This window comes from Balaenoptera musculus, chromosome 4 (assembly GCF_009873245.2).
Source record: "Balaenoptera musculus isolate JJ_BM4_2016_0621 chromosome 4, mBalMus1.pri.v3, whole genome shotgun sequence".
In the NCBI taxonomy this organism is placed as follows: domain Eukaryota; kingdom Metazoa; phylum Chordata; class Mammalia; order Artiodactyla; family Balaenopteridae; genus Balaenoptera; species Balaenoptera musculus.
This window is the reverse complement of record NC_045788.1, coordinates 98960764-99028267: the sequence shown is the minus strand read 5'-3', so window position 1 is coordinate 99028267 and position 67504 is coordinate 98960764. Positions and strand designations below refer to the sequence as shown.

Sequence of the window (67504 nt, the reverse complement as noted above, 5' to 3'; positions counted from 1 at the left end):
TGTCAGAATGGCTCTCACCAAATTTTACAAATAACAAATGTTGGAGAGGATGTGGAGAAAGAGAACCCTAGTACACTGTTGGTGGAAATGTAAATTGGTGCTGTCACTATGGAAAACACTATGGAGGTTCCTCAAAAACTGAAAATAGAACTACCATATGATACAGCAATTCCACTCCTGAGTATATAGCTGAAGAAATTAAAATGCTAATTCAAAAAGATAAATGCAACCCAATGTTCATAGCAGCACTATTTACAATAGCCAAGACATGGAAGTAACCTAAGTGTCCACCAACAGATGAATGGATAAAGAAGAGGTGATATGTATATATATGTATACATATATAAAATGGAATACTACTCAGCCATAAAAAAGAATAAAATTTTGCGATTTGCCACAACACGGATGGACCTAGAGGGTACTATGCTTATAAGTCAGACAGAGAAAGACAAATACTGTATGTTATCACTTATATGGGGAATCTAAAAAATGAAAGGAATGAGTGAATGAATATAGCAAAACAGAAACAGACTCATAGATACAGAGAACAAATTAGTGGTTACCGGTGGGGAGAGGGAACAGGGGAGGGGAAAGATAGGGATAGGGGATTAAGAGGTACAAACTATTATATATAACATAAATAAACTATAAGGATATATTGTACAACACAGGGAATATAACCAATATTTTATAATAACTATTTTTTAATTTAATTTTTATTTTTATTGGAGTATAGTTGATTTACAATGTCATGTTAGTTTCAGGTGTACAGCTAAGTGAGTCAGTTATACATACACATATATCCATTCTTTTTCAGATTCTTTTCCTATACAGGTTATTAGAGAATATTTGAGTAGAGTACCTGTGCTATACAGTAGGTCCTTGTTGATTATCTATTTTATATACAGTAGTGTGTACATGTTAATCCCAAACTGCTAATTTATCCCTCCCTGCCACGTTTCCCCTTTGGTAACCATAAGTTTGTTTTCAAAGTCTGTGAGTTATAATAACTTTAAATGGAGTATAATCTATAAAAATATTGAATCACTATGTTTTACACCTTAAACTCATATAATATTGTAAATCAACTATATTTCAATTTAAAAAAAGAAAATTACACCATATGGTAACTGAATATAACCAGAAATGGTAATTAAGAAGGTTAATGTAACAAATTCTATAAATATGTATATTTTCTTCTTTTTTATCTCTAAGCTAATTTAAGAGCTGTAAGATTATATTAAGCAATCATTGTAACAATGGTTCTGTAAGGTATATAGATGTAACAATACAAGTCTTACTTATCTTACTAGTGTTAAGTTAGTGTATGTCTGAAGTAGATTATGATAAGAGAAGATGCATATTATAAACCCTAGAACAATCACTAAGAAAAAAACTCGAGGTATATTTTTAAAACATTAAACGTATTAAAATAACAGACTTTAAAAAGTTTACTTAATACCAAAAATATAACAAAGGAGGAATAGAGAGAAAACATGACACAAGACATATAGGAAACAAAAATCAAATGGCAGAAGTAAATCCAACCATATCAATAATAACATTAAATATGAATGGATTAAACAGTACAATAAAAAGGCAAAAATTGTCAGACACAATAAAAGTAAGATACAACCACATGCTGTCTATAGAAGATACACTAGATTCAAAGATGCAACTGGCTTTCATTCTTCTAAATGGAAAATATTATACCACACAAACAGGAACAATAAGAAAACTGTAGTGGCTACACTAATATCAGACAAAATAGACTTCAAGACAAAAGGTAAATTAGAAAATATTTTAGATGAATGGAAACAAAAACAAAACACATCAAAATTATGAAATGTAGCTAGAGCTGTACTTGAAAGGAAATTTATAGCTGTAAAAGAGAAAAAAAGATCTGAAATAAACAGCCTAAACTTCCACCTTAAGAAATCAGAAGAATAAGAAATTGTAAAGCAATTATATTCCAATAAAGATGTTTAAAAAATAAATAAATAAATAAAAATGGGCAGAAGGAAAAAAAAAAAAGAAATCAGAGAAAAGAATAACAAGCTAAATCGAAAGCAAGCATAAGGAGAGAAATAATAGAGAGAAGAGCATTAAAGAAACAGAGACTAGAAAAGCAATAGAGAAAATCAGCAAAACCAAAAAGCTGGTTCTTTGAAAAACAATTGACATTCCTTAGCTAGACTGATCAAGAATAAAAGAGAGAAGACTTCAATAGCTAAAATCAGGAATTGAGGAGGGGACATTACTATTTGACCATACAGAAATAAAAAGAATTATAGGGGAATATTATGAACAACCCTATACTGATAAATTAGATCGAGGAAATGGATAAATTTCTAGGAAGCAACAAACTACCAAACTAACTCCAGAAAAAATAGAAAATCTGGATAAATCTATAACAAGAGAATAATAAATCAGTAACTATAAAACTTTCCACAAAGAAAAGCCCTACCTCAGACAGCTTCATTGGTGAATCCTATCATACAATTAAAGAAAAATGAATACTAAATTTTCACAAAATGTTCCAAAAATAGAAGAGGAGGGAACATTTCCCAATTCATTCTATAGGGCCAGTGCTATAGACTGACAATGTCCACATCTCCCAATATTCATATGTCAATATCTAATCTCCAAGGTGATGGTATTTAGAGGTGGGGCCTTTGGGAGGTGATGAGGGTGGAATCTTCATGAATGGGATTAGTACCCTCCTAAAAGTAAAAACAGCTTGTTTTCTCTCTCTGCTCTCTACCATGTGAGGATACAACTAGAAATTGACAGTCAGTAACCCAAAAGAGGGCGCTCACCAGAACTCAATCATGCTGGCACATTGGACTTCTCAGAAATGTGAGAAATAAATTTCTGTTGTTTGTAATCCACCCAGTTTGGTATTCTGTTATGGCAGTCCAAACTGACTGTGACAACCAGTATTATTCTGATAACAAATACAATGACATCACAAGAAAAGAAAACTAAAAAATATACCTTATGGTTTTTAAAGTAGGCAAGTCAAGGAAATAAAGGCCATCCAGATTGGAAAGAACGAAGTAAAACTATATTTGCAGATGATATGATCTTTTATATAGAAAATCCTAAGGAATCTACTAAAGAACAAATAGAACTTATAAATAAATTCAGCACTGTTGCAGGATAAAAGATCAATACACATATCAATTGTATTTCTATGCATTAGCAATTAGCAATCAAAAATGATATTAATAAAACAACTCTATTTACAATAGCATCAAAAGAAATTAAAATATATGTTCAAACAAAAAAATCTTATATATGAATGTCTATAGTAGCATTATTTGTAAGAGTCAAAAAGTGGAAACAACCCATGTCCATCAACTGATGAATGGATAAACAAATGTGGTATAGCCATACAATGGAATATTACTCAGCAATATAAAGGGATGAAGTGCTGTTTCATGCTACAATGTAAATGGACCTTAAAAACATTATGCTAGTGAAAGAAGTCATTAAAACCACATATTATATGATACCATTTGTATGAAACATCCAGAATAGGCAAATCTACAGAGACAGAAGGTAGATTAGTAGTGTCCCATGATTGAGGAGAGAGAAAAGGGCTTGACTGTTAATAGGAATCTTTTGGGATGATAGAAATGCCCTAAAATTAGCTTGTGTTGATGGTTGCACAACTCTATAGAAATACTAACACTGTTGAATTGTACACTTAAGAAATCACATCTATCTCATTCTTTGGATTATTATTTGATACAGAATATTTGGAGGTACATTGTTAAGTATAGCTCAGTATACAAATACAGGTGTACCCAGTATGAAGAAAAACAAGACAAATCTAGACTGTGAGACATTCTAGCCCATTTTCTTCAGCAAGTCAATATTTTAAATATCATTGTTCCAGACAAGCGTAGCAAACATAGAAGTCATGTGTTGAAGTGGTGGAGAGACAAAATGGGAGGATCTGATTAGAACAGAACCAACCAAGAAACTTGTTTAATTTTTATTTGAGGGATAAATTAAAGTATTACATTAACTCACTAAGATACTGAGGTCCATTTCTTAAAGCAGCGAGGGTTGCTACAACAAATATATCTACTCAATTCAATGCACATGAAGTAAAAAAAAAACAGTGTATGTAGTTAAATATTGGGTCTGTTTTATGATATGGGATAAAAGATAACTAGGCTTAAAATTTTTGGTCTTTGGCCTAAGTGCAGTGGAAACAAATTTACAAGTTTTAAGTGGAGATGGGAATGGATGGATGTATTAGTTTACTATGGCTGCTATAACTAACACCACAGACTACACGGCTTAAGCAACAGAAATTTATCTTTCACAGTTCAGAGGCTGGAAGTCCAAGATCAAAGTGTCAACAGAGATTGGTTTCTGCTGAGGCCTCTCTCCTTGGCTTGCCAATGGCTGCCATCTCATTGTCCTCACATGGTCTTTCCCCTGTGTACAGGCATGGCTGATATTTCTTTGTGTCTTCAAATTTTCCCTTCTTATAAAGACACTGGTCTGATTGGACTAGGACTCACCCTAATGGCCTTATTTTAACTTAATCACTTCTTGACAAGCTCTGTCTCTAAATGGAGTCATATTCTGAGGTACTGGAGGCTAGGACTTTTCTTTATGATTTTTTTGGAGACAGAGTTCAGGCCAGGACAGTGGTAGGAATGAGTGTGGGTAGTGACATAACAAACTCTACATTTTATAAGATTGGTCTTGGGGCAATGTGGAGAATGAATTGGATGACTGTATTAGTGGATACAGATGGATTACTTAGGAGGTTACTTTAATAATCCATGCAAAATTTGGTTGTACCTATAGAGAATGTGAGAAGTGGATGAATATGAGAGACTCTAGGAGACGAAATTTACAACTTGACAATGGCTGATGCATGGAATCAGAGGGAGAGTTCAGTGTCAAGGATTTTTCTGTTATACGGTTTGCATAACTGATGGTTTAGTGGTGCTACTCCTCAAGATAGAGAACACTGGAGGGTAAATATACCTGGGGGTGGGATTACAGAAGATCCTAATTTCAAATTTGGACATGGTGACTTTTAGGTAACTTTGAGAGTGTCAACGAAACATGTAAAGTAGGGTTTTGGATGATACTATTCATTAAAAGAAAAAAGAGAAAGGAAAACAAATATTTCCTAAAGGCTGTTCATCGATGTTCTGTTTAGATCTTCCACAGTAATCCCTGTGGATTATAAATAGAGTTTTTAATTGTGACAACTAGTTGTGGTGGTGAACTGATGATTAACTCACAATGCCCAGCAGAATGAATTTAATTTCATCCTACAGGGAATCCTTTGGAAGTGTTGAGGGAATATCTTCCTTTCCTTTGTTTTTTAAAGAACAAGTTTGGAAATAGAAGTAATTATTATCTCCATTCATTTTTGAGTTACTGATGAAAATCAGTGTGCCAGTAAGCACTGCCTCATTTATGTCTATTCTACCTTACTTCAGGAAAACTATCACTTTCCAATTTCCCTATGTTTTGCGGGAATTGGGTGAGAGTTCAGTGATTTCTACATTTTCCATTACTTAGAGTTTTGCCATTTGTCTTTAGATACCAAAATATCTATGCAAGATATTTATGTAGGAAATTAAAATTCAAGAAAGGCACTGAGATTTTTTTCAACAGTCATCAAAATCTGGACAGATGGGAGAGGATGGCTTACTGTAAAAGGAGACATATTTACCACAGAATTTTGTAAATAATAAACCTTAATAGAAGAATGAAGTAAATGGAAAAAATTAAAGTAACCACAATAAAAATGATTCAATAGCTTTAAGTTTTATTTTATAATACAGAGAGTTTAGAACTGAGACACAGCCATGAAGGATGTATATACTTTATTTGTAATTTTGCAGAATGAAGATAATCCTGGCCTTTAAATTTGGTGGCTGTCTATAATACACAGCTTTTAAAACTTCATGGAATCATGAGGATAAGGGCTGCAGTAAGTAATATAGCCCTTATAATATATAATATAAAATATATAATATATAGCTAGCACTGTCTGCTTTACTCTCATCTGCAGATATTTCTTTCATATTACTCTTAAGGAAAAAACAATTCCCAAAGCTTGCTACTTCTTGGCTTAATTATGCTGAATTCATGAAGTGAAATTAAAAATGTCTATTACTTGGTAATTTGGGTTGCAAAGAAAGCAAGGCCACTTTATTTAGGCCAAAATCTCCACTTTGGAAAGAAAATGATATTTCCTTAACATTCATGTAGTCCATTTTCAGTAAATATACTCCAGTGAATCTTTTTAGGTGTATATATTATAATAGGGATCCCTGTGGGTATGTGTTTAGTAATTTAAATGTATTAAATCTTTTTTTTTTTTTTTAGCTTAGTGAAGAGGGAGAATAACAACTCATTGTTCTTGCCACTGGTTAAACAAACCTAGTTCTTTTAATGCATTTTCATTCAATGTCTCTATGTACTGTTGTCAAGGGGTATGGCTATAAAATTATGAAATTGATTTTTTAAATAAGTTACTTTTATTTTAACTGTTATTATTGTAGTAAATGTATTTTTGTTCCCCTTTCAAAGAGCATAGGAAATTACATATTCACTGCAAAATATTTGGGAAATTCTATTCTGGATTTTCATTCAGATATAGTTTATAAGTAATAAAAGAAAATCAACCTTATTACTTCATAAAAATATCTGACATTATAGTCATAATACCAGTAAAACCTAAAAACCCCTTAGGAATAAATAAGAAAAGCATTGAAACTATATGAAGAAACTATAAAAATGACTGCTATACTTGGATATCACCTTAAACAATTTCCAAATGCCTTTTGACTATTTCAAAGAATAAGGCCTGCTCTCAATAGTCTATTACTGAATATTTAAATGGAAAATATCATTAAGAATTAAAGACAGTTAATAGATATTTTCATAGAAAAATTTACAGATTTTTGTTCCTATTTTTAATTAGAGTTTCCAGTGTCAAATACTTCTTGTTAAAAGTAACAATAGGGCTTCCCTGGTGGCGCAGTGGTTGAGAGTCTGCCTGCTAATGCAGGGAGCACGGGTTCGAGCCCTGGTCTGGGAGGATCCCACGTGCCGCGGAGCGGCTGGGCCCGTGAGCCACGATTGCTGAGCCTGCGTGTCTGGAGCCTGTGCTCCGCAGCGGGAGGGGCCGCGATGGTGAGAGGCCCGCGCACGGCGATGAGGAGTGGCCCCCCCCTTGCCACGACTGGTGAAAGCCCTCGCACAGAAACGAAGACCCAACATGGCCATAAATTAAAAATAAATAAATAAATAAAAATTAAAAAAAAGAAGTTTTAAAAAAAAAAAAAAAAAAAAATAACAATAACATTTTATTTTTTCTATTTCTATTAATATACTAGTGTCCAACCTTTTATATATCTTTCCAGGCATACATATGCATACAGACAGACACACAGGCATAAACATAGACATACACACATACATATATAACAAAATTATATACTAAAGGGTATATGATATGTTTTTAGCATAATTTTTGTGTGTGTGTAGGACCAAAATATCTCTTCTCTGCTTTCACTATTCCTGCCACTACATCTACTTCTGCACCAGAAAACCAGTGTTAGCAACTTGGTATATTATTCCACATTTATCCACATTCATATCATCATATTTATAAACAAAAAATTTTGAAAATTATAAAAATGGGACCATAAAATTTAAACTTCTTTATATTTTGATTCCCCCACTTAATCATACATTAAGAAAATCCTCCCACAGTTAACTAATACAATTCAAATACATTTCTTTTATGTCTGAATAATAATCCACAGTAAGACTGTACTGTAATTTATTCAACCATTCTACAGTTGTGAAGCAGTTTCTGCTTCCAGGCTTTGTCCTCATGAATAATGCCTTATTAAATATCCTTGTACTTTATTCTTGTATATGAGTGATATTATTTATAGAATATACATCCAGGAGTAAGCCTGGTTGATCAGAGTTTATATAAATTTCTAATTTAACAGATAATGTCAGATTCAAAAGGCTGTTACAATTTATATTTTCACCAGTTACATTAGAAAGTGCTTTCTTTTTCACTTTCCTGTCATCAACAGATATTATTTCTCATTTTGCTTTTTTGCTTATCTGACAAGTGAAAATATGCATCAATTTAAAAAATGTTCCTAATTATTAAGGAGGATGAATATTGTTTAATATATTTATTGGTCACATTGACGTGCTCTTCCATAAACATGTCTGTTCATATTTTCTGCCCATTTGTTTCACTGGGTCATTTAACTTGTTCTCATCTAGTTTGTAAGAGGTTGTGTGTGTGTTATAATTACTAACCTTATATAAGCAGAATGTCACAGATTCTTTCCCAACATATTTTTGTCCTTTCTCTTTGCTTACAGATTTGTCTCTGCAATGTCTCTGTTGTGTGGTTATGCCTATATTAAATTATTAGTCTATTTCTCTCCCACATGCAGTGGTTTTGCATTTGCATTTCTTCCTCATGCAATAGTCGTCCGCATGGTTTTAGTACTGCCTCACATATTTGCACTTATTTCAGTTTTTTTCCAATTTTAGAGTCAATTACCTAAACACAGAATTTGTAAACAGACTTACTATAGGATGAAAGTTAACCTTTAAAAACTAATTAGGGGCTTCCCTGGTGGCGCAGTGGTTGAGAATCCACCTGCCAATGCAGGGGACACGGGTTCGAGCCCTGGTCTGGGAAGATCCCACATGCCGCGGAGCAACTGGGCCCGTGAGCCACAATTACTGAGCCTGCGCGTCTGGAGCCTGTGCTCCGCAACAAGAGGGGCCGCGATAGTGAGAGGCCCGTGCGCCGCGATGAAGAGTGGCCCCCACTTGCCGCAACTAGAGAAAGCCCTCGCACAGAAACGAAGACACAACACAGCCATAAATAAATAAATAAATAAATAAAATAATAAAAAAAACCTAATTAAATGGGAAACAACAGTAAGATATAATTTAATTTGCAAATAAAATGCCATGACTTTGTGTAAACTTTAGTGACTGTCCTTGTCACATATTTTCTCAGTACAGTGATCAAGTGTGAGTATGTCAGAAGGAAACAAGACTCTGGTGACTGAGTTTGTTCTTACAGGACTCACAGAGTGACCATGGCTGCAGGTCCTCCTCTTCATTGTGTTCTTGGTCATCTACCTCACCACCATGCTGGGCAACCTTGGACTGATGGCTCTTATTTGGAAGGATGCCCACCTTCACACACCCATGTACTTCTTCCTTGGTGGTTTAGCCTTTGCAGATGCTTGCACTTCAACCTCTGTAACACCCAGGATGCTGGTCAATTTCTTAGACAAGACTGCCATGATATCCCTAGCTGAGTGTATCACCTAATTTTATTTTTTTGCTTCCAGTGTAACTACAGAATGTTTCCTCCTGGTAGCAATGGCCTATGACCGCTATGTATCCATATGTAACCCCTTGCTTTATCCAGTGGTGATGTCCAACAGACTCTGCACTCATTTAAAAAGTATTTCATATGCAATTGGTTTTCTGCATCCCCTGATTCATGTGAGTTTATTATTAAGATTAACTTTCTGTGGGTCTAAGATAATACATTATTTCTATTGTGAAATTTTACAACTGTTCAAAATTTCATGCAATGACCCACCCATTAAGGCACTAATGATAACTATTTTTGCAGCTTTTATACAAATATCCACTTTAATGACCATGATAATCTCTTATACTTGTGTGCTCTTTGATGTTCTGAAAAAAAAGTCTGAAAAGGGCAGAAGCAAAGCCTTCTCCATGTGCAGTGCCCATCTGCTCTCTGTCTCATTGTACTACGGCACGCTCATCTTCAGGTATGTGTGCCCTGCATCGGGCCTAGCTGAAGATCAGGACAAAATGTATTCCCTATTTTATACGATTATAATTCCCCTGCTAAACCCATTTATTTACAGCTTGAGAAATAAAGAGGTTATAGTTGCCTTGAGAAGAATTTCAAAGAAGTAAACAGTTCCCAAGGGAAATTTCAAGTTGTTTCCCTTTTCACTCTTTGCATAAACAAGTCCTCAAAATCTTTCAGATTAGCCATAGTTCTGGCCTTTCATAAGAGCGGTGGTCACTGAGCACTTGGTGAAGGAACACAGCTTCACACAATGTTTACTTGGATGCGGGTCCAGTCAAAGTTACCACTTCAGTTGAAATGACCCACATCATCCACAACTGATTTATTTAAAAATGTTGTAATTCCTTTTTATCTGAACGTTTAGACTTTGAAAATTTGCTATCTTCAGCGGACTTCTCCCCCAAACTTCATTAATTTCATTTAATAACTGACAGTAACTAAGGCTGGTGTATAAGTGTGAGTTTTAGTTCACAACTGATTCTAACTCACTGAGCTAGACCTGCATGTTAAGAAGGGTCTGTGATAAAAACTTAGATTCTTGGCAGAAAAGTGTTTCTGAAATAAAAGTGAGGATAATGAAGAAAATTGAAGAGTTTAAAAAAATTGGTGCATCTCAACAACAACTAAAAAAAAGAGGTTGGCTCGAATGAATAATGGAACATCAAGATGTAAAACTTCCCATATCTAGAAGTCCACACACTAACTTTCATATAGGACATCATATGATACAGTAGAACTCAGGAATTTGCAGATTTGGAAATACCTCAGATATAGCCTTCTCAAATATTATAGATTTCCTGTACTCTATTTACATGAGTATTTTGTTTGAAATAGTAATCCTGGTCAAATATTTGCATAGGGATTGCATTGCTAAACTACAAGAGGCAGAAGGCAAGGATGAGAAATTGGTTAAGAGTGCATGGATGTGGGTACAAAATTGAGGTAGTGATCTCTCAAACCTGAGACTAGGTTCTTGAGATCTCAGCTACCAATTTACTTACAATTCAGTGGTAGGACTACATTAATATATATATATCAATTTATTTTAATATAATAGAACTGACACAGATCCCCTTTTTTAAAAAAAATTATTTATTTTATTTATTTATGGCTGTGTTGGGTCCTCGTTGCTGCATGGGCTCTTTCCCGTTGCGGCGAGTGGGGGCCACCTCTTGCTGTGGTGTGCGGCTCCTCACAGCGGTGGCCATTGCGAAGCACGGGCTCTAGGCACGTGGGCTTCAGTAGTTGTGGCTCGCCGGCTCCAGAGCGCAGGCTCAGTAGCTGTGGTGCATGGGCCCAGCTGCTACATGGCATGTGGGATCTTCCCGGACCAGAGCTCGAACCCACGTCCCCTGCATTGGCAGGTGGATTCCTAACCACTGCGCCGCCACCAGGGAAGCCCCAGATCCCCTTTTTTTGCGAAGACTTGATTATGTCCCTTCAAGCATTGTGTTTAGGAAAAAAGAATTCACAGGAAATGAAAATTAAATTCAGATTGTTGAAACAGGAGTGAAATGTTTCTTTCATCGAAGTATTTTAAAAATTATTTTTAGTTTTTTCCCTATAATTCCAACAAATACACCAAAATTCTTATCTAGAATGAAGACATAGTACGTATCATACATTTATTGATTGTTTGACTTATGAATATAAATGAAAAAACTCTATTTGATTGTATGGGTCTACCATTTATTGCTACAGGGCCCCACTGTCTTTTTTTTTTAATTAGGTAGGTAAGGTGTATTCTTTTTAGATATACTATTTATATCCAGGAGATTCTGATTAACTTTACTGTCTTGGTGGCTAACTTAATAATTCAAGATATTTATATTTTATATGTTAGGATTGATTTTTACTATTACATTTTCTTTATTTTTGATTAGGGCCCTATTTCTATATTTTGTCCTTTATGTTCAGTTATAATCTATTAAAATATTGTTATCATTTTGAAAAAAAATTTATTCCCATGTGTACATGTCTCAACACATACTTGTTTTTAGTTTGAGTGTATCGCACTACATAATGTTTCTAATTTCTTCAGTGATATTTTATGACTTGCTGCAGCTGATTATTAAAATTTTAACCATTTAGTGCATGTAATGCTAACAAATATTTTGTATTAACCTAACCACAGCACAATTATAATATGCAGCAAAATTAATAACATTTGCTTAGTATGTAATATCCATACGTGTTCAGTATTTCCAATATATCTCAAAAATTTTGCTGTGTCTTTGCTTGAATCAGGATTTAAACAAAGTATAGTCATGGCATTTTGATGATGGTTTTAAAGTCTCTTTTAATCTAAAAAGTTTTTCTCTTCCTCTTTTTTTCATGTCATTTATTTTTTGAAGAAATTGGTTCATCTGTCCTACAGAATTCTTCACATTCCACATCTGGCTGAAAGTATCTTTGTGATGAAAATAATGTATTCCTTGTAATGGCAGATAGATCTAGAAGCTTGATTATATTCAGAATATTTTTATTTTAGTTCACTTGCTGTGGACTTACTACTGTGTTCCATTAAGAAGGACAAGATTCTGATTATACTGTTTCACAGTTATCCATTTCATCAAGGTTTTCAAATTTATTTGTCTAGAATTGGACAATGACACTCATAATGGTTTCAAAATAAATTGGGTTTAGAAAGTTATTTCCCTCTTTTTATTTTCTTGGGGGTTTTCTCAGTTAAAAAAAATTAGGTTAGCTAGTAATTTTTCTATTTGTAGGTATTGTAAAAGAACCAGCTTATAATTTTTTTATAACGTCTAACTTTGCTATTATCTAATTCATTACTTTCTCTTATTTTAAAATGTTTTCCATCTGCTTTGCTTCCTTGTAGTATTTTGTTTTTCTTCCAGCTTTTATATTTAGAGTTGAATTCATTTATTTTCAGTTTTCATTTATTATTGATACTGTGTATATTCATAGTTTATGATATTATGGTTAGTCTTCTGAATTGAATTTAGTTGTTGAGTGTTTCAAATTTTTTTGGCTTTCTGCCTCTCACTGTTCATGTGGGATTTCTATTTATGTTAATTCATGTTAATATTCTGTAGGTCTAACAGAACCTAAGACCTTACAATCTACAGGACTGTCATCTTTTCTCTATTATTTGTTTTTGTGAATGCCATCTTCATGTACATCTACCTATGCCCATCCATCCTATGGGGTCAGGCCATGTGAACATGGTTTTATATCACCATGAATGCTATGTTCAGTTAAGATTATCTGAGACTAGTTTAGTGTGTGTCATCTCATCTGAGTGGGGATTAGGGGCAGGAAGACTGCCTTGCTGGAGCTGTGTGGTCTTCTCCAAGATAGTTGTGGGCAAGAGAATTACTCTGCTTTTGGAAGAAGAGGAGAAATTCATTTTGTGCAGCCACAAGAAAAGCAGTTTTTTCAGATGCTAATGGCCAGTCACCATCATCTGAAGAAGGTGAATTTGGCAAATGACATGCAGGTTCTCCAAGATAGAGTAATTGCAGAAAATCTTCAAAAGACAGTTTAGAAGATCAACCAGGCTGACAGAGTAGAAAGACTCTGAGCTCACCTCTTCTCATGAGCACACCAAAATCACAACCATTGATAAGAAAGACTGACCTACCAGAAAAGATCTTCTAAAACTAATGACATGAAGAAGGAACCACAATGAGACAGTTAGGAGGGGCAGACCTACAATATAGTCAAGTCCCATACCCCCACAGGAGTGAGACTTCTGAGTCCCATGTTGGGCTCCCCAGCCCAGGGGTCATGCACTGGGAAGATGAGCCTCCAAAGCATTTGGCTTTGAAGGCCAATGGGGCTTAATTGCAGGAGCTCCACATGATTGAGGGAAATAGAGACTCCATTCTTTACTTTTTTTTTTTTTATGTCTTATAGAGCTGGTTATTTATTTAGTCCAGGGCTCAATCAAGGTTTACACATTACATTGTTTTTTTTTTGAACATCTTTATTGGAGTATAATTGTCTTACAATGTTGTGTTAGTTTCTGCTGCATAACAAAGTGAATCACATATATGTATACATATATCCCCATATTCCCTCCTTCTTGCATCTCCCTCCAACAGTCCCTATCCCACCCCTCTAGATGGATACAAAGCACCGAGATGATCTGCCTGTGCTATGTGGCTGCTTCCCACTAGCTATCTATTTTACATATGGTAGTGTATATATGCCCATGCCACTCTCTCACTTCATACCAGCTTACACTTCCCCCTCCCCATGTCCTCAAGTCCATTCTCTATGTCTGCGTCATTATTCCACTCCTGCCACTAGGTTCATCATAACCATTTTTTTTTAGGTTCCATATATATGTGTTAGCAAATGGTATTTGTCTTTTTTTTCCGACTTACTTCACTCTGTATGACAGACTCTAGGTCCATCCACCTCACTACAAATATCTCAATTTCGTTTCTTTTTATGCTGAGTAATATTCCATTGTATATATGTGCCACATCTTCTTTATCAGTTCATCTGTCGATGGACACTTAGATTGTATCCATGTCCTGGCTATTGTAAATAGAGCTGCAATGAACATTGTAGTACATGACTCTTTTGGAATTATGGTTTTCTCAAGGTATATGCCCAGTAGTGGGATTGCTGGGTCGTATGGTAGTTCTATTTGCAGTTTTTTTTTTGTTTTGTTTTGTTTTTTTTTTAACATCTTTATTGAAGTATAATTGCCTTACAATGGTGTGTTAGCTTCTGCTTTATAACAAAGTTAATCAGTTATACACATACAATATGTTCCCATATCTCTTCCCTCTTGCATCTCCCTCCCTCCCACCCTCCCCATCCTACCCCTCTAGGTGGTCACAAAGCACCGAGCTGATCTCCCTGTGCTATGCGGCTGCTTCCCACTAGCTATCTATTTTACATTTGGTAGTGTATATATGTCCATGACACTCTCTCACCCTGTCACATCTCACCCCACCCCCTCCCCATATCCTCAAGTCCATTCTCTAGTAGGTCTGTGTCTTTATTCCCGTCTTGCCACTAGGTTCTTCATGGCCTTTTTTTTTTTTTCCTTAGATTCCATATATATGTGTTAGCATACTGTATTTGTTTTCCTCTTTCTGACTTACTTCACTCTGTATGACAGACTCTAACTCCATCCACCTCATTACAAATACCTCCATTTCATTTCTTTTTATGGCTGAGTAATATTCCATTGTATATATGTGCCACATCTTCTTTATCCATTCATCTGTCGATGGACATTTAGGTTGCTTCCATGTCCTGGCTATTGTAAATAGAGCTGCAATGAACATTTTGGTACATGACTCTTTTTGAACTATGGTTTTCTCAGGGTATATGCCCAGTAGTGGGATTGCTGGGTCGTATGGTAGTTCTATTTGTAGTTTTTTAAGGAACCTCCATACTGTTCTCCATAGTGGCTGTATCAATTTACATTCCCACCAACAGTGCAAGAGTGTTCCCTTTCCTCCACACCCTCTCCAGCATTTATTGTTTCTAGATTTTTTGATGATGGCCATTCTGACCGGTGTGAGATGATATCTCATTGTAGTTTTGATTTGCATTTCTCTAATGATTAATGATGTTGAGCATTCTTTCATGTGTCTGTAGGCCATCTGTATATCTTCTTTGGAGAAATGTCTATTTAGGTCTTCTGCCCTTTTTTGGATTGGGTTGTTCGTTTTTTTGTTATTGAGCTGCATGAGCTGCTTGTAAATCTTGGAGATTAATCCTTTGTCAGTTGCTTCATTTGCAAATATTTTCTCCCATTCTGATGGTTGTCTTTTGGTCTTGTTTATGGTTTCCTTTGCTGTGCAAAAGCTTTTAAGTTTCATTAGGTCCCATTTGTTTATTTGTGTTCTTATTTCCATTTCTCTGGGAGCTGGGTCAAAAAGAATCTTGCTGTGATGTATGTCATAGAGTGTTCTGCCTATGTTTTCCTCTAAGAGTTTGATAGTGTCTGCCCTTACACTTAGGTCTTTAATCCATCTTGAGTTTATTTTTGTGCATGGTGTCAGGGAGTGTTCTAATTTCATACTTTTACATGTATCTGTCCAATTTTCCCAGCACCACTTATTGAAGAGGCAGTCTTTTCTCCACTGTATATGCTTGCCTCCTTTATCAAAGATAAGGTGACCATATGTGTGTGGGTTTATCTCTGGGCTTTCTATCCTGTTCCATTGATCAATATTTCTGTTTTTGTGCCAGTACCAAACTGTCTTGATTACTGTAGCTTTGTAATATAGTCTGAAGTCAGGGAGCCCGAATCCCCCAGCTCCATTTTTCGTTCTCAAGATTGCTTTGGCTATTCGGGGTCTTTTGTGTTTCCATACAAATTGTGAAATTTTTTGTTCTAGTTCTGTGAAAAATGCCAGTGGTAGTTTGATAGGGATTGCATTGAAGCTGTAGATTGCTTTGGGTAGTAGAGTCATTTGCACAATGTTGATTCTTCCAATCCAGGAACATGGTATATCTTTCCATCTATTTGTATCATCTTTAATTTCTTTCATCAGTGTCTTATAATTTTCTGCATACAGGTCTTTTGTCTCCTTAGGTAGGTTTATTCCTAGATATTTTATTCTTTTTGTTGCAATGGTAAACGGGAGTGTTTTCTTAATTTCACTTTCAGATTTTTCGTCATTAGTGTATAGAAATGCAAGAGATTTCTGTGCATTAATTTTGTATCCTGCTACTTTACCAAATTCATTGATTAGCTCTAGTAGTTTTCTGGTAGCATCTTTAGGATTCTCTATGTATAGTATCATGTCATCTGCAAACAGTGACAGCTTTACTTCTTCTTTTCCAATTTGGATTCCTTTTATTTCTTTGTCTTCTCTGATTGCTGTGGCTAACACTTCCAAAACTATGTTGAATAATAGTGGTGAGAGTGGGCAACCTTGTCTTGTTCCTGATCTTAGTGGAAATGGTTTCAGTTTTTCACCATTGAGGACGATGTTGGCTGTGGGTTTGTCATATATGGCCTTTATTATGTTGAGGAAAGTTCCCTCTATGCCTACTTTCTGCAGGGCTTTTATCATAAATGGGTGTTGAATTTTGTCAAAAGCTTTCTCTGCATCTATTGAGATGATCATATGGTTTTTCTCCTTCAATTTGTTAATATGGTGTATCACATTGATTGATTTATGTATATTGAAGAATCCTTGCATTCCTGGGATAAACCCCACTTGATCATGGTGTATGATCCTTTTAATGTGCTGTTGGATTCTGTTTGCGAGTATTTTGTTGAGGATTTTTGCATCTATGTTCATCAGTGATATTGGCCTGTAGTTTTCTTTCTTTGTGACATCTTTGTCTGGTTTTGGTATCAGGGTGATGGTGGCCTTGTAGAATGAGTTTGGGAGTGTTCCTCCCTCTGCAATATTTTGGAAGAGTTTGAGAAGGATAGGTGTTAGCTCTTCTCTAAATGTTTGATAGAATTCACCTGTGAAGCCATCTGGTCCTGGGCTTTTGTTTGTTGGAAGGTTTTTAATCACAGTTTCAATTTCAGTGCTTGTGATTGGTCTGTTCATATTTTCTATTTCTTCCTGGTTCAGTCTCGGCAGTTTGTGCATTTCTAAGAATCTGTCCATTTCTTCCAGGGTGTCCATTTTATTGGCATAGAGTTGCTTGTAGTAATCTCTCATGATCTTTTGTATTTCTGCAGTGTCAGTGGTTACTTCTCCTTTTTCATTTCTAATTCTATTGATTTGAGTCTTCTCCCTTTTTCTCTTGATGAGTCTGGCTAATGGTTTATCAATTTTGTTTATCTTCTCAAAGAACCAGCTTTTAGTTTTATTGATCTTTGCTATTGTTTCCTTCATTTCTTTTTCATTTATTTCTGACCTGATCTTTATGATTTCTTTCCTTCTGCTAGCTTTGGGGTTTTTTTGTTCTTCTTTCTCTAATTGCTTTAGGTGCAAGGTTAGGTTGTTTATTCGAGATGTTTCCTGTTTCTTGAGGTAGGCTTGTATTGCTATAAACTTCCCTCTTAGCACTGCTTTTGCTGCGTCCCATAGGTTTTGGGTCGTCGTATCTCCATTGTCATTTGTTTCTAGGTATTTTTTGATTTCCCCTTTGATTTCTTCAGTGATCACTTCGTTATTAAGTAGTGTATTGTGTAGCCTCCATGTGCTTGTATTTTTTACACATCTTTTCCTGTAATTGATATCTAGTCTCATAGCGTTGTGGTCGGAAAAGATACTTGATACGATTTCAATTTTCTTAAATTTACCAAGGCTTGATTTGTGACCCAAGATATGATCTATCCTGGAGAATGTTCCATGAGCACTGGAGAAGAAAGTGTATTCTGTTGTTTTTGGATGGAATGTCCTATAAATATCAATTAAGTCCATCTTGTTTAATGTGTCATTTAAAGCTTGTGTTTCTTTATTTATTTTCATTTTGGATGATCTGTCCATTGGTGAATATGGGGTGTTAACGTCCCCTACTATGATTGTGTTACTGTTGATTTCCCCTTTTATGGCTGTTAGCATATGCCTTATGTATTGAGGTGCTCCTATGTTGGGTGCATTAACATTTACCATTGTTATATCTTCTTTTTGGATTGATCCCTTGATCATTATGTAGTGTCCTTCTTTGTCTCTTGTAATAGTCTTTATTTTAAAGTCTATTTTGTCTGATATGAGAATAGCTACTCCAGCTTTTGATTTACATTTGCATGGAATATCTTTTTCCATCCTCTCACTTTCAGTCTGTATGTGTCCCTAGGTCTGAAGTGGGTCTCTTGTAGACAGCATATATACGGGTCTTGTTTTTGTATCCATTCAGCCAGTGTATGTCTTTTGGTTGGAGCATTTAATCCATTTACATTTAAGGTAATTATCAATATGTATGTTCCTATTACCATTTTCTTAATTGTTTTGGGTTTGTTTTTGTAGGTCTTTTCCTTCTCTTGTGTTTCCTGCCTGGAGAAGTTCCTTTAGCATTTGTTGTAAAGCTGGTTTGGTGGTGCTGAATTCTCTTAACTTTTGCTTGTCTGTAAAAGTTTTAATTTCTCCTTCGAATCTGAATGAGATTCTTGCTTGGTAGAGTAATCTTGGTTGTAGGTTTTTCCCTTTCATCATTTTAAATATTTCCTGCTACTCCCTTCTGGCTTGCAGTTTCTGCTAAAAGATCAGCTGAAAAACTTATGGGGATTCCCTTGTATGGTATTTGTTGCTTTACCCTTGCTGCTTTTAATGTCTTTTCTTTGTATTTAATTTTTGATATTTTCATTAATATGTGTCTTGGCATGTTTCTCCTTGGATTTATCCTGTATGGGACTCTCTGTGTTTCCTGGATTTGATTGACTATTTTCTTTCCCATATTAGGGAAGTTTGCAGCTATAATCTCTTCAAATATTTTCTCAGTCCCTTTCTTTTTCTCTTCTTCTTCTGGGACCCCTTATAATTGGTATGTTGTTGCATTTAATTTGTCTCAGATGTCTCTGAGACGTCCTCAATTCTTTTCATTCTTTTTTCTTTATTCTGTTCTGTGGTAGTTACTTCCACTATTTTATCTTCCCGGTCACTTATCCATTCTTCTGCCTCAGTTATTCTGCTATCGACTCCTTCTAGAGAATTTTTTATTTCATTTATTGCATTGTTCATCATTGTTTGTTTGCTGTTTAGTTCTTCTAGGTCCTTGTTAAACTTTTCTTGTGTTTTCTCCATTCTATTTCCAAGATTTTGGATCATCTTTACTATCATTACTCTGAATTCTTTTTCAGGTAGACTACCTATTTCTTCTTCATTTGTTTGGTGTGGTGGATTTTTACTTTGCTCCTTCATCTGCTGTGTATTTCTCTGTCTTCTCATTTTTCTTAATTTACTCTGTTTGGGGTCTCCTTTTTGCAGGCTGCAGGTTTGTAGTTCCCGTTGTTTTTGGTGTCTGCCCCCATTGGGTAATGTTGGTTCAGTGGCTTGTGTAGGCTTCCTGGTGGGGGGGACTAGTGCCTGTTTTCTTGTGGATAAGTCTGGATCTTGTCTTTCTGGTGGGCATGACCGCGTCCGGTGGTATGTTTTGGGGTATCTGTGAACTTATTTTGATTTCAGGCAGCCTCTCTGCTAATGGGTGGGGTTGTGTTGCTGTCTTGCTAATTTTTTGGCATGGGGTGTATAGCACTGGAGCTTGCTGGTCATTGAGTGGAGCTGGTTCCTAGATTTGAGATGGAGATCTCTGGGAGAGCTTTTGCCGACTGATATTATGTGGGGCCGGGAGGTCTCTGGTGGTCCAATGTCCTGAACTCGGCTCTCCCACCTCAGAGGCTCAGACCTGACACCTGGCCAGAGCACCAAGACCCTTACATGTAAATAGGTTAAATTCTCCAATCCAGAGTCACAGTGTGGCTGGCCTCCTGTGCTCTGCTCGGTCCTCCAGCTGGGCATTGTCCTCTGGGCCTGGTTGATATGGAGAGCCTGCTTTGGATCCAGGTCCAGCTGTGTTCCCTAGCATCTAGAAGAAGCAGCCATTACCCCCATCCTCCTCTATCCCCGTTGCAACACATCAGGATCCTCGAGACTCCATTCTCGAAAGGCACACATAAAATCTTACAGGCTCTGGGATGCAGGGCAAATGCAGTAATGAATGGAGCCTGGGTGAGACCTATCTGCTGGTTTTGGAGAATTTCCCAGAGAGGCAGGGGATGGTGGTAGTGCACCCTGGGGATATAGAGCATTCTTGGGAGTTCCTTCTACCATGTGGACAATGGTGCTGCTGGGCACCATTGCAGAATCCTCCCACTAGTTCATTAGTACCAAGACCTGGACCCAACCAACCGCCTATAGGCACCAGTGGTGGGATGTCTCAGGCCAACCAACTTACTGGGTGAGGACAAGGCCCACTCATTAGCTGACAGGCTTCCTGTGTCCATAACCCCTCTAGATACATCTCTAGACACAGCCCTGACCACAAGAGGGCCAAGACCCAGCTCCACCTATCAGGGGGCAGGCACCAGCCTGATCCTCCAGGAAACCTGCACTAGCCTCTAGACCAGCCTCACCCACCAGGGGGCAAACACCAGATGAAAGAAAACCACAATCCTGCAACCTTTTGACCCAGCCCACCTGCAGCAGGCCAGACCATACTCTGGGACCAGCTGGTTCCTGTACCTGTCCTATAGCAGGCCAACACAAGCTTCAAGACACCTTGGACCTTATACCCAACTGTGTCAGGAACTGTTCCTCCCTCCAACCCCAATTGATCTGACACCAGCTCTGGGATCTCTGGGCCCTGCAGCAAGACTCTGGTACCCAAGTCTGCCTGCCAGTAGTCCAGCATTAACCCCAGGACCTGGCTTCACCCAGCAATGGGGGACAATAGCCCTGAGTCTTCTGAACCCTGACTCTGCCCACCAGTGAGCTAGCATTAGCCCCGGGGCCCCCTGGGGTTCTGCAGTCAGCTGCCTCATGATCAGTCCCCGCTAACCAGCAGCTATCAGAGGCCACACAAAGCAGGGCCTGGCAATCAACCAGGTTAGAGGCCAACCAAGGCTATCAGACCACTCACATAGTTAGCCTGTCACAACAGAAGGACCCATGCAGCCATCTTAGGGGGAAATCCTAGAGCAGATAGCTTGGATGATGAGAGAGGAGTCTACTACTGGGATGCATAATACATCTTCTACAGTAGGCGACTTCTCCAAAGTCAAGAAATGTAACTAACTACCCACACACATAAAAATACAAATAGCATTGTCTAAATACTTAGACAAAATCAGGTGGCAGAGGAACATGTTCCAGACACAGGAACAAGATAAAACCCCAGAAGAACTAAGTGAAGTGGAGATAGACAATCTACCCAAGAAAGAGTTCAGGGTAATGATTGTAAAGATGATGAAAGTACTTGGGAGAAGAATGGATACACAGAGTGAGAAGTTAGAAGTTTTTAACAAATAAATGGAAAATATAAAGAACAACCAAAGAGAGATGAAGAATACAATAACTAAAACGAAAAATACACTAGAAGGAATCAATAATAGAGAAAATGATACAGAGAAATGGATCAGTGAGCTAGAAGACAGAGTAGTGGAAATCAGTGACACTGAACAGGAAAAAAAAGAATGAAGAGAAACAAGGCAGTTTAAGAGAACTCTGGGACAACACCAAGCACAGAAATATTCATCTTATAGTGGTCCCAGAAGGTGAAGAGCAAGAGAACGGGGCTCAGAACATATTTGAAAACATAATAGCTGAAAACTTCTCTAACCCAGGAAAGGAAACAGTCACCCAAGTTCAGGAAGCACAGAGTCCCCAACAGTATGAACCCAAAGAGAAACACACCAAGACACACATTGTAATTAAAATTACAAAAATTAAAGATAAATAGAGAATATTAAAAGCATCAATAAAAGCAGCAACAAATAACATAACATACAAAGGAACGTCCATAAGACTATCACCTGATTTTTTAGCAGAAACTCTGCAGGCCAGAAGGTCCTGCAATATATTTCAAGTGGTGAAAGGGAAAACCTAGAACCAAGAATACTCTACCCAGCAAGGCTCCCATGCAGATTTGATGGAGAGATCAAAAGTTTTACAGACAAGCAAAAGGTAAATGAATTCAGCACCACTAAACTAGCTTTACAACAAGTGTTAAAGAAACTTCTCTAGGTGAAAAAGAAAAGGCCACAACTAGAAACAAGAAAATTACCAAATGAAAAGCTCACCAGTAAAGGCAAACATACAGTAAAGGTAGGAAGTCATCCACATACAAAGGTAGTAGGGAGGTTAAAAGATAAAAATAGTAAAATTATCTATATTCACAATAAGCAGTTAAGGGATACACAAAACAATTAGATATAAAATACGATATCAAAAATAGTAATCATGAGGGGAGAAGAATACAAATGTAAGGTTTAAAAAATGCATTTGAAATTAAGAGATCAGCAACTTAAAATAATCATATATATATGATTATATTTAATATCATACATATATATAATCATATATATGTGTATATATATAGAGAGAGAAACTGCTATATAAAAACCTCATGGTAACCACAAATCAAAAATCTACAATAGCTATGCACACAAAAAAGAAAAAGGAATCCAAACGTGCTACTAAAGATAGTCATTAAATAATAATAGACGGGAACAAGAGAAAAAGAAAGGGGGGAAAAAAGGCCTAAAAAAAACCACCCCAAAACAAGGAACAAAATTGCAATAAGAACATACATATTGATAATTACCTTAAATGTAAATGGACTAAATGTTCCAACCAAAGACACAGAGTGGCTTAATGGATATAAAAACAAGACCCATATACATGCTGCCTACAAGAGAACTCACTTCTGATCTAGAGACACACAGAGACTGAAAGTAAGAGGATAGAAAAAGGTATCCTATGCAAACGGAAGTCAAAAGAAAGCCAGAGTATCAATACTTATATCAGAAAAAATAGAATTTAAAATAAAGACTGTTACAAGAACAAAGAAGGACACTATATAATGATCAAGGAATCAATCCAAGAAGATATAACAATCATAAATATATATGCATCTAACAAAGGAGCACCTAAATATATAAAGCAAATATTAACATACATGAAAGGAGAAATAGAGAGTAACACAATAATAGTAGAGGACTTTAATATCCCACTTATATCAATGGACAGATCATCTAGACAAAAAAATCAATAAGGGCACACTGGCATTAAATGACACATTAGACCTGATGGACTTAATTGATATATATATATATATATATGTAAAGAGAGAGAGAGGAGAGAGAGCATTCCATCCCAAAGCAGCAGAATATACGTTCTTTTCAAGAGCACATGGAACATTCTCCAAGATAGATCACATGCTAGGCCACAAAACAAGCCTTGGTAAATTTAAGAAAATTGAAATTAGACCAAGCCACTTTTCAGACCACAATGCTATGAGACTAGAAATCAATAACAAGAATAAAAACTGCAAAAACCAGAAACATGTGGAGGCTAAACAATATAATATTAAACAACCAATGTATCAATGAAGAAACCAAAGAAGATTAAAAAATACCTAGAGACAAACAAAAATGAAAACATAATGATCCAAAACCTATGGGACACCGCAAAAGCAGTTCTAGAGGGAAGTTGAGAGTGATACAAGCTTATCTCAGAAAACAAGACAAATCTCAAATTAACAATATAACCATACACCTAAAGGAACTAGAGAAAGAAGAACAAACAAAACCCAAAGTTAAAAGAAGGAAAGAAATCATAAAGTTCAGAGCAGAAATGAAAGAAATAGAGACTAAAATAATAATTTAAAAAAGATCAATGAAACTAAAACCTGGTTCTTTGAAAAGATAAACAAAATTGAAAAACCTTTAGCCAGACTCATCAAGAAAAAAAGGGACAGGGCACAAATCAATAAAATCAGATTTGAAAAAGAAGTTACAAACCTGAGAAAGGTTAAAAAAAAAAAAAGAAGTTACAATGGACACCACAGAAATACAAAGGATCATAAGAGACTACTATGGATAACTATACGACAATAAAATGGACAACCTAGAAGAAATGGACAAACTCTTAGAAAGGTTCAATCTCCCAAGACTGAACCAGGAAGAAACACAGAATATGAACAGACCAATTACCAATAATGAAATTGTATCAGTAATTAAAAAACTCCCAGCAAATAAAGGGATAAGTTCATAATTCTTTGTCATTTTCAGACTTGAAAACTTCCATGGACTGTGTACATTACTGAAGACAACATAGTGCCAATGGTTGACCCTTTCAGAGTTCTACCTGGGTTCATGAGCTCTGTCAGACTCACTCAAAGAATGTGTGTTCCTCCCATCACAGGGGCAGCATGTCAGGCAGAAATCTAATGGGTATCCAGAGATATTTAGGTACCTTTCAAGGAGAACTCTTTTCATTCTTATGATAAGATTAGAAAAATAAAGGGATAGACTCTGAATTTTGTTTCTCAGCAATACCACATACAGAAGTCACAAATAAAATTATGATTTTTAACTTCAACTCCTAGATTGATTTTATTATCAAAGAAATGTCAGGATCATTCACCTAAAAAAATCTATGAACTACACTGAACAAAAACTTTGTATAGGAGAGTATTGGATATGTTTTTGGATGAGGAAAGGGATGTATGGACTAAGGATTTTGATTTTTCTTTTAAGAGCCATTGGAAGTTATTTAAGGGTTAAGGTGGAGCTGTAGCCATGGGTGTGAGAACAGTGGTGATCTCAGCAGTTTGGCTTTTTATAAAAATGATGTTAGCCCAAATGTAGGGAATGGTATAGGATAAAATGTTAGAAAATACACATAGAATATTAAAAGGTTATGTCAGTATTCCAGGTAGGAGATCGTTTTCCTGAACTTGGAGAGAAGTGGATGGTTTCAAGAGACATTGAAGAGATACAAGCTGTGGATTTGATAATGATTTTTTTAAAAAAATTAATTAATTAATTATTTATTTATGGCTGTGTTGGGTCTTCGTTTCTGTGCGAGGGCTTTCTCTAGTTGCGGCAAGTGGGGGCCACTCTTCATCGCGGTGCGCGGGCCTCTCACTATCGCAGCCTCTCTTGTTGCGGAGCACAGGCTCCAGACGCGCAGGCTCAGTAATTGTGGCTCACGGGCCCAGTTGCTCCGTGGCATGTGGGATCTTCCCAGACCTGGGCTCGAACCCGTGTCCCCTGCATTGGCAGGCAGATTCTCAACCACTGCGCCACCAGGGAAGCCCTGATAATGATTTTGACATGGATTTGAGAGATTACTCTCAGGTTTGTTTCTTTAAAAATGGGTAGGAGATAATGCCATTATTTGAGAATGGGAGGACTGGATGAGGTCCACGTTTAGTGATAGGTTTGGAAAGACTCTAAATTTGGATTTGCACATGTTGAGGTTGATGGGTCTTTAAGATGTTTGAAGAAATTATCAGGTCATTGGAATTGGCAACATCAAGAGTGACAAGTTAGAGGAAATTAATATGTCCTAAAAACTACTCAGAGGCAGTTTTTCAAGTTGCCTGCACAGTAAACTCTAATGACACAAAGTGTGTTTCTAATTGTTACACTTGGGTATATCTGGGGTGATTTGCTCGCTGATTGGTTCATAATGCCCAGTAGAATGACTTTGCCTTCATCCTACAGGGAATCCGTTGATAACTTTCATTGAGGGAATTCCAAGATTCTTTTTACTTTTTCATGAATAGATTTGAAAGAGTACAAATAAAGATGTCCCTGCAACTGAGGCTTCCAAGGAAAAGCTTTGCACAACACTGCTTCATTCTACACCTTCCGCTTTTCTTCCTTTAAGGGTTGTAAGAAGAGATGCAGCCATACATGTGAAAACAGTGCTGGCCTAATCAGTTTGGCAATTGGTAAAGATTACTCTGGCCTTAATGTAGAGTATTGTAGACGGAAATATACATTTTTTTCATTACTTTCTATGAGAAATCATCATCTTTCTTTCAAGAAAACAACCATTTTCTCATTCTCCCCAAGACTTACAGAAACTGAGTGAGGACACCGGGATCTGTCTAATTTTAATTATTTGTAGTTTTTCAATTTGCCTATCTGATAATGAAATATCCAGGTAAGCATTAAAAATCCTGGCAATCCTATGGGATTTTCTCTTTCTCTTCACGACAATTTCATATGCCTGTCATAAATATTAGATGTTTTACTGTTAAGGAAACAAGCATAATAAGATTTCTTTTTAACAGTAAACTTGGAATAATAGAAGACTAAAACAAATGGGAAAATGATAATGACTCAAAAGTTTCAGAGATTATTTCATAATCTATAGAAAATTTTCTTGTCAGATTATGGACAACTAAACGGTGCTGCTCAAACTTCTTTGAGTTATTCATGGATGAGATAAAATCATTAATTCCCAATGGATGAGGATATCAGTCTATCTAGCTAGCTAGCCAGCTAGCTAGCTATCATCTATATCTTAGGGTGAAAGATCCAAAATTCTTAATAGCTCTTGACCTAATTATGAAATCTGGAAATATCTATTATAGGTTGAGAGTTGGCAAGAAAGCTAAATAGGTTTAGTCAGGACAAAATGTCCACTTTGGAAACTAAATGATCTGTACTCACTGTCCATAAGGCCAGTTTTCAGCAGAGACGTATCAGTCAATCTTCTTGCTACTGGTATTGTGTTTCCAGGTTTCCTTGCAGGTATATACTTTAAAAGATATATTCTTTTTTATTTAATTTTATTTTTTTAAAATAAAAGATATATTCTTAAAGCTAATTTTTTTCTTGTTCTAATCTCAGTGAAGATGGAAAATAAAAACTAAGACTTATTTTAAGGTTAAACTAATACAATTTTGGAAAATAGGTAAATTTTTGTATGTATTTTAATCAACAAAAAGTGCATGTATAAAATTGTGTTATTCATTTTATTTTGAGAAATAGCTGAATTTACACACTAAATTATAGGTGGATTTTCCCCTTCTAGGTAATCTAAGAATCTCTATGTTCACCTCCAAATATCTTAGGATCTCTTCTTTTGGATTTACTTTTAGGCAAAATTTACATGTCACAGAAGAAATTCAAATTATTAAAAGATTACATCAAATATTTCATTTGCATCATTGACAAAAATTATAAAGCATTTATTAATATATCCAAAAAGAAATGTACTTAGTTATAAAGACAAACAAAACACTTACTGTACTTGTATACCTAACTTTATTCATTTACAAAATACCTTTTGAGTATTCCAAAAAAAGAGAGAGAAAGAAATCACTCTTAATGGTTGAAGTCAGATATCACTGAAAATATTCAAAAGCATATCCACATAATCCAAAAAATTACTAAACTGAAGATATGCTTTTACAAAAAATGTTACTTGTAATGAATTCCTATTTTTTAATTAAAATTTTTATTGCTACCTACTAAATACAATAATAACATTTTTATTGTTTCTCTTTTTCTCATCTTCACTATTAACAGGCTTATGACTATCAGTAAAAATATCTTTGTACATATATTAATATATATAATTGTATAAATAGGATGATAACATATATTGTGTTTTTATCACAAACACTTTTTGGGGGGGAATGTTTATCTCTCTCCTCCTCTCCTTTATTTTCTCACCTACACGAAGATCATAAATATTAACAACCTGGAGTCTATCGATTCACACAGTCTTTATGTTCAGATGGTTATAAACAAATATATATGTGTGCATGTGTTTGAAGATATACAGAGAGTGAGAATTTTAAGACTTTGTCTGTTTAATGTGATCATCTCATACATAGTTCTCTGTATCTTACTCTTCTTTCTTCCTTATTAATTGTGAAATTTTCCTTCAGTCAACTGGTGGGTCAATAACTCATTTTGAAATGACTGCCATAATATTGATTAATATAATTACACCAGGATTTGTTCAACCATTGCTTCATCCTGATTGGTTTTCATATTATTTCCAGTCTTTTGCCACCATGAACAATGCTGCAGTAGACTTTTCTTCCTATGAAATGATATGCTATTGCTATAGAATGGGTTGCAGACATGGATTGCTGGGTTGACGAGTATGTATATTTTATTTTTAAAAGACTGCCAAATTGTTTTTAAAAAGCTTAATTTATATTCTCACCAGTAAAAAGCTTAATTTATATTCTCACCAGTGGCCCTTTCCAAATTTCATTAAGCAATAAATTTTGCTAATCTGAGGAGTGAAAAGTGATGTCTTACTGCTATTTTATTTGCACATCTTGAGTATTGAGGAAGGAGAGCAACTTTTCCTACATTTTTTGAATATATGTTGACATATTTTTCTGTGACTCGCCCACCCAATTCCATTTTCATTTTTCTATTGAATTATTTGACTTTTCTTATCAATTTGTAATTTTTTTGTATGTGATAGGTACTGATATTTTATCTTAATTTATTATACATATTTCTACCAAAATTTTATTAATCTTTTACCTTATTATAGATTTGATATATACTTGATTTTCATGAACTAGTAGATTAAATATACCTATATATTTCTTTATAATTTATGGGTTTCTTACATTAGTCAAAATTTTTTGTAATATATTTAAATTATATTTATTTTATGACTTTTCTTAGAGTGTTTAATTGTCCATTTTTGTTTTGTTATTTTTTAACTTTTAAGTCCTTTATCTGGCAGCAGATTTAAAACAGGCATAAGAAAGGGAGTCATTCTTACTTTTTTCCTGATAGAGAGGCAAATATAGTCATACTACTGATTGAATAAATCATAATTTTTCTCAATTGAAAAATCACCCATGTAATATATTAAATTCCAATATATACTTGAATCTGCTTTGGAGTCTTTGTTTTGTTTTACTATTATACTTTCGTACTTCCATGCCATATCATATTCTATATCTGTTTTTAATTTGAAGGGAGATGCTGTATTATTTAGAATGTGTGCTATTAGTTTTGATAACTATTCTTTAGCATATTTAAATAGCTAGATTCTATACATATTTTTAAAGATTTTTATATTAGAAGATGATTATTAAATTACAACCAATCTTTCCAAATTACAAAATAAGCTCACTTCTTTTATACAAGTCATGAAATCATTACTATATGTATATATATATATTTTTTCCCCCTAGTTTATGGGACCAGTTTCCCAAATACTTATTGTTTGTAAAGAATATTTACTCAAGGATAAAAGGTAAATGTCCTGATTAAAGGGGATACATAAACAAGGAAGATGTATTTTTTTCAAATAAAATGTGATTATTTTCATGGTCTTTCATTACTGTGTTCTTCACCTACCCTTTTACTGCAGTGATAGACTGAGTGAATATAATGGTGGCAAACAAGACACTGGTGACTGAGTTTGTTCTCACTGGACTCACAGATCTTCCAAGGCTGCAGGTTCCCCTGTTCCTGGTGTTCTTGGTGATCTATCTCACCACGATGGTGGGCAACCTTGGACTGATTTTTCTCATCTGGAAGGACCCCCATCTTCACACACCCATGTACTTATTTCTGGGCAGTTTAGCCTTTGCAGATGCTTGTTCTTCATCCTCTGTGACTCCCAAAATGCTAATGAATTTCTTATCTATGAATCATATGATATCCCTGTTTGAGTGCATCTCCCAATTTTATATTTTTGCTTCCAGTGCAAACACAGAATGTTTCCTCCTGGTGGTGATGGCCTATGACCGCTATGTGGCCATATGCAACCCCTTGCTTTATCCAGTGGCGATGTCCAATATCTTCTGCACTCAATTATTAGGTGTCTCTTATATTATCGGGTTTCTTCATCCCCTGATGCATGTGGGTTTGTTACTTAGATTAACTTTCTGCAAGTCCAATGTAATACATTATTTCTACTGTGAAATTTTACAACTATTTAAGATTTCCTGTACTGATCCTAGAGTTAATATGCTCCTGGTTTTTATATTTTCAGTCTTTATACAGTCTTTCACTTTTATGAGTATCATTATCTCTTACTGCTATGTCTTCTTTGCCATCTGGAAAATGAAGTCTGAAAAGGGCAGGAGCAAAGCCTTCTCCACATGTAGTGCCCACCTGCTCTCTGTTTCCTTGTTCTATGGCACTCTCTTCTTCATGTATGTGCATCCTGGGTCTGGACCAGCTGAAAATCAGGATAAACTATATTCTTTATTTTATACAATCATAATTCCTCTGCTAAATCCTTTTATTTATAGTCTGAGGAACAAAGAGGTTATAGGTGCCTTGAGGAGAATAATGAATAAATAAACAGTTCTTAAGGCAAAATTCAAACTTGTTCTTTTCAAACTTTGCAAAATACAAGGGGTCTGTAGTTATGCAAATTAGCCTTGGCTTTATAATTTTAAGAGAAGGCGTGTCTAGGGTAGTTTCTGAGTGCTGTCTGATGAAAGTCAGCTTCAATGGATAGTTGTTTCAATGGCAGGAGGTCTTCATACCACAGAAAACTGAATTTTTAATGAAAAATAGAACATCCTTGTTAAAACAAAGGATTTAGAATTTTCAATGTTTGACTCTGTAAATTCCTTCTAAATTGATATAGTAGTTTGTAATTTTGCTGTGGCAGACATTTGCATGTTTCTTTCTTTGAGTTTGGTGTGACTGAGTGAAGATAATTGTCTAGAGCTTGCATATCAAAATTCTTGCTGCTTCTCAACTGTTCAGAGACTCAGATGAAGTGACTTCTTGGAGGAGATTGTCCCTGAAGAGGAAAATTTCTTTGTAATAAAGAAAATGTTTAAAAAGCACAGAATATAAGAGACTGGTGGATTTTACTGGAGAATAATGGAAGCTGGGATAAAATAAAAAGTGAACTACTGAACATGGCTCAAATATATGCAAGTACATAGTACATTTTATCAGGAAAATTATAATAGTGGTATTCAAGACTTTGCAGATATTAAAAGATTTCAGAATATATTTCCTCAGATATTAGCAGTCTACTGTATTAATCTTTACATGTTTAATAAGGCAGAAACATACATTTACATAATTTTCACACTTCTTATAATCTCTTGCATGTTTACCATTTAAGTAAAAATAATTTAATTCTGCAATTACACGATGCAACACTTCTTAATTTGGGTAAGTGCCAGTATGGAATGGTTCTCATTTCTGAAGTGACTGTAAAAACTTACAATGTAATATTTATTGTTCTTTCATTGACTGCTCTTCACGGAATGTGTAGTGACTTTCTCTGTTGGCCATCTCCTAAATTTAAAGGAATTCTACGGTAGAAAATGTAAAATTTGTTTGAATTTATATCATCATTGGCTACCTATTGCTGTTGCAAAATCCTTAGCAACGACCTGATATTGCTGATCAGTGAGGAAGAATTAAGAGGAAGAATTACATATACAGAAAACCTGATGTATAGACACAACAGGTATGCAAGGTAGGAGGATGCAAGGCTGAGAACTGAAGCCAGAAATGCAGCTCCACTGCCCTGTCTTAGACTATCTTCAGGGCACAGAGAGTACGTGAACTTAAAATGATTATATAAATGTAATCGGCCATCTAAACAGGCAATGACAAGAGGAATGAACACATTGAAGCCAAATGAATTAAAAAATTCTACAAATCAAATCAGTTCTGGGAGAAAATGGTCCTTGTTGTATAAGCGGAAGAACTTAATAGGGGCATCTTTGGTGCTGATAGAGATCAAAGTATCTAATCCATCCATGCTTCTACAAGGTGTCCTGTCCTCTCTTCAACCAGATAGGAAGAAAGGGTTTAGATTTGTGAAAAAGGACACTGTTATTTCAAAGCACAAGTGCTGTAAAGCCATATAATGTTCAAACTCATCAGAAAAATCTCATATAGAGAAGAATTTATTTTTTGAGAGTATTTTTGGGGAGAACTGACCACTGGAGGGAGTCTATTGTGTATTTACACCCTCTAAACTGGTGATTCTAGAATTGGCAAATTAGGCTCACTCATTCTAAAATATAGCTCATCAAGCCATTTTCTAGAAACAAAGGAAATCTTGGATTCCTAAGCTAAATAATCTGCAATGGATAGCACTGATACTATAACAACCACAAGAAGACTATGCTCCTGGCAAACAGTCCCAGATTTCAGGGTAAAGAGAAGATCTATAAACTTCTAGATAGAGAGACTGGGTTACTAACAAAGTAAAGATAAGTACAGTAATATTTGACTTCCCATTTGTTGCACTGAAAGTACAGAGACAATGGAACAACATTTATAAACTACTGAGAGAAAAATGGTTTCCATGAATAATGTTATAACAAAGTGTGTACAGAGGAATTTTGAATGGCCATGCAAACTGTGTGCACTGCTTAACTCAGGGGCACTATTCACAACACAATATTGTATTGCTGGCTGCCCTGTGTATTAGACACCATAAGCAATGACCCAATGGATGATGATGATGTGACTGGGAAGAGTATTTGCTTAGATTTTTAAAGACTACAAAACAAATTAAATAACATTCCATCACTATTTTCGGGGAATTTTGGCAACTATCTGAGGAAACTTTATTCCAATTAAAAGGCCCTAATGTTAAGTGTTACATAGTATAAATTGTATGCCATGACTCACTGTGAAACATTGTTTTCCACTTTTCTAATCCTGTAAGAGCAATTTTCATCATTTCTTTTGTTACATGTGGACAAACCTAAATTTAAGGTTTTTGAGAATGGGTTGCTTGAGAGATAGTCTGACTCACTATAATAGCTAGTGTTGAATGACTCATTCAATGTGAGTCACAGATCACACTGTCCATTGATTCCTATATATTCCCTGTCACAGATACTGTTGGTGCCTGCCCATGTCTTTTCTAACTATACATCTTCATCTGAGGGCTTTCTCTGATGGCCAGAGGCATTTAACGCAGATTGGAGGAACTGGGAAATGACTACTGTTCATAGACTCTCCCCCAGACCATTTATCAACCAATGATTGGCAGGAGTTGGTGAATAAATACCTCAGATCCTTTGCCCTTTGGCTAATATAAACTTGACGTTCATGTTCTATACTGGCTCAGGGTGTTTCCAAAAATGATTAAGCTTGATTGCCCACAGTTGTAACTTGTTTGGTAAATTACCCTTTATCGGCTGCATTCCCTTTCCTGTCTCACTTCAACACTTTCTCACTCATCAACTATTCACAAATAAATTACTGCACTCAAACAATGTCTCAGTCTGTGGCAGAACACAAACTAAGATACCTACCCCTTTTCCCCTGAGGTAGAATTGAATGTTTTATATAGACACCAGGCATACATGTATTATACTATTTCATATGAAGCGATTATTACTTTACAGAAATCTCAATGGTTGGGGGTCCTCTCACTACTTTGGATATGCCCCATCTATCCAGATGTTATTCAGATCTAAGCAGAATCTTAAAGTGGTTCTTCCTTTTACCTCATACCTTTAAGAGTCTGACCCCCACCACATACATATACAATACATTCTACCAAAGTTTATAGTCAATGTCCATTTTAACTTGGTATCTGAAATATACACTTCAGCTAATAAAAAGAATTTTAAGTTTTTATAATTCCGGATATTTCATTTGTCCTTTAAGTACGATTTACTTCCATTTTTATTGTCCTACACATGAAGACCAGACTTCAGATAAAATTTGTGAGACAAACAAACAACAACAACAACAACAAAACCAAGAAAGAAACAACCCAATGTCAAAAGGCAAAACAATCAAAAGAACCAGTGTCAGATATGACTCAGAAGTTGGGATTATCAGTCAGGAAATTTAAAATGATCATGATTAATATGTTAAAGTTTCCATGCATGATCAGATTTAGAGAGAATTTAGAGCTAGACAGATAGAAAGTGTTTTTTAAAAGTCAAGTGAAAATGGTAGAAATAATTTTTTAAAAGCATGAGAACAAACATAAAGGATGCCTTTGGTGAGCTCATCAGTAAATTAGACACAGTAGAGGAAACAACAGTGATGTTGAATATAGGTCAATAGATATCAAAATTAAACACAAAGACAGAAAAGAGTAAAAAAAAAAACCCAGAATATTCAAGTACTGTGAAGGACTATCAAGTTATCTAACTTATGTGTAACTGGAAACTTAGAGGAAAAGAATGAGAGTTGGGCAGAAGGAATATTTGGAAAACATAATGGTCAAGAATTTTTCAAAGATAATGAAAGTCATCAAACCAAAGAATCAAGAAACAGAGAACCTGAGGCAGAATAAACAAAACAGACAGAAACCAAATCATAAGAAAATAAAAACACAAAAACACCTGGACACGTTATATTGAAGTGGTTAAAAACCAAAGATAGAGAAAAGTTTGAAGGTAGTGAGAGGGGAGGAAAAAGTACACAGCCAGAAGATAACTGAGTAGTTGACTGACATATTTCAAACTGTGGGGGAAAGAGACCTGCCAACTCAGAATTTTACCTAACAAAAAATAACTTCCCAAAATTAATGTGGTCCAGGTCCTCAGCTTGGGGGACTTTCTTCCCCATTGCAGGATACCTACTTGCTTTTGAATTTTGCCTTTTTACTTCCACAGATGTAGGGGTAGGTGTAGGTGATGGGTCAGGAGGGTTGGAGTTGGGCTGGGTTGACCTTCTCACCTGGCTGGGCTTCCAACACCCCTCTTCTGTGCCTCCTCCAATATGGTCCAGGAATTGGGCAGGGGTTGGAGAGTAGCTGAAGTTTTTGGGGGTACTCAGCGCTATGTGAGTTCTGCAGAGGGATGGCGTAGTGGCTCCTTTAGGTTGGAATGGGGCTGGATCCTCAAGGCTGCTGGAAACTTCTCAGTCTGAAGTCTAGCCTGGGGCCAGGATTGAGAGCAACTCTGAAGGGGCCTCCCCCAAGCCTTGTGCTGTCTTCCTGGTGGCATGAAGCAGGACAAGGTGAAGTTGCAGCAAAACCTGGAAGGGTCTCAGGACATCAGAACTTTACAGGAGCTCCAAAGCAGAAGAGGATCACCCTGTGGGAAGGTATTTAGCCAAAAGAGCAACTGCTGTTTTGAGACTCTGCAGCTCAGTGTCAGTAATGTGTGTAAGCTGTGCCCCCTGCTGCAGAAATAGGTGGAGGAAGCTGACAACAAGGAGAATCTTCAGGGGAAAGGCAAAGAGGAGTCCCTCCTGCAGCAGCCTCGAAAGGGAGAGCAGATAAGCATTGAGAATTAAGTAGCTTGGCATCAACAAGCACAAAGTCTGAGTGTGGCTCTGTACCTGGTACCAGAAGGGCAGTCAATCAAGCAGGAACTATTCCCAATGAGAGTATTTTGAGGCTGCTGAGTTTCCTTTCATGGGGGCACCAGTGTGCTTTTCTCTGGCACCAGGGCCCATTTCAGTAGCCTACACTATGGGGGCTCTCACTTCACTATTCTGCACTCCTTGGTCCCTTTGACCTTTGAGGGTGAAGTGTTCCCTTCTGTCCAGCTCACCACTCTGGGCTTTCTCATGCATTCAAACTGAGGTGCCTATTTTTCTCTGAGGGGTAGGGGTAGGAGTGGGGGATGAGGAAAGAGGGAGAAACTGGGGAAACAGGACCCTGGGATTTGTGCCAGGGCTTTTGGAGTTAGGTTTTTCATTCAACAAATAGGAAACATTCAATTAATTGGGAATATGAAGAACGGGGGCAGGGAGTTTTGAGGGAAATAGTCGGAAGGAAGGTAAAATTCATTGATGTTCTTGATTTTAAACACAATGTCAGTCATCACTTTGTTTTTAAATAAAGAAGCCTGGGACACAGTGGGAAAAAAAGTGTAAAATAAAAACTTTTAAGACAAGAACCAAAAAAAAAAAAAATCATTACCCAAAGTCCTAGAGGAAAAAAAAAAATTATGAAAGGAAGTTCTTCAGGAAGAAGGAATATGATATCAAAGAGGAACTTGGTGCTACACAAACAAACATCTCTGAAAATAGTTAAAAATTAAGGTTCATATAAAAAGGATCTTTCTTTCTTCTTATGAATTAATCTAAGAGGTAACTGAATGCCAAAATAGTAGCAATATATCATACCTTTACAGATAAAAGTAAAATATATGATAATATAGCAGAAAAGATTGGAGGGAGAAATTACAATTTGTTAGATTATTGCCCTATAAATGTAGTGGTATGATATTATTTGAAGGTAGATGTAATTAATTAAAATAATATATTTCATACCCTAAGAGAATCACCAAAAGATAGACAATATATAAATAATAAGCCAAATGTAGACATAAAATGGAATCATAAAAAAGTTTCTATACTCCAAAAGCAGGCAGGAAAAGAGGAAAGAAGAACAAAGAACAATGGAATGGATAGAAAAATATCCAGTAAAATGATAGATTTTAATCCAATCACATCAATAATTCATTGAATATAAATGGTATAATATACCAAATAAAAGACAGATTGTCAGATTGGATTCAAAAGCAAGATCTAACCACATACTATAACTATATACTGTTGAGAAGAAACACACATCAAGTACAAAGACACAGATAAATTAGAAATAAAAGTATGAAAAACAGACATACTATGCCAACACTAATCAGAAGAAAGCTGGAGTGGCTAGCAAACAAAATAGGAACGTTGCCAGAGATAAAGAGGGACATTGCAAAATGACAAAGGATTCAATTTATCAAAAAGACAAAATAATACTAAGTCTGTAAGCACTGAACAATAGAGCTTTAAAATACTTGAAGCAAAAACTGATAGAATGGGAAGGAGAAAGAGACAAAGGAGAAAGAGACAATTACAGATTAAGACTTCAATACTCCTCTTTCAATAATTGATAGAACAAACAAGTAGAGAGAAAATCAGTCAAAGTAGAGAAGACCTAAAGAACATTATCAACCAACTTGATAGTTATAGAATACTATATCAAACAACAGTAGAATACACATTATTTTTTTATGTGTGCACTGAACGTTCACCAAAATAAACTTTATTCTGTGTAATATTTAAAATAATTGAATTAGGGGAGGGCCAAGATCATGGAGTAGAAAGACCCTGAGCTCACCTCTTCTTATGGGCACACCAAATTTACAACTATTTACAGAACAACCATCAACAAAAAAGACTGGAACCTACCTGAAAGATCTTCTACAGCTAAAGATATAAAGAAGGAATGACAAGATGGGTAGGAGGGACCGAGTCGTGATATAGTCAATTCTCATACCCTTGGACCCACAAATGGGAGAATAATTACAATTGCAGAGGTTTTCCCAAAGGAGTAAGGGGTCTGAGCCCTACATCAGGCTCCCTCGACCAGGGGTTCGTCCTAGAAAGATGAGACCCCAGAAAGTTTGGCTTTGAAGGTCAGTGGGGCTTATTTTAGGAGTTCCAGAGGGCTGTGGGAAATAGAGACTCAACTTTTAAAGGACACCACAAAATCTCACATGTACTGGGACCCAGGGCAGAAGCAGTAATTTGAAAGGAGTCTGGGTCAGACCCACCTACTGATCTGGAGAATCTCCTGGAGAGGCAGAAGGCAACTTTAGCTCACCTTGGGGACATAGACACTGGCAGAAGCCATTTTGGAGAGCTTGTTCTACCATGCGGACACTGGTGCTGGCATTCACCATTTAGGAATCCTCCTTCTAGCTTATGAACCTCAGGACCCAGCCCCACCCATGCCCACCAGCCCATAGGCACTAGTACTGGGACATCTCAGGCCAAGCAATTAAATGGGCAGGGACACAGCCCCACCCATCAGCAGACAGGCTGCCTTAAGACCCTCTGAGCCCACAGCCTGAATAGACAGTTTTCCAAAGAAGACATACAGATGGCTAACAGGCACATGAAAAGATGTTCAACATCATTAATCATCAGAGAAGTGCAAATCAAAACCACAATAAAATATCACCTCATACTTGCCAGTATGGCTGTCATCAAAAAGAACACATATAATAAATGTTGGCAAGGATGTGGAGAAAAGAGAACCCTCATACACTTTCGGTGGGAATGTAAATTGGTGCAACCACTGTGGAACACAGTATGGAGGTTCCTCAAAAAACTTAAAATAGAACTACCGTGCAATCCAGGAATTTCACTTCTGGGTATATATCTGAAGAAAGTGAAAACATTAATTTGAAAAGGTGTATGCACCCCAAGGTTTATAGCAACATTATTTACAATTGCCAAGATATGGAAGCAACCCAAGTGTCCATCAACAAAGAAGATACAGTTTATATATACAATGGAATACTACTCAGCCATAAGAAAGAATAAAACTTTGCCATTTGTACAAATATGCATGGACTTGGAGGGCATTATGCTAAGTGAAATAAGTCAGGCAGAGAAAGACAAATACTGTATGATATCACTTATATTTGGATTCTAAAAAAAAAAAACCAAACTAGTGAATTTAACAAAACAGAACAGGCTCCCAGATATAGAGAACAAACTGGTGGTTACTGATGGGGAGAGGGAAGGGGGGAGGGACAGTATAGGGGTAGAGGACTAAGAGGTACAAACTACTATGAATAAAATAAATAAGGTACAGTGATATATTGTAAAGGATAGTCTTTTCAACAAATGATGCTGCAACATCTGGATACCTATATGAAGAAAAATGAACTATAATCCAGATCATATACAAAAATTAACTCAAGATGGGTCATAAACCTAAATGAACAACCAAGAAATATGACATCAAAAGCAAAACCTATAAAAGAAAAAATATTGATAAATTAACTTCATTAAATAAAGAATTAAATTAAATATATTGCTGTTAAAAATTGCTAAAATGAAATGACAAACCATAGAATTTCAGGAAATATGTTTAAATCATATATCTGATAAAGCACTCATATGTAGGATATGTGAAGAACTCTCAAAGCTCAAAAATTAGAAAACAAATTTTAACTACTGAAACAGCTAAAAATGGGCAAAAAAATTTTAAGAGACAGTTCACTAAAGATGGCCTACAGATGTCAACTAAGGGCAGAAAAATACTTAATCATCATTAGCCATTAGAGAAATGCAAATTAAAATCTCAATGAGATACCACAACCCACCTATTAAAATAACTGAAATTGAAAGGACAATCCATTCCAGAAGCAGCAATACAGACCTTTGTACTCATAGATAGGCAACACAAATTAGAAGATAATTACACAAAATTGAAGGGGGCAGTAAATTTATGTCAAATTTCCGTTATGTTAAAAGTTCCCTTGGCACATTCTAGTTATCTCTGCACATCCTACTGCTTACTCAGCCCTTCTGCAGAGTTTTCGCAGTGAATCCTCTTTAATCTATGTTATTTTTTCTCCACTTTTTTGCCTTTCATTAGCAAAATTCTAAGGAAGCAGGAAAAGGATTAATGCATCTATCAAACAATATGCCCTTTTCCCCCGGTATGTTGCCAGACACATTTCAATTGGAAGTTATTTTTTAAAAACTTTTTAGATATAAAATCAAAATGTCACAAGTAAGTAAATTAAGGTTTATTTTATGAATGTTCATAGATAAGTTTCTCTGTTAATGCACAAAAAGCAAATCTGAACACATTACCACCATGTTCAAAATCATGTTAATAATTTTCCTTTAAGTTGGGGTAAAGAACAAAGTCCCTGACCTGGCCTCCAAAGCCCTGTGTTATCTAAATATGCTGGCCTCTCCAACCCCATTGGGCTCCTCCCTGCTTCTCTTTTTGCAAGCCACATTTACCATGCTGTGCTTCTCCAATTACCTAGGTTCTCTGATAATCTGATAGTCCCTCCAATGATGAAGGCCCTGTGGATGGGACCTGTCCACAGGCAACAATCACTTTGTAATAGTTGAAGACCCCTGGGCCCCACACAGACCTACTGAAACAAAATCTGCATTTTAACAAGATTTCCAGGAGATTCACAGGCAATAAAGTTTGAGGAGCACTGATCTAGATCACCTCTCACTGTGATCTTTTGTTTTGTTTTTCCTTTGCTCCTCCCCAGATCTTTGCTTAGTAAGATTTCTCATCAGATTTCAGCTTAAAGTTGGGAGTTAGGTGTGAGTCTGGAATGTGAGCTACAGTTTGCAAGAGGAGGACAACTTTACTTGGGGTTCACTCCTGAAGGGAATCTAGAACTTTGACCTCATTAAAATCATGGATGATTAGCTCAGACAATAGGATACTAAGCAGAGCATCAAAATTTATAGATAAACTGAAGTTGTCATAAACATATCAGATGTGTCATCTGTGGTGAAAAGTAATGGCATAAAGTGTGGTTTCTACTGTTAAAACTGGAACTGTCTACAATGATTGATATTTATAATTTCAGAGCCTATGATGCCCCATGGGACAACCTGCCTTTCTCATACATGTCCAAGTCCACAGTGCCCAGTAAATGCTTAGCTTTGCCCTAAAGGGAATTTTAGTTCTTCATTCCTCCTTCTTCTGGCAAAAGCACACAGTTGTAGAATTGGTTGACTCTTCTGTTCAAAGCAAATTAATATAAACTATAATTTCCTGAGCTTGGGAAGTCTCCAAAATGAATCAGTGTGCAAAGAATTGCTACCTATGTTATTGTCATTTCCGTGCTGCTGTAGAGAAAGCCTAATGTATTGACAGGTTTCCACAATTTCTCATAAGATATGGGTAAGAGAGAAATGATTTGTATAATATTCATTATTCTTTATATAAAAATTAAAATACTGTTTAATTTACAATAATTTTAGATTGGGTTCATAAGATGTCAAAATAACCACGTAGAGATGAAAAAAAGTGAATTAATTGTGTATTTTATTTTTGTGATTAAAATTTAGACATGTAAAATAGCTGTAAGACAGAATTGTTCCCTTTAATTTAATGATGTTTTATTATTTTGTTAACCTAACTAGAAAGATTTATAAGATAAATTCTGGTGAACCAGAAAGTTAAATAATTTAAAATTGGGTTTAATGTTTCAGGTCATATGATTCTTATGTAAGAAATCATTTAGAGCTTTCTGACAAAAAGACCCACTCTGATTAGTTAACTGATTAAAACTTTTAAGGTAAATCACTTAAATATTAATTCCTCTATTCCTTCACATACTTATGAGAATAATCTTATTGAATATTGTGTACATATAGCATAGAAATATATACATGTGTTAGAATATAAATATAATACATGTATTAGAATATAAATGAAAAAAGTATATAAATCATATATATATGTTAGGAAATATATAGACAATGTTTCTCCACTATGTTTTCCAGCATTTATGAATTAATAAGTACCCACACACAAATTAAATTTTTTTAATTAATTTTTTATTGGAGTATAGTTGGTTTACAATGTTGTGTTAGTTTCTGCTGCACAGAAAAGTGAATCAATTATACATATACATATATCCATTCTTTTTAGATTCTATTCCCATATAGGTCATTATGGCTATCATCTTTTGGCTTCTTGAATGGGTGATAACCTCTACCAGCCACCACGACTATGTGGGAGAAAAGGGGATCAGATGTTGGCTATCTAATATATGCTGTGTATCCACTGTGTAACCTCTTTAATATAAGTTCATCAAGTTTCTTTCTGTGCCCTTCTTCTTTTTATGCATACTCTTCAATGGATAGGTTATCAATAAATATGCCTTCAGGTACCCCCAAAACTCCTAAGACATTATCTCTATTAAGCTATTTGTAGACTCATATTACTAAGTACATCTCATCTTGATGTTCAGAGGATGCTCTCTCCACAAACTGGCCACTGCCGCTGAGATCTTGATCTCAACTTTTGATGTCCATCTAGCCAGTCACCAAGTGACTCTTCTCTCCTTCACTGACCACCCCTTTCACATCTAATGTCATAAGGTCCTAGTGACTCTGCATTTTGAATTCTTTTGCATCTATCTCTCTGTCCTCCTCATGACAACCAAAGTTATATCACCAACGGACTAGGCACTACACATGCATTTGTGAAGCATTTTTTAAAGTACAGATTCCTAGAACTCAATCTTGACCCACTGAATTAATTTCTACAGTAATGTCTCACAATGTATATTCTGCATAAAAAGCTCCACGATCAATTCTGATGTGTAATCTGGTTAGAAAACCACTGGACAATAAATAGCAATATCTCCTGTATAGTATCCCTGACTCCGGCTTTCCCTCCATGACACCTATTTTCTGCACTGACAAAAAAATTAATTTAAAATACTTTCTGAGGCCTCTCCCTGTCTTGAAAATTTTCAGTACATACATATTACCTGAGGCAAAGAGTTCATGATCCTTCACGTGGCATTCAATTCATTTTATCATCCAGATCCCTTAAACATCTATTCCCTTGACTAATAATCCATGTCCCAGACTCAGAATTTCCCTACCACACTCTATCAGGTCCCCACAAATTTAGCAAATGGTTAGAATGTCTCTTTTATATAAATCTATTAATTTCTGCACATTATTTGAACTGAAATTATCGTATTGATTGGCATTTCTTCAAATCCCCCAAACAGTTTATATAGTAATATTTTATGAAATTAAAAGGGCATTCTGATAGGAGTATGATTTCGACTCCACTTTACAAGTTTTCAATTCATAAATCCATAGTGAATGTTATTTTTATATTTCTTGCATTTTATTTCAGGGGACATCCAGTGAAGATATGGAAAAGGAAAATGCAACATTGCTGACAGAGTTTGTTCTCTCCAGATTTTCGTATCAACAGCAGTGGCAAATCCCCTGGTTCCTGGTATTCCTGGTATATACCTCATCACCATTGTGGGGAACCTTGGTCTTATTGCTCTCATCTGGAATGACTCTCAACTTCACACCCGCATGTACTTATTCTTTGGGAGTTTGGTTTTTGTGTATACTTCAGTATCATCCATAGTGACCCCCAAGATGCTGGTCAACTTCTTCACCAAGAGTAAGATGATAATTCTCTCTGAATGCATGGTACAATTTTTTCCCTTTACAGTCAGTGCAACCACAGAATGTTTTCTCTTGGCAAGTATGGCATATGATCGTTATGTGGCCATATGCAATCCTTTATTTATCCAGTGATTATGACCAATAGACTATGTATGCGACTGTTAGTCTCATCATTTTAGGTGGTGTCCTACATGCCTTTATTCATATAGGTTTTTTATTCAGATTAACCTTCTGTAATTACAACATGATATATAACTTTTACTGTGACATCATGCCATTGTTTAAAATTTCTTATACTGACCCTTCTATTAATATTCTGATGGTTTTTATTTTCTCTGGTTCAATTCAGGTGTTTACCATTCTGATGGTTCTTATTTCTTATACACTAGTTCTCTTTACAATTTTTAAAAAGAAGTCTGTCCAAGGCATAAGGAAGGCCTTCTCCACCTGTGGGGCCCACCTCTTATCTGTTTCTTTATACTATGGACCTCTTCTCTTCATGTATATTCGTCCTGGATCCACACAAGCACATGATCAAGATATGATGGAGTCTCTATTTTACACTGTCATAATCCCTTTGTTAAATCCAATTATTTACAGCCTGAGAAATATGAAAGTCATAGATTCACTGACAAAAATGATAAAGAGAAATGTTTAGACCTCATAGTAATATCTGTTCTCTTTCCATTAAAACAGTCATAAAATTGTGCAGATTAGATATTGCTATGTGTTGACTAGTGTTCAAAGTTTTTTGTATTTATAACTGTCCTATTATTTTGAGTTAAAATGTTAGTTTCTAATAAATTCCTTAAAATATGTGTATATATTTTTCAAAAACACAAAGGAATTTTAATCAAGTGTTCATATCATACTAAAATAACTAAAGCAGAAAATAAATGAAAACATTTTACATGCTTGTATATTCTTCAGTATGGCTTTATATGTGAATTTATTAAGCATTTATTTAGCACTAAAATAGTGTTGTACTTCTGAAAATTACTTGAGTGCGATGTCTTTGGTAGTAATATAGCTGTATTGCCTGGAGACATATATCACATTTAACTCCACAGTGGACGTGGGTTTGTGTTTGAGTGAACAGAGGCAAATCCCAGGAATTCGGCGTGCCATCAAAGGTCTTTTATTCCACTTTATTTTCAATATGTTGAATCTCACTTCTTGTGGGGACTCAACCCTCATGTCACACAGAGAAAGAAACGCAATAGTAAAGCAATGAGGAAAAACATGATAAGGGAGTTAAGAGAGCGAAGGTCAGGCCAAACCATAAGAGGATGCTCTTAATTCAGTGTGCTTCTATGAGGAACTAGAAGGAGTGAGTTACCTCCCACGTTCTATGATGTTTCCTAAGACCCTTTCTACCTGTTTATTTGTTGTTGGGTAATCTAAAAAGTTTCACTAAGAGTTCAGATTGAATAACTAAATTGGGATGGGTGCGGGAAGGAGAGAAGTGGCAGAATAGGAAGGAAATGGTCTCAATCTTCCTAAAATTAAAAAAAGAAAGAAGTTTGTAAGATAAAGAAATCAGTAGTATGTAAAAGTTATTCAAGTGTGTTGTTGACAACAAGGGGCTTTAAATGCATATCAAAGCTCAAATAATGTTAAGATGATATGATGCCATAGTTCCCAGTGGGTAGCTGAGAAATACTTGAAATTGAGCAAGAATTTGGCCGTTTCATGCTCTAAAATTCCTTGAAAGGTTGCTCTCTCCTCACATGCCATACTATTTAAGTATAATAAGCGATCCATTTTCAGAGCCATTTTGCCTTTCCTCTCCTGACACTTAAATTCCATACATACTCCATATCACTCAGGTCCTAACCCTCAAAACTACCGACCTTTGTTATTTACCCCTTTCATCCTGCTGATATTCTTTTCCTTTCCATACATACCTGCAGGATTAACCTTTATAAACAGGACTCTGATTACATGATATCTTTCTTCAATAACTTTTAATAGATTGTCATTGCTACCAGATTTTTCACATATATGGGAAATATATCTAGAGCTGTATACGTACATATGCATTATGATTATTTCTTCATTTATATGTTAAGATTATATGGTATATAAATACAAGTACATATATATGCATATATATCTATATATACAGACTTCTTCCTTCCTTCTTTCCTCCCTCCCTCCTTTCTTTCTTTCTTTCTTTTCTTTCTTTCTTTCTTTCCTTCTTTCTTTCTTTCTTTCTCTCTCTCTCCCTCCCTCCCTGCCTTCTTCCTTCCTCCCTCCCTTCCTCCTTCCTTCCTTCCTTCCTTCCTTTCTTCTTTCTTTCTTTCTTTTCTTTCTTTCCTTCCTTCCTTCTTCTTTCTTTCTTCCTTCCTTCCTTCCTTCCTTCCTTCCTTCTTTCCTTCCTTCCTTCCTTCCTTCCTTCCTTCCTTCTTCCTTCCTTCCTTCCTTTCTTTCTTCATATTTCACCCTGCATTTGTTCATCCCAGCATTCAAATAAAACCTTGCTTTAACTCTGAAGGCTCTTCCTCCACAATTCTCCTGTGGACTCTACATTATACCCAAACTGACTTACTGAAAGCTTTCTGGACAAACCTCTCTCTCTTAGGTTCATGCTTTTGCTCACACAGGTCTCTCCACAGAGAATCCTCCCCACCCAACTTCTCTATCTTCATTTAAAATTGAAAAGGTATCATTTCCTCAAGATCTCTCTCAAATTTTACAACTTCTGAGATGCTTTTCCAGTGTATCTCAAAGGTAATAGGAATGCTCACTCATCTCAAATGTTTAGCAGTTTATTTATTCTTCTTGGTCACACTTGGCCTCGTATAATAATATTTTTGGCCTACAAACTCTTTTAAATTACAATTTAGAAATCCTTCTGTCTTTTGTAGTATATAGCACAGTGGCTTACTCACATGAGCTCCTAAATAAGTATTCACAAAATATTTATAAACTTAAAACGAGGGGCTTCCCTGGTGGCGCAGTGGTTGAGAGTCCGCCTGCCAATGCAGGGGACACGGGTTCGAGTCCTGGTCTGGGAGGATCCCACATGCCGCAGAGCAACTGGGCCCGTGACCCACAATTACTGAGCTTGCGCATCTGGAGCCTGTGCTCCGCAAAAAGAGAGGCCGCAATAGTGAGAGGTCCGCGCACCGCGATGAAGAGTGGCCCCCACTTGCCACAGCTAGAGAGGGCCCTCGCGGAGAAACGAAGACCCAACACAGCCATAAATGAAATAAATAAATAAATAAACAAATAAAAAAGGCATTCCTGCTTTACTGTGTTAAAAAAAAAAAAAAAAAAAAAAAAAAAAAAAAAAAAAAAAAAAAAAAAAAAACTTGAAATGATCTGACAGCACACATACATGGAATACAGTAAGAGTGCATCACTCTTTTTCAACCCGGTAATGAGCCCAGGGAAATTACTGGGCCTGGCATGGTTGCTGCATGCCAGCTCACCTTCTTAAATTTCTTTCATGACAGTTGAAAATATTATCAGTAGGATTGGTTCCTGGGATAGAGTATGACAAAATATCAGGGAGAAGCCCTTAATTAGAGGTTTGGTTTAAAGATACAAGACATAGAATTATTTAAAACAAAAATCATTACTCTATATTCCTGGAGGTGCAAGTCACAAGATTAGACCAGGTCATCTGCCTTCTTTTTACTCCTCTGAGACATTCCCCTATGTCCCATAAAGGGAATGCATTCATCACATTCCAGTTGCTTTTACTGTTTCTCCCTAAAGAGTCTTTTTTTTCTTTAAGGAAACTCCATACTGTTCTCCATAGTGGCTGTATCAATTTACATTCCCCCCAACATTGCAGGAGGGTTCCTTTTTTTCCACACCCTCTCCAACCATTTATTATTTGTAGACATTTTGATGATGGCCATTCTGACTGGTGTGAGGTGATACTTCATTGTAGTTTTGATTTGCATTTCTCTAATAATTGGCTATGCTGAGCATCTTTTCATGTGCCTTTTGGCCATCTGTATATCTTCTTTGGAGAAATGTCTATTTAGGTCTGCTGCCCATTTTTTGATTGTGTTGTTTGTTTGTTTGATATTTTGCTATATGAGCTGTTTGTATATTTTGGAGATTAATCCCTTGTCAGTCTCATTGTTTGCAAATATTTTCTCCCATACTGTAGGTTGTCTTTTTAGTTTGTTTATAGTTTCCTTTGCTGTGCAAAAGCTTTTAAGTTTAATTAGGTCTCACATTTGTTTATTTTTTATTTCAATTTCTCTAGGAGGTGGATCCAAAAAAATATTGCTGTGATTTATGTCAAATAGTGTTCTGCCTATGTTTTCCTTTAGGAGTTTTATAGTAACTGGTTTTATATTTAGGTCTTTAATCTATTTTGAGTTTATTTTTGTGTATGGTATTAGAGAATGTTCTAATTTAATTGTTTTACATGTAGCTGACCAGTTTTCCCTGCACCACTTATTGAAGAGACTGTCTTTTCTCCATTGTATATTATTGCCTCCTTTGTCATAGATTAATTGACCATAGATGTGTGGATTTATTTCTGGGCTTTTTATCCTGTTCCATAAAAATAGAGCTACCATATGATCCTGCAATCCCACTCCTGGGCATATATCTGGAGAAAACCATGACTCAAAATGATACATGCACCCCAATGCTCATTGCAGCAATAGCCAAGGCATGGAAGCAACTTAAATGTCCATCAATGGATGAATGGATAAAGAAGATGTGGTATAATATATGCGGTGGAATATTACTCAGCCGTACAAAAGAATGAAATAATGCCATTTGCAGAGCGTGAATGAACCTAGAGATTACCATACTAAGTGAAGTAAGCCAGACAGAGAAAAACAAATATATGATAGCGCTTATATGTGGAATCTTTTAAAAAATGATACAAATGAACTTATATACAAAACAGAAATAGGCCCAAAGACATAGACAATGAACTTATGGTTACCAAAGGGGAAGGTGGTGGAGGGATAAATTAGGAGTTTGGGATCAACATATACACACTACTATGTATAACATAGATAACCAACAGGGACCTACTGTATAGCACAGAGAACTTTACTTAATATTTTGTAATAGCATATAGGGGAAAAGAATCTGAAAAAGAATAGATACATATATATGTATAACTGAATCACTTTGCTGTACATCTGAAACTAACACAACATTGTAAATCACCTATGCTTCAATTTAAAAAAATAAAAATAATAAAAATGAATCATTGTTATTGCATATGTACATAGTTCAATGATTTTTATTACTGTATAAGGTTTCCATTGCCTAGATGGATTCCTTCAATTATTTAGATTTTTGCTTCTTCATACATTGTAATGACCCAAAGACTAACTGAAAGTATAGGCAGCGGTATGTATTTCTTCTGCCATCATTAGCACTGTTTCCTAATGAATTTTTCTTTTAATGAGAAGTCTGGTGTCAAGCTATGAGTATATGAGTGGGTGTATAACCCATCACATCTTAATTTAGGTTGCTGAGTACAGAACAGACAGTTGGAGGCCTCTCAGAAATGCAGACTTCCTTGAAGCCTTCTCTTGTAGACATCTAGTCTACAGATTCCTCTGCTCTGTATTGATCTTCAGTACAATCTCAACTACTTTATGCCTTCCAGAAATTACCAAAATCCCTACTCAAATGATGTGATTCCATTCACTTCTGTTATAGATTTATTCATTTGTACATTTTTTTGTCATTTCAATGGTATGTTGGTAAAGAGGTAAAAGATACACCTGTGAAAAATCTACATTTTTGGGCAAGATATTCTGCTGATTCCTTTAAAAAGGAACTATGAAATGAAATCTGTATTGTTTAATGGTTATTTAGATTTAAAGGATGATATAATTTTGCTAAGTTCATCCAGTTGTCTGGACACTGCTGATGCTAGATTAGATCATTTGTTGGAAATACAAATAATATAATTGAGATATTCTTTATTATGAAGTTGTATTCATTTTCTTAACCTGGAGATTGAAAAGAATACATAATAAATTATCTCTCTTTATGTATATGTGCATATGTTTTTTTCTCTTTGCCTTCCAATACCTTCTACTAAGTAAGACTTCTACTGTTCAGGAGATTGTTGATAATTTTATACCAGACTGTGTTCAAAGAAATAACATAACTAAGATTGGGCAAAAACAAACAAATATAAATCAAAATTAGAACTGTATAACTAAAGTCTGTTTTGTTGACTAATTATGGCATGTAGTCTTAGTACGTGTAGTATTAGGAAAGTGTCAAAACCTCTCTGGTATAGGCTTTCATTTTAGCTCTTTTTGTTGGTCATTTAAAACAAAGGTTTGAAAAATTTAGTGGCATCAGAATCACCTGGAGAGCTTATGAAAACACAGACTGATAGGCATTATCATTAGAGTTTCTAATTCAGTCATGCTAATGCTGTTGTTTTGGGACTATACATAGCAAACTACTGTTGTGGACTGAATGTTGATTTCCCCCCAAATTCATATATTGAAGCACTAATCCCCTAATGTGGTGGTATTTGTAATGAGGACTTTAGGAGGTAATTAGGGTAGGAATAGATCGTAAGGGTCAGGTTTTCATGATGGTATTAGTGCCCTTATAAGAAGAGAAAGAGGCAAGAGAACTAACTCCTCCCCACCACCCCCAGGAATACTCAACCTGCAAAGGCCAAGTGAGAAAGCTGCTGCCTACTAGGCCATGAAGCAATCTCTCACCATGTACAATAAATATCTGCTAGCCCTTTGTTCTTGAACATCCCATCTTCCAGAATGTAAGAAATAAATGTTGGTGGTATAAGAAACACAGTCTATGATATTCTGTTACAGTAGCCTGAGCTAAGGTAATCACTCTTTTAAAATAATCAGTGAAGCAAAATTGTTATAGTATTAGGATATTTAGATATCAGATGAAATGGAGTTTCCATATACTCTATTCCCTACTTAAACAGCACTCTGAAAATATTTTGACAGTTTGCACCCTCTATTTATACTTTCCTTTCAGTTTTGGACAGAAAGATGCAAATAGGGCATCTATTTCAAAGGATGAAGTATTGTGGATTCTTTAAATAATTTTTTCTCGGGAACCATGATTGATAGTGATGATAGCCAATAAAAACCACATTGTCTAATTTCAGTATGGTTAATGGGAGGGTTCTCTGTCCCTTTTGAAAAATTAATTACCAAGCCAGATCAGCATTTAGATCACCCCTTTCAAGTACAACTTCATATACACAATATTCCTTATGCTGTAGTACGTGATGTTTACCTCTTCTGAAAAGGTACCTTCATAGTGAGACTTATTTAGAGCAATAGCTAACAGTTACATCATGATATTTCCCTCATTTTGCAAGATAAAGCAAGATGTTCACTAAACATACAGTGAGTTTTGGTTATAGTCTTGGTTGTCCAGAGTAACAGAACCAGGAGAATCTATCTCTCTATCTCACTACCTCCCTATCTATCTATCTATATCTATACCAAGACATTTATTATAAGATATTGGCTGACATGATATGGAGTCTGAGAGGTTCCATGATCTTCCCTCTGCAAGCTGGAGAGTGAGGACAGCACTGTCCTACTTCAAAGGTCTCAGGCAGGAGGGCCAATTGTATAGATTCCTTTCTGAGTATGAAGTTCTGAGAATCAGATCATCAAGGGCAGGAGAATATCAATGCTAACCAGTCAAACAGAAAGTGAATTCCACCCTCCTCTGCCTCTTTGTTCCATCCAAGCCCACGCCAGACTGGCTAATGCCCAGCTACACTGCGGAGAGTCATCAGCTTTACTGAGTCCACCAATTCCACACTAATTTGGAACTTCCTCACAGAAACATCCCCAAATAATGTTTAATTAGATATCTAGACAGTCCACGGACCAGTTGACACATAAAATTAACCATTACAGGTTCACCTTTTGTCAACTTAGCACCCATACACATATCTTAAAACTATTCTATTTCTAAATAATGATAATAGCAAGGTCACCTAACATGATACAACTATGCTGTGTACAACCAAAAATGTATTACTTCTTCCCCGGAGTGGAGGTAAAATCTTTGAGTGATGTTTACTATTGATTCTCCTGGATATCTGATAATACAAATACTAAGATGTCAAATTAACAACACTCAATTATTATACTATAAAGTCAGTACGTCTTATGTCTCATGATAAGGGAGTAAGAGTGGAAAGAAAACAAAGCTGTTTGCTATACACACACACAAATGTATTCATATCAAACTAAGAAGGAAATCTCTTGGCAAATTACACCTCATATCTGTAACTGGACATGTGATTGTTGCTGGTATTTTAACTAACTTCTTTCACTACCCATTCTGCATTCTCTTCGCCTCCAGCAAACCCCTCACTCAGGTGGTCATTGTTCTTCACCTTGTGGAATAACCCAAATGTTCACTCCTGAAGAGTCTGAGCCATTAGAACTACTATGTGGTTTGGCCTGTTAAAGTCTTCCATTGATCTTAATCATGGGAATGATAATGCTAAGAGATAGCCTAGGGTATCTTCTGTATTCCAGACATACTCTTCCTTACCCTCTTTGTGGAATAGTCCAGTTTCCCCTTGGTAGTTGCCATCAATCACCTCAGCCAGCACAGTAACTCACTTCTTTGTCTGATGAGTCAAAGGAACGTAAAGTCAAAGGGACCAAGGGGCAGTCTACTTTCAGCTCAATGGAAGCATTGTTGTGTGTCCTGGTGGAAACAGGACTGCCCACTGTAAGGTTTTCCCTTCACTACCGTCCTTCCTGAATGTCACAGAGAGGAGTTGTCATGCAACAGCTGTCCACTTTATGATGGTGCCTGCATACCATGCAGAACCATCTGTAAATCAGGCCCCAGTCTTCTCTTCTCTGTCAACTAATCATAGAGAATTCCCTATAGGACCACAGGTCCAGGCTGGGAGACAGAAGCCATTGCAGCAGGAGTAGAGGCCAATAGCATCTGAACCACTTCTTCATGTAACTTACTTGTGCCTTCAGGGCCTGTTCCTGCTTGATCAAGTGTCTACTACTTCCATTCGATGAAGGAATGCTGCTGTGCACACTGAACTTTATGGTTAGTGGGTCAGATAACATTCAGTTTGTGAAGGGCAGCTCTGGTATCATGGCAAATTGGTGGCCCATTGTTAAACGTTCGTTTTTTACCAAGGCTCACTAGCAGTCCAACAGCTGTTTCTCTAAAGTAGAGTAATTATCCACAGAGGATGGCAGTGCTTTGCTCAAAATGCTAAAGGCCTGCACTGTGATCAACCTCTAGAGGCTTATTAAAGGCTCCAAGCATCTGCCACTGCCATTTCAGGCTCCACTGGATCTGCTGGATATGGTTCAAGGAGCAAAACAGCTTGCACAGAAGCCAAGACATGTTGCAAAGCCTTCTTTTGCTCTGAGACCCACTCAAAACTAGCAGTTGGTAAATGGGCTGGAGTAACTCACCCAAATAATGCTAATACTGTTCCAAAATCCATAGGGGCACATTATATGTTGTGCCTCTCTTTTGGTTTCAGGAAGGGCCAGGTGTAGCAACTTATCCTTCACCTTAGAAGGGTTTTCTTGACATGCCCTATATCACTGGACACCTAGAAATTTCACTGAAGTAGAAGGCCCCTGAAATTTTGTCAGATTTGTTTTCCACCTCTGTCCTACAAATGGCTAACTAATAAATATGATTTCTTGCTCACTAAGACCAATCAGCATAATGTCATCCATGTAACAGACTAGTGTGATATAATAGTCACAAATCATATGTGTGATAAAAGGCTTGTTTCCAGGATATATGAAGCACTCTCAAAATTCATAATAAAAAACAACTAAACCAATTAAAAATGGGTAAAATATTTGAACACTTTACCAAAAGAGATATACAGACATCAAAGAAGGATGCAAAACGATGCTTTATAAAATTAGTTACTAGGGAAATGCAAATGAAAGTGCAATGAGATACTACCTATTAAAATGACCAAAATTGAAAAGACTACCCAGAGTGGAAGCAGTAATACAGGCCTTTGTGCTCAGAGAGAGGCAACCAAATAAGTTAGGAGATAGTTACACAAAATTGAAGAGGGCAGTAAAGTTTAGTCAAGTGTTGGTTATGATGAAGCTACCTCTGCACGTCATACTGCCCACTCCACTCTTCTGTGTACTTTTCACAGGACTCCTCTCTTCTATGTTATTTTCTCCTCTACTTTGGCTTTCATCAGCAAAATTGTAAGGAAGCAGATTAATTGATCAATCAATCTACTAAAATGATGCTGTTTGCTTTCCCCCATCTAGCCATCCAAGTCCCAAGTGGAGGTTAAGCATTTTCTTTTGTTACTCAGATATCATACCAAAATACCACAAATAAGTAAGTTAAGTTTTATATTTCTGAATGAATGTACACTGACAACTTTCTCTGTTAATGCAAAAAAGGCAAATCTGATCATGGTACCACCATTTCAAAACCCTTCAATAGCTTTCCTTTAAATTAAGATATAGAACAAAGTCCCTGATCTGGCCTCCAAGGCCCTGTGTTACCCCCATATGCTGGCCTCCCTGGCCCATCTGACTCCTCCCTGTATCCCTCTTTGCAAGCCAGCTACATTTACCATGCTGTGCCTCTCCAATTATCTAGACTCTCTGATAATCTAGGCTCTTCATGATAAGGGCCCTGTGGATGGCACCTGTTCACAGGCATCACCTCTTAGAAATGAAGATGCTCAGGCCCCACCACTGATCTACTGAAACAGAATTCACTTTTCAACAAGATCTCCAGGAGACTCACAGGCATTAAAGTTTGAGAAGCACTGCTATAGGTTACCTCCCACTGTGGTCCTTTGTTTTGTTTTTCCTTTACTCCTTCCCCAGACCTTTGCTTGCTAAGATTTCTCACCAGATTTCAGCTTAAAGTTGGGAGTTAGGTATGGGTCTGGAACGTGAGCTACAGTTTGCATGAGGAGGACAAATTTACTTGGGGTTGGATCTTGACAGGAATCTAGAAATTAGGCCTCATTAAAATCATGTGTGATTAGCTCAGATAAGACCATACTGATCAAAGCACTCAGAACATCAACATTTATTGATAAACTGGAGTTTGCAAAAACATGTCAGAAGTGTCCTCTGTGGTTGAAAATAGTGCCATAAAGTATAATTTCTATTGTTAAAACCAGAACTGTCTGCAATGACTGACGTTTATGATTTCAGAGACTGTGGTGCCCCGTGCAGCAACCTGGATTTCTCATACATGTCCAAATCCACAATGCCCAAAAGAACAGCCTAGCTTTGTCCAAAAGGTAATCAATGGGTGTTATCAGGGGAATTTTAGTTCTTCAATCCTTCCTCTTCTGGCAAAAGCACACAGTTATACAATTGGTTAACTCTTGTGTTCATCACCAATTTATATAAACTTATGTAAACAACATTTTCCTGAGCTTGGATAATGAAGCCTCCAAAGTGAATCAGTGTGTAAAGAATTGTCACCTGTGTTATTGTCATTGCAGTGCTCTTATATTAGTTTCTACTTCAGAAAGCCAAACACTGAAAGGAGCTCAACAATTTCTAACAGATATAGGTATGAGAGAATGCTTTTTGTAATATTCATTATTTTTTCATAGAAAGTTAAAATACTGTTAAATTTATAATAATTTTGATTTGATTTACAAGATACCAAAATAGCCAGTTGAAAATGGAAAACAAATAGTGAATAATCTGCATGCTTTATTATTGTGAGTAAAATCTGGATGAGCAAAATAGCTCTAAGAACACATTGTACTTTTTAAATATTTAATCATCTGGTTAGCATACTTATAATGACTCTATAGGATAAGTTTTGGTGAATTAGAACTTTAAACAAATGAACAGTAGTTTAAGGATTTAGGTCAATGTTTTCTACATACAAAATCTTTCTGATAATTGTGTTCAAAATATTTATTTGATTTAATTAACCATATGCTCTGATTAAATTTTAAGTTAAATCACTTAAATAGTAACCTCTCTATTCTTTCACCCACTTCTGACAATAATTTCATTATACATACATGTATATATACATATATATATATACAGAAAAATGAAGAAAATGTTTCTCCAGTGCTTTTCTCAGATTTATGACTTAATAAGTACCCACACATCAAATTGAGAATTTTTTAAATGTTTAGTGATTTGAGATTGCATGGAAGGATGTTCACTCGAAATAAATGTACATTTAACAACTGCAGTTATTGGCACTGGTAATTTATATTGCCTGTATTAAGTTCCAGTCTTTGGATCAGTTTTATACCACTAATAAAACTTGTGGAGAAGCAAATGCTTTAATCGCAAACCAGGAGGATTTCTAAAGAAAGCCAGCTCTAATCATAGTAATAACAAAGATAAAGCATCTTTTATATATGAAAAGAACTTTGAGGCCATGCTAGTATATTTATGAGCAAAAAGTAAAATTAAAATGAAAGTTTTTAACACACCATTGTAAAGCAATTATACTCCAATAAAGATGTTTAAAAAAAATTCTTAATTAAAAAACCTAAAAAAAAAAAATGAAAGATTCTAATTCATACACAAATTCCATAGGAAAATAATCTTGGAGTTTTTAATAAAAGAAAAAGAAAGGTGACCCTGTGTTGACAACTTTTGTTGAAGCCAGAGTTGACAGATATTTATCCTCCAAACGCTGAGACTTTCCCCTTATTTCATCTTCAACCTTCCTCTGATACTTCCTCTCTCTCTCTATTTGCTTGTCTTTCCTACACTTATTCATCTATGTTCGTTTGTCTCTTTCAGTTTTTTGTTGTTCCTTGTTTTCACCCACACAAATTTTCCATTCCACTTCTCTACCCACTCTCATCTCAATGCCCTCTTCTCTCTCTTTTGAAAACTTTCACGACACTGTTCTATAAGGGAAAATATGGCATCTGTCTATGGGTGGTGGTAAACAAATGTCAACTGTTGTCCACAACTTAGATACTTTATTTCATTCTCCTCACTGCTGTCCCACTTGCTTCCCTTTCATTTCTCATTATTCTCCGACCTCAACTCTATCCCCAAATGGAAATTGCTCTCACTAAAAAATCTCTTAATTCCTACACACAATGATCTCTATTCACTCCTTATCCTACCAGAGCAATTATTTCATTTTAGGCACTGTATTTTCCTTTGTCCTTCTTGAGTATTTTCCTCTGTTTAAGTTCCCAACACTCAGCTTTCCAATTCTCTCCTGCTTCTCTGACACTCTGCTCTGTAGCCTTTTCTGGTCTTTCCTTTTCTCCTTTTGTGTGAGCCAGAGCTCTTGGCTGCAAGATGAAATGAGTTAATTGAATGAAAATTGGCTTGGACATAGAAATGTTAGGGAAGTTGGGGAAATCCACTAGAGAAATTGGCAGGACACAAAGAAAGAAGTCAGACAGTCAACAGCCAAAATCATGTCCCATCTCTAGCTCAATAAGACCTGTTGTCATTGCTGCTGAACTTGAATGCCACAATTCACACTCTCAATGCCATTGCTATGGGTATAGGATTTTCTGGGGTCATGATATTGTTTCCTTGGTTGACTTTACAACCAAAATTCTCTTTGTCCACATTTGACCTCTTTCTCCCCTCTCCATATCTCAAATACAGTGTAAATGAGTTTTTTTGGGCTAACCCTATATCAAGCCCCCTCACTCTAGGTACCAGGGGGATGGGAAAGTTAGTTTCCAGAAACTTTGGCTTCTAGAGAGGATGAGAGCTTTAGTCTGCCACCAAGACTCACTTGGTAGAAAAGAGGATCAGATGTGAACCATCTAATAAATGATGTACATCCATTTTTAATCTCTTTAATATAAATTCTTCAAGGTTATTTTCATTCCTTCCTCTTTTTTTTTTACCTTATGCACACTGTCCAATGTATAAGCCATATATAAGTATGTTTTCAGCCACCTCAATGATATCCAAGTCATTATTTCTATTAAGCACTTGTAGAATCATACTGCTAAGTTTATCTCACCTGGATGTTCAGAGGATGCTCCTTGCAAAAACTGGCTACTGCATCTGAGTCTTCAATCTCAATTTTTAATGACTAACTATCCAGTCATTAAAGAAAGTGACTCTCTCTCCTTTACTAATTACTCCTTCACATTTAATCTGTCACCAAGTCTTAGTGACTCTACATTCTGATTTATTTTGATCTATCTCTTTGTCTCCCTCATCATCCTAAGCATATCACACATGAACTAAGAACCTCACATACATTTTAATCAACTGGGGAGCATTTAAAAATGCATATTACTTGACCACATTCATGACCTACTGAATCAATTTCTACAGTAGTACCTCAGACTCAATGTTTTGCATGAAAAACTACCCCAAACAATTTGGATGTGTAATCTGATTTGGGAATTACTGGACAAGAGTCATAACTTCCTGAAGAGTATTCATGACACAAGATTCTTCTTCCTGCAGACTATTTCTACAACCAAATATTTAATTTCAAAACTAACAGATGATGACACTCCATATCTTAAAAGTTTTCAGTGCTTGCCTATTACTTGAAGAGTAAAATTGAAGATCATTCACACAGCATTCAATTCATTTGATAATCCAGACCTTTCTAACATTTTTTTGATGTGCATCCACGTCAAACACACAGAATTTCCCTACCTCATTCAATAGTTTCCCCATAAATTTGCTCATGTTCAGAATTTCTTTCTTTTCTTCTAAATCTGTTTATTCCTATACATATTTTGAACTGAAATAATCACATTTTTCCAATATAGCAATTTCCCGAAATACTTTTCATGTATTAAAGAGTAAATAAAATAAATGGCATTCAGTCTAGTGTATGGTTTTATTTATATTAGCTTAACCAAATCTTCTTTTTAAACTTCTGATAAATGTTACTTTACATTTACTGCATTGTATTTTAGAGGCCGTCTGTTAAGGAAATGGAAATGAAAAACGCAACAGAGCTGCCAGAATTTGCTCTCACAGGACTTACATATCAACCAGAGTGGCAAATCCTCTTGTTCCTGCTGTTCTTAATGCTATACCTCATCACCATTGTGGGAAACCCTGGTCTGATTGCTCTCATCTGTAATGACCCTCACCTTCACATTCCCATGTACTTATTCCTTGGTAGCCTGGCTTTTGTAGATACTTGGTTATCACCCACAGTGGCCCCCAAGATGCTGGTCAACTTCTTTGCCAAGAGCAAAATGATCTCTCTCTTTGATTGCAAGATACAATTTTTTTCCCTTGCAATCTGTGTAACCATGGAATGTTTTTTGCTGACAACAATGGTGTATGATCGCTATGTGGCCATATGCAAACCATTACATTATCCAGTGATTATGACGACTAGGCTATGCATCTGGCTATTAGTTTTGTCATTTTTAGGTGGCTTTTTCCATGCCATATTTCATAATGCTTTTTTATTCAGATTAACTTTTTGCAATTCCATCATAGTACATCACTTTTACTGTGACATTATACCATTGTTTAAGATTTCCTGTACTGATCCTTCCATTAATTTTCTGATGATTTTTATTTTCTCTGGGTCAATACAGTTGTTCACTATTTTCATTGTTCTTGTGTCTTACACACTTGTTCTCTTTACAATCTTAAAAAAGAAGTCTGTAGAAGGCATAAGGAAGGCCTTCTCCACCTGTGGAGCCCACCTCCTATGTGTCTCTTTATACTATGGGCCTCTTCTCTTCATGTATGTGTGCCCTGGATCCACACAAGCAGATGATCAAGATATGATGGACCTTTTATTTTACACTGTCATAATTCCTTTGTTAAATCCAATTATCTATAGCCTGAGAAATAAGAAAGTCATAGATTCACTGACAAAAATGTTAAAGAGAAATGTTAATAGGTGCTCTTTTTTCATTAAAACAACACATAATTGTACAGGTTAGATGTTGCTATGTGTTGACTAGTGTTCAAAGTTTTTTGCGTTTATAATTGTCCTACTATTTTAATGACTTAAGATGTTAGTGCCTAACAAATTCCTTAAAGTATTTGCATATCTTATTCAAAAATATGTAAGGAGGGGGTGGAGGCAAGATGGCGGACTAAGAGGACGCGGAATTTGCGTCCACATTCCCCGTCCACTAGGGCACCTACCAGGCACTGGTGGGGGACCATGGACACCTAGGGGACGGGAGGAACCCCCAGCAACCGGGTAGGACATGGAGCGTGGGGGGAGTGAAGGGGGAGGAGAAGTGGAGGCGGGACGGGACTGGCACCCCTGAGGGGCAGCTGGGGGAGGAGAAGGGATCCCACACCCAAAGGGGGAAATTGGGGAACCATTGGGAGGGCAGAGGATCAAAAGGGAGCATGGCCAGGTTTCCCCTGCCCACTTGGGGCCCCAGGAACCTGCTGAGATCCTGGGCCTGATCCTCTGCCCACCTAGGCCCCCTCCAGCTGTGCAGGTCCTGAGGGAGCGGGAGGGAGGGAAGGCGGAGCAAGAGTAAAGGATGGACCTACAGGCCGGCACCTCTGAGGGGAGGCTGGGGGAGGGGAGGAGTTTCTACACAGCAGGATCCACCCATGGTTAGGGGTCCAGGGGGGATGGGGGAGACCCTGAGGGGGGAACGGAGGAATGGAAGGGAACGTGGCCAGCACTTTCCCTGTCCACTTAGGCACTGGGGAGCCTGTTGAGCTCTCAGGCTGAATCCTCTGCCCGCGGAGCCTCTCTCTTACCGCACAGAGCCCAAGCCCTGTCCCTACACCCCCACCCAGGGCCCTACCTCTACACTCAGAGACCCCCTCCAACGTGCTGGGCCTAAACCCCACCCACACACCCTCCCCCAGGGCCCTACCTCCAAACTCCGAAACCCCACACTCCACTCATGCTGCCTCTCCCCTTCCACACAGGTCCTAAGCAGAGGCCCTGCACCCAGCTTGAACATCGCCCTGCTAGGCCCCGCCCCAAAGGACTTTTCTGGCTGTGGGCGTCTGGAGCCTAAGCCCTGCCTAGGCCCCACCCCTGCCTAAGTTCCACCCCCGCCTAAACGCCACACCCCCCATAGCCAAGGACTTTTTTTTTCTTCTTTTAGGTTGGGGTTCTGTTTTACCTTGTTGTTGTTGACACATTTATATTTTTATTTTTTCTAATAAATCTTTTATTTTTCAAAATTTATTTTATTCTTTATACTTTGTTATTGTTCTGCTCCTTTTGGCTTGTTCCCCCCTTCTTTTTTTTTAATTTTTTCTGTTGTGGTTTTGTTTTACCTTGTTGCAGTTGTTTCAATTATGTTTTTATTTTTCTTAATACATTTTTTACCTTTCTAATTTTATTTTATTTTTTATTCTTTGTTATTGTACTGCTCCTTTTTTTCTTTTTTCTTTTTTCTGCTGAGCCACATGGCTTGTGGGATCTTGATTCCCAGGCTGGAGGTTGGGCCTCCAAACAAACAAAAAACAAAAGCTGTCCTCAAAACTTATATTAAGATTTAAAGGGTTTTCTCTTCTAAATGTTAGAAAAACTAAAGTATAAAAGCAAGCTTTTAATCTACTCTGATATACTTTGGAAAATTTTACACAATTTTCTTAGAATCAGAAAAATTGTAGATGAGTCAATTCAGATGAAAGGATTCTTATACATACTGTATCATTTATCATAAAACATTGTTTAAGTTTAATGTATATAACATGTTGATTTGATACATTTGTATATGGTAATTTGATTGCCATTGTAACATTAGCTAGCATTCTATCACATCATATAATTGTCATTTCTTTTTTGTGGTGGGAATAATTAAGATCTAGCCTCTTAGTACTTTTGATGATTATAATAAACTATTTTTGTCTCCATTTACTATACTGTACATTAGATTCCAGCACTTATTTATCTATTAGTTGCAAGTTTGTACCTTAAACAATGCAACTCCTATTCTCTCACTCCCTATCTCCTGGTAACTACCATTTTACTCTGTTTTTATGAGTTTGGCTTTTTTATATCCACATGTAGGTTATATCATACAGTATTTATCTTTCTCAATCTGATTTATCTGACTTAGCATAACGTCCTCAAGGTCCATCCGTGTTTTCACAAATGGTAGGATATCATTCTTTCTGATGGCTGAATAATATTCAGTTGTGTATATATATATATACATACATACATATATACACCACACTATATACCACACCTTATTTATCCATCCATCCTATGATGGGCACTTAGGTGTCTCTGTATCTTGTCTATTGTCGATAATGCTGCAATAAACATTGGAGTGCAGATATCCCTTTTATAACTTGTTTTCATTTCCTTTGAGTATATACCCAGAAGTGGAACTTAGAGAATATATGGCAGTTTTATTTTTAATTTTTTGAGGAAAATACATATTATGCATAATGGCTAAACCAATTTACGTTCACACCAACAGTGTATAAGAGTTCCCTTTCCTTCACATCTTTGCCAATACTTGTTATTTCTTGCCTTCTTGATGACAGGCATTCTGAGCGGTGTGAAGTGATATCTCATTGTGGTTTTGATTTGCATTATCCTAATGATTAGTGATGTTGAACATCCTTTCATGTGCTGTTGACCATTTGAATGTCTTTCGGAAAAATATCTTTTTAGTTCCTCTGCACATTTTTAAATCAGATTGTACTTTTACTATTGAGTTGTATGAGTTCCTTACATATTTTGAATATTAACCCTTAATTTTTTAAATGATGAGTTTTGAATAATTTTCTTTGTAGACTCTTCTTCAAAATTAATAGAGTCAATTTTCAGAAGAGGTCACTAAGGATCATTGATAGGACACTGAAAACAAGTTCACCCCTTCCAGGTCACGGGGATAGAGGTAGGACTGGAATCAATATCACTTTTTCCCCATAACACTGTACAGCTGTCATAAGAAGTACAAGTCACAGTTAACTTCAAAATGCCTATAATTTAATGAGGAAGTTATACATTCACATATAAAAAAGGTAGATTATACATAAGGCATTCTAGATTGTGTTGAGTATATAAGACATGTTTGAGTGCAGAGAAAATGGAGATCAGTGTGGTCTGGGGCCTTTAGTTAAAACTTTATTAAGTAGCCTTATATATAAATTATGCTTTATATAAAGGAGTAAATGACTTAGATATATGGGCAAAATCAACAGAAATAATCATGGACAGAGTCAGTGTTAATGGAAATGGGTATGACATTGGGAAAAGGAATAAAAGAGGTGATAATCAATGGATATTTAATTCCTTAGCTAGCCAAGATTACTGTTTTTACAATTGAATAGTCGTCCCCTTAACCTTAGTGATCTTCATGCAGTTCCTAAAATACAATTTTAACATGTTTATTGTATGCTTTTTTCAAACAGGCTCTCCACTGGGAGATTATATGAAAACTTTTGCTCAATGAAAAAGAATAAGTATGTAAAGAAAAACTGATTTTAAATTTATTTTTAAAATCTTTAATATAAATACTGACACTGAACTTATCTGAGAACACTGAACCAAATATGGATACCCTAAATTTGTACACTGTACTTGGGCAAATTCATAAAGACAAACCTTTTCCACTGTAAGCATCCTCCCTGGAGTTATCAAAATAGTCTCGTGAATCTGAGTTTCAGATTTGAGATCGTAGAGGCTGACATGTTAGGGGAATGAAAGTCCCCTAGGAGTTTGTGTGCCTGTATCACAGAGACAGTAGGAGAAGCTGAAGAAGGTCCTCTCCTTGTTGTAAAAAGAAAATTTTGTAGATAAAATTATACATGTTCTAAATTAGAATCTTATATCTTCATAATTCTTATCTCAACAGACAATATAGAGATGACTGAGGATAACTGCTCCTTGACAACTGAATTTATCCTCATAGGACTTACAGATCACCCAGAGCTAAAGACCCTTCTGTTTCTGATGTTCCTTACAATCTATCTGATCAGGGAAGCCTTGGTCTGGTGACATTGATATTTACAGAGCATGGTCTTTACACATGAATGTACATCTTTCTTGGTAACCTCGCTCTGATGGATTCCTGTTGTTCCTGTGCCATTACCCACAAAATGTTGGAGATATTGTCCTTTTCTAAGGACAGAATGATTTCGCTCTATGAATGCATGGCACAATTTTATTTTCTCTGCCTTGCTGAAAGAGCAGATTCCTTTCTCCTGGAAGCAATGGCCTACAATCGCTTTGTGGCCATATGTAACCCACCTCAGTACCACACCATGATGTCAAAGAAATTCTGCATTCAGATGACCACAGGGGCTTACATAGCTGGAAACCTGCATTCCATGATTCACACAGGGTTTCTGTTTAGGTTCACTCTCCGTGGGTCTCATCAAATCATTCATTTTTATTTTTGTGATGTTCTTACATTATACAGATTCTCCTGTGTTGATCCTTATACAAATGAATTAATGATATTTATCTCTGGAGGATCAGTTCAAACCTTTACTATTACCATAGTAATAATCTCTTACCAGTACATCATTTTCACAATTTTCAAAAAGGAAATCTAAAGAAGGAAGAAGGAAAGCTTTATCTACTTGTGCATCACACTTTGTCTCAATAGTCTATGGTTCTCTTCTCTTCATGTACATTCGACCAAATTCAGTTAATGAAGAAGATAAAGATATACCCATTGCTATTTTTTATACTCTAGTGATCCCTTTATTAAACCCTTTTATCTATAGTCTAAGAAATAATGAAGTAATAAATGTTGTGAAAAAAATTATGAAGATATCATAACATTCTGAAACAATTATCATGCTATGTGGACAATGGATTTTAACTTGATAAAACTTTTTCAAAATCAAGGAATACTGAGAAAGTGGGAAATGACAACTTTATATATAAAATGTTAAATTATTAACACATGATTGGTGTATGAGTCAAATAAACAAGTTCAGAAAAGAGACTTTCTGCTAAAATGTATTCCAAAATATAAGCTGCTAGGTTTCATCAGGGGTAAACTAAATAATTACTCTTGAGGTCAAAATTATGTTCCAGTATAATTAGTTCCACCAGTTACTCTTAGTTTCAGAGTATAATGAGTTACAATTTTCAACAAACCCAACAAACCCTAGAAGTAGAAGTCGTTATATACAAAGGTTGCCTCCATTTGATATTGCTGGCAAATTTCTCCAATCTGAAGGCATAATCTAACAAACTCCCCATGTCTCAAGTTCTTAAAAATTAATCCCTTCTTAAGAAATACTGTGTGACAGAAGTAAACTATATATTTCCATTTAAATCTCAATTTTGAGTTTAAGAGATTATATTTGAATATGAATTTATGTACAATATTTATTCACTAATCAACAACATTTTCCTCTTAATTGTTAGTCAATTTTCTATCAAGTTCTCTGAAATAGAATATCTGAACAAATTGGTGATTTATCAATCTGTAGTTGAACATGTTGCTACTTACATTGACATCCCTTATGTATTTGATATTATCATGTTGTTTGCTTTTGATTGGCAGTCCATCATATATGACAGTGTAATTCCTGAATATATTAATTAAATAAAAGTTTTATTCTCTATGATATTATGTCACTTGCTTGTTATTAGGAATATCACTAACCTGGACTGATTCCAATTATAAGTATTGATGTATGCATAGCATTAACAAAAACCTGGAGATGCTGGTCAAGCATATTGAGATAGAAAATGTTAAAAATTCTACATTTATAAACAAAAACACTTATTGATCCTTACATGTACAATTATGAAAGAAAAAAATAATTTACTGAGAACCTACTATCTGCTAGGCACTAAGCTAGAACTCATATATATTACCTACTAAAGAGTTAGACATGATTTTTCATGATTTTCCTCAGTAAAAAATTTCATACTTTGAAATATCAAGGAAAGGATTTATTACCAAAAGACCAAATCTAGAAATAATAAGCAGATTAATTGATGTATGTGATTCTCTGATCATTTGCCTTTTGGCCTCAATCCATTTTCCAACTTCCTCTCCTGTGTTTTGTTTTATAATTAAGGACCACTGTAAACTCTATTTCCCAGACTCCCTCCCTTTCAAATGTCTTCTGGCTAGATTCAGACAATGAGGAGCACTGTAACTAAAGAGTGGGGGGAAACCCACAATATTTCTCCCCTGTTCCACTGCTATAGGGAGTGTCTCCAGCACAAGCTGCATCTTATCACTGAGTCCACCTCCTGCAGGGAAAATGCTCATGCAGGTCAAATCATGGGTTCTGTTAACTAACCACTCATCCTCATGGGAGCTTCCTACCATTAGTAATCTCTGGGCTGCCTTACTATTCCCTGTTTGACTTTTTGATTTTACAACACTTTCAAACCGTTTGCTAAATTAAATTTTCTCTTCTTAACTAGTGGGCAAGGTCTTTGTTTTCTTGAATTGTTCCTTTTACAATGACTACATAAAATTTAAAAACTTTTATATAATAGTAAAATAGAAGAGTTAACAGCCACATAAAAATACAAGAAAAAATATTTAAGACATTTATGAGGGAAAGAAAAAGTTTAACACCTTTAATATATAAGGAACTCTTACAATTCATTAAAACATGCAAACATCTGAATGGAAGGAAGGGCCAGTGAACATTCAACAGAGGAATTAAAAATATCCAATAAGTTTAAGAAATATATTTAACTTATTTCAATTTAAATAAATGAAATTAAAATTTTTTTGTTTTATTTTACTTCTATGGGGTGAGGGGAAAGAAGAGCTATCAGTTTGGAAAACATTTAAAAGGATAATGATAGCCAATTTGTGGGAATATAATGGAGCAGTTGTAATTCTAAGATTGATACAGTCTTTCTGGAGGACAGTAAACAAAATAGATTAGATTTGGGGTGGCCACAACTGGTGAAGAAACTTGATCATGGGACTTAGAGGTCATCCAGGACCAGGGTAGAGCCTGGGTGGGACAGGGGTGGCCATTGATGGCACTTACTAAAGTGGCACCTCAGAAGCCACCCAGATCTCTTAGCAGAGCAATGGACACCTACACAGGCAGCACACTGAAACTCTGTGCATGTGACCCACTCATTTTAACATTCCCCTCTGCTGGGGCAAAGGTTCCAGCACAGGGAGAGGGAAAAAGACACACTTAAAGGGAACAGGGCCCCCTCAAAGCCCAATCCTCATGGCTTCTGAAAAAATAAATAATAAAACATAAATAAACAATTTACCATATAAAAGATTCAAACATTGGTAGTAAAAATGTGAACTGAATTAGGGAAAATAATTGATCTAAACACTGAACAATTTAACAAGGAACTAGAATATAAAAAGACCCAGTCAAAAATGAATAATTCAAGAGCTGAAATAAAAAACACACTAGAAGAAATGAATAGTAGACCAACTGATACAGAAGAATGCATAAGTGATTTGGAAGACAGAATAATGAAAATCAACCAATCAGAACAATAGGAAGAAAAACAAGTTTAAAAAATAAAAGCACTCTGGAATACCATGAAGTGTTTCTGTATTCACATTATAGGGGTTCCAGAAGGAGAAGATAGAGAAAATGGTGAACAAGAATGTATTTGAGGAAATTGTAGTTAAAAATCTCCCAAACCTGAAGAAGGAATAGATATCCAGGTACATGAAGCACAGAGGGCCCCAAAGAAGATGAGCCCAAATAGACCCATACCAAGACATAGCCTAATAAAAGTTAAAGAGAGAACTCTAAGGCAGCGAGAAAAAGGAGAGCTATATTCAAATGAATCCCCATAAGACTATCAGCTGATTTCTTTGCAGAAATTTTGCAGGCTAGAAGAGAGTAGCATAATGTATTCAAAGTCCTGAAAGGGAAAAACTTGAAACCTAGGATACTCTACCTCTCAAGATTATGATTTAGAATAGAATGAGATAAAGAAATTCTCAAACAAGCAAAAACTAAAGAAATTCATCAATACTAAAATGGTGAAGGGTCTTCTCCAAATGGAAAAGAAATAAGAATCTATAAGAAAGGGGAAAAAATCTCACTAGGAAAGGCAAATATATAGTAAGGAGGGAGGACCAATCAATTAAATAAGCCAGTGTATAGATTAAAAGACAAAAAATTGTAAGAGCAACTTTAACTATAGTAAATAGTCAAGGGATAAGCATGAAGATATAAAATATGACATCAAATACACAAAATGTTAGGTAGAGGAGTAAAAATGTAGATCTTTTAGATTGTGTTTGAGTGTAAACAACTACCAGTTTAAAGCAAGTAGATATAATTACAGGTCAACATTTAGGAACCCTATGGTAACCACAAGTCAAAAATGTACAATAGATACACACACACACACACAAAGAACGCAAGCATAATCTTAAAGAAAATAATAAAACCACAAAGGAAGAAAAAAGAAGAAAGAATGAACAGAGAAGAACTACAAAAACAACCAGAAAACAAGTAACAAAATATCAATAATTACTGTAAATGACAATGGACCAAATGCTCCAATCAAAAGACAAAGAATAGCTCATTGGACCCTTCAATAGGCTGCTTTCAAGAGACTGCTTT

The 67504-nt window shown here is 36.1% G+C and overlaps 4 protein-coding genes and 2 pseudogenes across 4 annotated transcripts; all 6 read left to right on the top strand.

Moving 5' to 3' along the window:
• Positions 1 to 9078: 9078 nt before the first annotated feature.
• LOC118894711 (olfactory receptor 5AC2-like) lies at positions 9079 to 10002 on the top strand. Its single transcript, XM_036851176.1, is given in 1 exon segment — positions 9079 to 10002. A coding segment is annotated over 1 exon segment (924 nt).
• Positions 10003 to 29633: 19631 nt separating this feature from the next.
• LOC118894715 (olfactory receptor 5AC1-like) lies at positions 29634 to 30557 on the top strand. The gene has a single exon (XM_036851181.1). The coding sequence runs from the start codon at positions 29637 to 29639 to the stop codon at positions 30555 to 30557; it is 921 nt and encodes a 306-aa protein (XP_036707076.1). The 5' UTR covers positions 29634 to 29636.
• Positions 30558 to 31834: 1277 nt separating this feature from the next.
• LOC118894041 lies at positions 31835 to 35738 on the top strand (annotated as a pseudogene).
• A 7087-nt stretch (positions 35739 to 42825) lies between these two features.
• LOC118894673 (olfactory receptor 5H2-like) lies at positions 42826 to 43758 on the top strand. Its single transcript, XM_036851094.1, is given in 4 exon segments — positions 42826 to 42925; positions 42928 to 43218; positions 43221 to 43274; positions 43277 to 43758. Coding segments are annotated over 4 exon segments (921 nt in total). The 5' UTR covers positions 42826 to 42831.
• Positions 43759 to 57927: 14169 nt separating this feature from the next.
• Positions 57928 to 58953, top strand: LOC118894040 (olfactory receptor 5H8-like). Its single transcript, XM_036849702.1, has one exon. The coding sequence runs from the start codon at positions 57979 to 57981 to the stop codon at positions 58951 to 58953; it is 975 nt and encodes a 324-aa protein (XP_036705597.1). The 5' UTR covers positions 57928 to 57978.
• Positions 58954 to 62822: 3869 nt separating this feature from the next.
• Positions 62823 to 64155, top strand: LOC118894039 (annotated as a pseudogene).
• Positions 64156 to 67504: the final 3349 nt, after the last annotated feature.

Bases quoted from the DNA above. Each gene is read 5' to 3' on its own strand.
- LOC118894040 (XM_036849702.1), top strand. From the start codon at position 57,979: ATGGAAATGAAAAACGCAACAGAGCTGCCAGAATTTGCTCTCACAGGA.
- LOC118894715 (XM_036851181.1), top strand. From the start codon at position 29,637: ATGGTGGCAAACAAGACACTGGTGACTGAGTTTGTTCTCACTGGACTC.